Below are 72,089 nucleotides of genomic sequence, written 5' to 3' on the forward strand. Positions count from 1 at the left end.
TATGATACAATGATCAAATGTATGCTCAAGCAATAATAAGATTAGGATAAAAATCTAGATAATAAACTTGTAACAATGCACAATTTACCTTAAAGAATGGTTCAAATCAATCCTTTACTATTATATTTGGACCATTTTTGCAATGCCAGGCCATTGCAATTGTGATGTCTACTCATTTCCCTAGCGACATAATTACAAATTGGCTCCTGTCATACAGTCATCTAACTTTTGCTATCAAAAATAGCAATGGTGAGGGAAACTATCATAATGGCAATGGATGACACTATCATAACTTTGAAAATGGGAGGTACAAGAGTTCAAGTTCATGATGCTGCAATTGCGATAATCCACTATTGTAATTACGACTATTTCAAATTTTAGTCAATCGTCACAATTGTGATGTGTATGCAATAGCGGAGCAATATAACCTATGGTTATCTATCATATCTTTTCATCTTAGTTATGATTTAGTTGTGATAACTATGATGTGCAAGAAACAACTAGCCGTTGGAATGGGTCTTTGCAATTATGACTTGGCAAACTATTAAAAATAAATATTTCTTTTAGATCATAGTTTATGCATGGTAAAGCCTGTGTTTCCTTTAATGTTATTTATGGTTTATTTCCATTGTTGGGATAGTGTATGGAGCCTTTATATCCAACCATTTGTTATAAGTTGGGGAATGTGATTCATTCCTGGCATGCAAGTGATGCATTTGCATATGCAATTTATCACCTTGGAAAACTATATTTGATCGTGCTAGTTGGGAACAACTGATTGTTCATTTTATCATACCTAATCTATTGAGTAATCAATCCAGCTAATCAGCAAGTAGACCAATTTAACTAGGTTATGGTTTGGGCATGCACTATTCCCATTTATCATATGGTTGCAATGTTGGAGGCAACATTTTTTCCAAAGTGGCAACAGGTTTTGTATCATTGGCTTTGTTCAAACCTTGATTTTAATGAAGTAATGCAATGGTTTTTAGGGTGGAAAGGACTATTTTGTCCCAAGCATCTTGCTAATGAGAGGATAAGAAAGATAAATATAGCCCTTGAAATGATGAATCAAGTTGTAGAGGGTATGATTGTGGAACAACTTGGGGCTAGAGAGAATGTAAGCTATCTGAAGGTGACAAAGCAGTGCCAATTTGAGGCACTTTAGTAGCACCATGTAACAACAACACATGCTCAAAAAAAAGCCTTAGCTTCCATGGGAAGTGGGATTCACTTGAATAATTACATGGGCACACCTCAGTTGAGTTTGGAGAAGGTGATTAAAACATATGCACAAGAACATGATATCCAATTTTTCACTAAAGTGAGATGCACACATGATGGTCTTCAAGTTTATGGTTTTGGATCTGTTAGTATCTATCTAGATTGTGTAAAAAAAGTTCTTGCACAATATGGAGATAGATGGGTGATTGCATCATTGGAGTAGCTAGTTGAGATGGACTATAATCAAACTGGAGGAAATCATTGATAAACCAAACATTTAATGAAGAGAAAACTTGAAAACTTGAATTTTGAAATGTCGAAATGAAAGCTATCAAGGGTCAAACACCTATGCTAGAGTTACAACACAATGTGAAGTTAATTTTGGATATGGTAGAGGTAGATATTCAAAAGTTTGATCAAAATTTAAGGCAAAAGAGAGAGTCTATGACAATATACCAGAAGGAGAAGAAGCAACTTTAGAAAGAGACTAAGTGGCAGAAACAACAACTAGACAACATAGAGGATATTATGGGAGCACTAGATAGAATCTAGGAAAGTGTTGTAGTAAGTACTATGACATTGGATTCACTTGCAAGCATTTTTAAGAATTTAAAGTTGAAATATTAGGAGGACTACAAGTTGTGCAATTTGTCATGTATTATATCTACATTTAGAGGACTAGCACATTATTTCTCATATTTGTTTCATTGTTGGACACAAAGTGTGCTTGAAATAATGACTTTCAATTATCCACCATTAGTGGATAGATATAATAAATATACCAAAATTGATTTCTCACTTGTTACAAATGTTCAAAGGCAAACACCATCTTATAGAGAAGATTGGATTTTCACATTCACAATGATCTAATGACCAAGGTATTATAGACAACAGAAAATGGGTTAACTGGGTTGAACAAGAACATGACTCTTATGGAAAGTATGACCTTGATTTAAAGTTGAGAAGGCTTAGGAAAAAAATTATGAGACATATTTTATAGGATTCCTGAGATCAAATATATAATTACTTTCAGGGCCTACAAATATGTGAATACACACTTATTAGAATGCTTTGGAGTAAAATCATATGATGAAGCTCAGGCCTTTTCATTTCAACCCATTATTTTAGGATACCCAAAAAGAAGATTATTTGGATGGATGTGGGGATGTCTACTTGCTAGCCTATTACTATATTAGTATTTAGGGTAGATGGAAGCAAGCTAACAAATATGTTTGTCAATGAAAATCTATATCCCTCTCAAATGAGTCAAATACCTTTTTGTTGATGGCATACATATTCTAGAAGATGGCTGAAATAAAATACAAAATGACAATAAATATAATATGTTTGAAAATGAAGGCACTGGTATATCAATCAAGACAAGAGACCTATGTGCATATTTAGAAGAAAACTAGCTTGGCTTAATGAACTCAAACTAAGTGCTGTCGTTAGCCACGTTGCTGCAATAGTTGGGTTTTGAGAAACATTTAGACCAAGGAGTGCTACTAGACATAAAAAAAGATGGACTTGTGATGTTCAAGTAAAGATTTACTTTTCTATATAGTTTTCCCAATTATTTGTAACATTTTCAACTATTATCACCCATGTTGGTAACTTAGAAAACAACACATGAAAAAGAGGCATTCTTTGAGTAGTCTGGATAGTGGACTTTTTAATAGACATTGGAGAATACTAAATTCCATCATGAATAAGAAAAGGATCTAATTTTGATATTCTAGGATGAAACTAAGGATCATTACAAATATTTGGAACACATATTAAGAGCCAAATATCACAAGTGCTTCTATTTGTGGATGTTGAAGGAAAATCGATCGTAGAACTTGAAATGGTGTTGGGTGCGAGGGAAAAGAGGTCGAGGAACAATATTATTTAAGAGTATCTTGTGAAATGGAAGAATCTTTCACTTGAGGATGCAATGTGGGAAGGAGTGGATATTTTTGAGTATCCTAGTTTGAAATTCCTTGAGGTCAAGCAATTTGGCTAAGTTATCAGTTCAAATTTAGGTACGGATTCAAGCTCAAGATTCACTCAAATTTTGGATTGGGTTAAGATTTTTTTTGGGCCTACCTTACATACAAAAATATTTTAAAAAATAAAAAATATATAAATGTACATAAATGCAAGACTACATAAGTTCATGCACCACTATGCTAATATTAAAACAACATAGCAAAATACACCACCATGTCAATGTTTCAGTTAAGAAATAATAATCAACATTGATAATATATGGGCATGGATGCAAAAAGGATATCATGATTTGGAAAGGTTTCATAAAAAAAAAAAAAATTCGCTGAGAAAGTGTCCATAGCTATCCTCTAGAGCTTGTTGAAGGTCCCAATAAAACAATCACAAAAGGCTTTATATTTGCAAACATGATTTGGTTATGGATTGCATAAAATTATAGAGATTTCTATGTCCATAATAGAAAATGGGATTAATTTTTACTATGTTTTAAGAGTTCATTGATAAGGTTTTTGTAGTAGGCCCCTCCAACTTTGTTAATTCCATCTTTGATTGTGCCATCTGTTCTCATAGAAAACAAGAAACTTTTTAAAGAAAGGCACTGCTGATTGCTAGTCACTTTTGTTTAAGGGTTAAAAAATTGGCTCACATGGTAATAACTATGACTAAGATATGAAAAAACTAAATGCATCGAATCCCATGTCCATTAGTTTCACATCTTATTGCAAATCACACATTCTAAGATAAAAATAGTAAATTCATTAGGAGGCTGAAAACATAAAAAAAGAGTAGATTCATGATCTTCCATGGATATTCCATGGATGGTTCTTCAAAACTCCCACGTTTTCTTTCATATAAATATTCATTTGGGTAATCAACACATGTCCCTCAGAGCTCCCATATTTTCTTACATATAAATATTCATTCAAGGGCTATTTGAATGGTACCTTCTCTCTAATAGAACCCATTTACTTTTTTACGCCTACAATCATTTTAAAATTATGAAAATAAATTAAGTGCATCTAGAGATTGTTTTTCTTTCCCATATCACATCAAATGATGAAATTATACATGAAAAAGGAAACCAAATAATACAACATTGATCAGTTGGTTCTTCTAGAGCATACATCTCTAAGAATTCCTACATCATCCATGAAAAAAATATACTCTAGAACATGTACCTTGTAACACATGTCCTTAGGTGAAGTGGGCTATCTCAACTATGTAGGGACTGCAAGATTATCAATGGAAAGAACACACCTATTTCAACCTAAAATATGAAGAAAACAATGTTCTCAAATGATATCTATGACAAAATATTCATATTCATGTGGATATGTATGATAAAATAGAACAAAAAAAGGTTTTAGACTTGCAAAAGTGACATCAGTTTCCCATCTTATGGTGTGTGTCATTTTTTTGTCACATCCAAAATAAGATTTTGCCACTCTAAATCAAGAATGCACATGCAACTATGTTCTATATGCATGGACAATATGTGGAGCTGAAAAATTGCACCATGTCTACATTTATTTAATAGGTTTATTAAGTTTTTAAAATTATACACCATCATGAACATTAGAAATATAGCTACTATGCTTGAGAGATTATCCTCATCAAGCCAACACATAGAAAGTCTTGATTTACTTGCATGTCAAGGATATTACCCTTGCCTATAAGAGTCGAAGTTACAATGTTTGTGATGGTCTAGAACTTAAAATATCTAATTAAAGACCTCTAAAAAAAATTCAAACCTATTGTATTTTTTAGCTCCACTTGAGGTCGTATGCATATGAATTGAGATTTCATATTGAACTATGGCCTCCTTCTATATTGCCTGAAACTAAGAGATTCACATAGACTTCATGCATCATAGGTTAATGTTGAGCTTCACTTGGTTTCGAGAATAGTTTAATATTCTCTACTAATTAGGGATAACCACATGAAGGTGAAAGCTCATTCCCCCCCCTCACCCCCACCCTGAACAACTAAATTCCTCGTTAACATCTAAAATATTTAAGAAATGATCAATTTTTAAAGTACCTAGAAGTTGGGCTACTCTAAGGGGGAGTCCATCTTCATTGCTCATGAGTAATTGATCACAATTCTTTAGTGTTCTCATACATCTAACATGGGTACATCCATGAATGTCCTCATCACCTCCTGCATAAAATGAATCCAATACTACAAAATGCCCCCTAAGAAATAATAGTTCAAGTGAAATAAACACATTAAAAATGAGAGAGAAAAAGAGGAATCTATTTACCAATAGAAATTTCCATCACATTTGTGGCCATGTTACATGTTTCTGACATTGCATTCGACATTACCTCTTCAATTATGTTCCTTGTAGTAGGTGGTGTAGTGAACATAGGATTAATGCTAGGAGCTGAAAAATAAGATTGTTAGAGCACAAAAAAACAAGATTGTTAAAGCTATTAAAAAAATATTGTTCAATCAAAACACAAGTGTAGGATAGAACATGTGATGTACTCGAAGCACCTAAAGTATCATCATTTGGGGCATGGCCCTTTAACCTATTCAACATCCTCTATAAAAATAACACATATGCATTTTATTTAATGACATAAATAAAAAATTATACTTTAAAAAGTGTTATTGAACTTTTCTTATAATTAAAAACTACATTAATACTTACTATATAAGACTCAACTAGGTGCATAAACTCATCCTCTCTCTATTTGAGGAGTCTGAGGTCAAATTGATGTCAATTGAGTTAATGCTCTTGATTATTCCTTTTCAACATCCCATCTTTGTATTTCATCTTTATTCATCACATTTCTCACCCAATGATCAACCCATATCACCCCTATAAATAAGCTCCATTTATATCTCCATGTATCACATCAACACAACTCCCATTTCATATTGATTACTTATTTGGACCATCTTTCTCCCATTGATAAGTTTTGACAGTGGTAGAGAACTAATATCTTAGTTTTTGATGAGAACCAATAGACATTATTGTCTAGCTTAGGAACATAAAGAGAAGATATGGGTGCAATGAAGGAAATGCCATAATTTGTGTTTCAGTTATGCCTCCCCATTTTTGATTTTGTTCAAGGGAAGCCCATCAATGCTAATAGAAAAAAAATAATTCACTTTCTAAGAGTTTACAATTGTTCAAAAAAATTAATGTTTTACAAGAAAATGTACCTAAAGAACTATTATCTCAGAAGTAAGAATATGGTGTTGAAACAATACAAAAAGTGCTTAACATGAGAGGTCTACAAGTGAGGATTTTGACCAATATTGGAAACTTGAAAAATGAAATGAAATCTATCGAGGATCAAATAGGTACACCAGAGTTACAACACAATATGAAGTTGATTTTAATATGGTGGAGGTAGATATTTAGAAGTTTGATCATAATTTATGGCATGAGAGAGAGAGAGAGTATGTGGCAATATACTAGAAGTAGAAGAAGCAACTTTAGAAAGAGACTACATGACAGAAATAACATCTAGAAAATAAAAAGAAAATTATGGAAGCACTAGATAGAATCTAGGAAAGTGTTGTGGTAGATACTATGACATTGGAATCACTTGCAAGTGTCTTTGAGACTTTACAGTCCAACTATTGGGAGGACTACAAGTTGTGCAATTTTTCTTGTATTGCATCTACATTTTCTTTGTCATTGCTTATAAGAGTGTTTCAAGGTTGGGAACTACTTCAACATCCTATTTCCATTAGTGTGCTGATAGGTTTGGAGTCTTCCAATCCAAACGTCTTGAGTATCTCTTTGATGTACTTTGATTGTATCACGAATATACCATGTTTTAGTTGACATACTTGCAATCCAACAAAGAACTTGATTTCTCCAAACATAGACATCTCAAACTCATGTTTCATTTTGTCAGCAAAACTTTTGCAAAGCACTTCCTTTCCTCCAAAAAATGTGTCATCCACAAAGATTTTAGATACAAGGACATCCTTACCTTCTTCTGATTTGATGTACAAGTTGCTATTATCATCAGTTGTTTCAAACCCTATTTTCACTAGATACTTGTGAAGTCTCTCATACCAAGCTCTAGGGGCTTGCTTTAATCCATATAGAGCCTTATACGGTTTTCATACCTTGTTTTTGTTATTTTCATCAACAAATCCTTCTGGTTGCTTTATGTAGACTTCCTCTTCAAGTATAACATTCAAAATTGCAGACTTAATATCCATTTGATAGACTTTAAATTCTTTGAAAGCTGCATATGCCAGTAAGGTCCTTACTCCTTCCATTCTGGCAACTGGAGCAAAAGTTTCTCCATAGTCTAGTCCTTCTTCTTGTGCATACCCTTTAGAGACTAGTCTTGCCTTGTTCCTTGTGATTTCCCCATTCTCATCTAACTTGTTTCTAAACACCCACTTGGTTCCAATTACATTCTTGTCAGCTGATCTTGAGACTAAGGTCCATGTCTTGTTCTTTTCAATTTGTTCTATTTCTTCTTTCATAGCATTATACCAGTCATCATCTTTTATGGCTTCACTTACTATTTTTGGTTCCATTTTGCTGAGTAGACATGTCTCACTTCTGAGTCTATTCCATGTCATTGGTCCTACCTCTTTGTTTCCAATAATTTGATCTATAGGATGATGTCTTCTTACATACTTTGCCAATACTAGTTCTTTCCTTGTTTGCATGTTATCTCTTTTAGAATCTGAATCTTCATGTGTATTTTCATCAGATATTTCTTCATTTCCTTCATGTTGATAGTTCTTAGAATCTAAATGAACATTCTCTGTATTCTACAGCTCGACTTCTGAATGTGTCTGCTGCTCGGCATTCAATGTCTATGACTCGGCAGATGCTGGATTTTGTTGTTGATTGTCATTCTGAGTTACAACTTCACCATTATTAGGTATACCTTCATAAAAGTATACAAAGGTCTTGTATTCTTTTTCTTTCTTGGTGTTCTCAACACTTTGAACTTCTACAAGCTCATCAAATTTCACATTCGTCCTTTCTACTACTTTGTTAGTATTAACATTCAAGCACTTATAAGCTTTGCTTCTAGTAGAATAACAAAGAAATGTGCCTTCCTCACTCTTTGCATCAAACTTTCCATTTCTAGACTCTTTATATATATAACATTTGCATCCAAATATTTTGAAATGTTTTACATTAGGAGAATGCCCATACCATAATTCAAAAGGTGTTGCATTTGTACCTTTCTTGACTTGAACTCTATTGAGTGTGTAGACTGCAATACTTACAGCTTCTCTCCAGTACTTGAGTGCAACATTTTTCTCCATAATTAAGGTTCTAGCATAGTCAATGACTGATCTATTCCTTCTTTCTTCTATACCATTATGAGGTGGAGTCCTGGGTGCTGATGTCTACCTTTTGATTCCTCTTTCATTGCAGAATTCTTCAAATTCTCTTGATGTGAATTCACCTCCTCTATCAGATCTGAGACATTTTTGGCTCTTTCCAGTCTCTTTCTCAACTCTAGCCAAGTACCATTTAAACATTTGCAATGCATCTAAATTTTTTTTTAGGAACATGACTGTCATCATCCTTGAATAGTCATCCACAAATAACATCATGTATCTATCACCTTTGTAGCTTTGTACTTCAATAGGACCACACAAGTCAGTATGAACTAGCTCTAATACTTCATTATGAGTATAAACCTTGCTTTTGAAAGTTTACTCGGTCATCTTCCCTACTTGGCATTGTTTGCACATGGTGTTATCAGGCTCCTTCAACTTTGGTAGACCTCTAACTTTCTTCATTTTGCTGATGTTTATCAGATTGTCAAAATTTACATGACATAGCCTCTTGTGCCATAACCATACATCATCAGTTTGAACAATGAGACAAGAAGCATCTTCCCTATCTAGGTAAAACAAATTACTCCTAGTCTAGTCACCTTTTCCTATTAGACTTCCTAGAGAATCATAGATCTTGGCAACTCCATTTTCAAATTCAACCTTGCATCCTATGTTGCCTAACTGTAAGACACTTAACAAGTTATAATTCAGGCCTTCAACATAGTATGCATTATCACATGATATCTTTTTAGTAAGCTTGATATTACCTTTCCTTTTGATCTGACATGGTGCATTTTTACCAAATCTAACACTATTTCCTTCATATTGAATAAAGGTAATGAACTTACTTTTATCTCCAGTCATGTGATGAGAGCATCCGCTATCTATGATCCATTTGTTATTCTTGTTCATGCAGGTTGCTAGGACAATTGCTTTATCTTCATCTAATTCATCTTTCATAGCCACATAGACTACTTCATCACCATTCTCGTCAGAGTCTTATTCAACAATGTAGCATCTTTTGCCTTTACCTCTATAGTCCTTATTGTCCTCTTTCTTGTTCTTGAGGTTGCCTCCATCCTTGCAATTTTTCTTTTGTGTGCATCTGGCTGCAATGTGACCAAATTCATTACAATTGAAACAAATGATTGGCAACTTACCTTTGAATTTGCCTCTTGCTCTATGAAATCTTCTTGCTAGTAATGCCTCTAATTGGTCTACATCATCTTCATCAGTGCTACTATCACTAGATACATACTTTCCTTTTCCATTATTTTTCTTTGTTTGCACCTCCTCATTTTCTTTTATTGTTGTCTTGGCTTTGAATGCAGATTCAAAGTTTTTTGGCTTGTAGTTGTCAAAGTTGGATAGCTCAAAGGTAGTGAGTCTTCCAATTATTCCTTCAAATGACAATGTGTTGCCTGGTACACAACTTAGCTCTTGGATGGCTGATACTCTTATAGCATAGATAGGAAGCAAAGTTCTCAAGTATTTGCTATATACTATTTCTTCTGATAACTGTCCTTCTAGGCTTCTTATGGCACTTACCACTTCTTTCATTCTTGCACCATACTGAGCAACATTCTCTCCTTCTTCCATTTTCATGTCATCAAACTTTCCTCTTAGGCTCTCTCTTTTAGCTCTCTTGACATTATCATCTCCTCCATAGATGTTTGATAATGTTTTCCACATCTAATGTGAAGTACCACATTCTTTGATGTCATCATATTCAGCATAGCTTAGTGTTGAAGCAATCTCTAACATCACTTGATTGTGCTCCTTCTTCTTGTTCATGTCATCTGCAATGAGGGGTCCTACAAGGTCTACATGATCAACTGTGATTGAGGTCTATGCAGAGTCACCTATTGATCCTGTAGACACCTAAAAAACCTTTAGAAAATAAAGTATTTTTATTTTCTAAAAAATTCCTGATGACACCATCATTTATTAATTAATTTATTTATTTTTATGCCATTAAATCCCTTTATCTTAATTAAAAATATTTAATTAAGAAATCCCTCCCAAAAATGTTTAAATCTTATTTAAACATTATTTCCTTATTTATTAATTATTTAAAAAAATTCCAAAATAAATAAATAATTTTTTTTTTCCCCAAAAGTTGGCCAATTTCCTTAAGACCAATAACCTCTTCCAAAATCTTCTAATCCTTCTTAAATTTCGATTAAAGGCTAATCTCATCATTTCCTACCCCTAATCCCAACTCAAAATATTTAATCAAGATTAAATATTAATCCTCATGTTTATTAAAAATATTTTAATAAATATCTCCTCAACCCAAACCCTTGAAATAAATAAAACTTTATTTATTTCATAAAATCTTATCCTAGGAAGTTCTAGACTCTTCTAGAAAGTCTTCATCCTCATCCAAAGCCTAGACTCTTCTAGAAGATGTCTTTAACCCTAATCCTAATCCCCTTCTAACCTTGTCACATTCCCTAAACATGGGTTAAGACTTGCTAACTCAAGGCAAAGTTAACAAATATCTCCTCCTTCACCCACCCTCATTAATTGCAATTCACTTGCCATCCACTTGCCTAGTCCTAAGCCATCTCTAACCCTTCCTCTAATCATTTTTTCAACCCTAAGCAAGCTTAAAACCCCCCTAAACCCTCAAATTCGAATTTCATGGTATCTCTCACAAATATCTTCAACCACAAAACTTTATAAAGCCCACAAGGTCATAAATGTTCTTACAAAGCAGTTATGAAGGGTCTTTATGAAGATTTTATCTCTTGAGCCTCCTTTGTTGACTCATCCTTGCCCTTTCCTCCATCCTCTCACCCTGTGACATGTGTCACTCCCTGATTGGTTGTAAGGAAGCACAATCCATGTGCTCTCCTCTCATGCAATCTAAGCCTCCATGAGTTTTTCCCCATCCTTGCATCTTAGCCCTCAATTCTTCAAAGCCTCTTGCCTATAAATTGGATCCTTCCCCTTTGCAAAATAACACAATCCATGAAGTAAAGTCATAATGCTATTTTGAGAGCCAAATCCATACTAAAGCCATCTATCCACACCAAAAATCCACCATCATCCATTGAAGCCTTTGGAAGCATATTGAGCATACATCCTATCCATTTAGGATTGTATAAATTGGTTTTGTAGGTCCACATGAGCATGAAGAAGACAAAGGAACTCATAATCTATCTCATAGTGTTTGCAGATTTTTCAAGCTTATAGGTGGACAAAGAACTTGAAATTCTTCTTCTTCTTCTTGTCTATATTCTTCTTATTCCATCTACTTCTTCTTCTTCTTCTTGTGGGAGATCTTGGCCATTTTTTTTTAAGGAAGAAAAATCATACACACTTCTTTTTAGTGCTTAAAATGAACCCCCAAATCATACTTAAATCCATTGAAAAATTAAAAATTTGTAAAAAAGAAAAAATCTTTTAACAAGTGAAACTAAACCAATCTAATCATTTGCATCCTTGCAACATCAAGGTTTTAGATGCATTCATGCAAAATTAGGAACACTTCATTTTTGGGAATTTAAGAAGAATTTCAAGTTTCCATTTCAAAAGGTTCAAAATCAACACTAAGTGCACACTAAAATCTAAATCAAACTCAAAGCATCAATCAAGGATAAAATGAACCTCATTTGCAAATATTTTAAAGTTCTTTTAAAAATCTCATGAAAACTAAGAGTCTTAAATGGTTGCCAAAAATTGTCCTAAAAGCTTTGTTATTTGTTCCAAACAAATGTCTTGTTGCAAAATCTTGAATGTTTCTTAGGTTTTTCATGCATTAAAACAATCTAGGAATATCATTTTTGGGCTTAAAATATGCAAACTAGAACACAAAATCTCTAATGAAAACCAAAGTCCAAAGAGTCATTTTCACTTTTGAGTCCAAAACAATCTTGAATGATCTAAGGTTAAAACAAAGCACTTAAAAGTTCTTAAAACAACACACAAAATCTCAATCTTGAATGCTCAAAGGAAAAAACTTGAATGTTTAATCACTTGTCTTTGAATGCATGTTGTTAAAAACACTCTTGAATGCCATGGATTAAAATCAAATTTTCCTTGAATGCATGATTAAAACAACAAATCCAATCTTGAATGCCAAGGATCAATTAACCATTGCAATATCAAACACTTCATTTGGAGCTTCTAAAAATTGAACAAAACAAATCTCTTTTCCACATGCAATCTAGGGAAAGTTTGATTTTTGGACATTTAAGAAACTTTGTTAAGTTAAAATACAAATTTGCAAAAATCAATTTGAGTAGTTCCTTGGACTCACCTCTTTTCTAATCACCCATCAAATATTAACCATTGGTTGCAATCTCAACGCCATTTATGGGGATGGGTCTACTTGAAAAAGGTGTTAAATGTTCCACAATCTAACTCACTCACTTGGTCTTTGAACGTTTTCTTTAACTTTATCAAAAAATTTAAATGACCAAAACTCTAGATTAAATCGATCACACTTCAAGTTTGGGCCCTAAAATTGAACAACTATTGACGTGGAGGGCCTCCGGGCGTGCGCTTGGCAATCGAGTTTCACACATCTTTGTTTTGGGCTTAAAATAAACTCACACTCAATCTTGAATGCCTAAAAATTAATGAACATTACATGGTTTTGATGCATTTTCAATGGCGCTCGCATTTCTTATGTTGACGATCTCTCAAATTTCATTATGCTAATGACGCTGTCAAATTGGAATGAACATTGTATGCCATAATCACAAGTGTCTTCAATCATAGCTTACAAAATTTAAATCATCAATTGGAATGAACGCGTGTCTTTTAAAGCCCAAAATCATGTATGTGGTCTTGTTTTACACTTTTTAGGAGGCCTGCTTGGGGATTTCATCACCCCTTGGGATGACCTCAACTCCAGCATTCCGGCGGAGTATAAAGATCGAGAGGTGAATCCAAAGACACCTCTCTTGGGATCAAAATTTTGTCACTCGGGCTAAGCCTCAAGGAACTTTATACCCTTGAGAAGTGAAAGAGGAGAAGTGGGTTACCGCTCCTCTCGGCTGTGTGACATCTTTTTGGTTTCATCTACGGATTTGGGCCTCACGTACCTTGCATATATCGAGGACTCCCTAGCTATAACAAATTTTATCCTTGTAGAAAGCTTCCTAGGATGTTGGTGTGTTTGACGTGCTTGCTCAAAACTTTTGTCTGTTTATTTGTTCATAGCTTTTGAATGAATGTTTGCCAACTTTGGTCAAAATCCCAAAAAAAAAAGCAAAAATCTCCCAGCTCAAGGCATACTTAGCATAGTCACTGCCTTATCAGAAAATCATCCAAGCTCCCCCGATGCAACTGAATCTATCTAGTTCTTTGCCTTAGAACAATCCCAAATCCAAAGTCCATCCAAATCATCCCCCCAGCCAGCTAGCAACCCAATCCAAAATCACCCAAGCCTTTAAAGAGTTGTTGTCACTTTGCTAGATTTTGCTATCCAATCAATCCTACCAATCAACCAATCTCACCAAGGTTATCCCTTTGACAGAGCATTGTCTAGGGTAATCCAGCTTTGTCACTTGTATCCCTCATCACCTTGAGCTAAAGGTTGGAATCCACAAGTGATTAATCTTGTGTCATGCCCATAGGATCATTAGTCTATTCTTAGGTTGACACAATCTCCACCAATCCAACGCATAGGAAAGAAAAACTCTCACTTTTTGACAGCATGCCCTTGAAGTCTTCCATCCACAGGAAAGCCAAAAATCTCTAGCCAATCCTCCTTAGGTCTGTCATGCAACTTTGACTCTCCCTAGGAAATCTTTCATCAGCCAATCCAAAATCTATGCTTAACCCAAATCCAACCATGAGCTTCCGTGTTCATCCATACGCAAGACCCCATCCCCATCAAACTCATCATCAAAGCATGAAGTACCAATCCTATCATGATGTGTTTGGTCGCATTGTCCTTGCTCCCGCCACCTCCTATTCCAATGATGATGAAAATCTTGTTGACTATGACGGGTATATTGAAAGCCTTAGAAACATTCCCCCAAGCATCCCCCAAAATCCAAGAGTTATTCCAAACTATCTAGTCATGCCATCTGATATCCCAGCTTCCCCTCCATCACCCCATCAACCAAGCTTCCAATCTTCCACCCCCATCACACTAGCTATTCCTGTCAATCCACCTCCACCTCTGACACACGAGTCTCCAAGGAATCTCCTAGAGAAAATACAAGAAAATTCACCTCCAACAGTTGATAATCCATGTCATCTAATCCAACCATGTGAAGTAGTCAGTAATGAAGCTTCCCCATCTATAATATCACCTCCATCTCCCATAGCTATCATCCCCATACCATCCATCAAATTTTTTAAAATCCTTCCACTTCTCGCAAGCATCAAAATCCCACCACCTATCAAATCCCTCCAAATCCTATCCACATCGCCTCCAAGCATTTCCCAAATCTCTCATAATGACCCTTATGCATCCATCTTCTACTCACCCATCTCCACTACTGAATCTCCCATCTATCCATCCACTGCCTTTAAAGAATCCATCCCTTCACCTCCTATCGCACCATCCACTCCAATCCAATCCTATCAAGATCCTGCCCAAAAGCATGTTGACATCCCCCAAAACACAAAAGAAGATACCATCATGTCATGTCTCCCATCCATAGTATAGTCACCATCTCCTCCATCTCCAAAACCTCAAGCCATATCTCCTCCACTACAAGATATCTTGTCATCCCACCAGCTACATCAAGATCCTATCCTTCCATCTCCCCCACTCCATGCTTCCATCTTACCACCTATCCAAGCTATTCCACCATCTATAATCTACCCTCTTGGTTCACTTACATTCATCCATGGTGGCCCTCTCTCTGCAGAAGAATTAAGAACAGTATCTCCCCATTGCAATACACCTAATAAATCACTTCTACCATTTTCTACAAGCAAAAAGTTTCCTCAGCTTGTTCAAATGCTCAATCGATGGCATTATCAAGGTCAAGGTTTAGGACCACAAGAGAAAGGAATCAGAGAGCCTATTATTGCACAAAAAAATCTAGGATTTCATGGTCTTGGATATGTATCCAAAGGCTCACCATCTAAAGGTGTTGGTACACCACACCCCGAAACGAAACCTATCTCCAAGCCCACCATGTCAACCTCCCATCACTCCTTCAAGAAATCTTATGTCATCCCCCCTCCACCATCTTTGCAACCCAAAACAACCTACCATATCCCCCCTTCATCCGCTAAATCCATTTTGGGTCCCTATGTCCCAAAATCTACCATCCTCCATCCTCCTATCAGCCATCATAAAAATTCTATTCCATCCATTTCTATGCAAGATCAACAAAGGCACATATCAGGGCACATCATCCATCATCATCCCCCTACATGCTCTTTCATATCCTCTCCATCTCACAAAGCTTCTCCTAACCATCTTCCCAAAGCTTACCACAGCAATGTGAATGCCAACTTCAAAATGCATAAAGCTAAAAATCCACATCCTAGGCAATCATATGTCTATTCTAAAAGACATACTCCAAAAAGGCAAAATCCAATCAAAGAATGCAAAACAATGCAAAAGCCTATGAAAAGAAAATTTAAAACCATGTGGATCCCCAAGAAAAAAGTTGAAACCCAATGCATAATGGCATCCACCATTGCTAATCCCCCATCTAGTGACTCATGTCCCCCATCTCCTAACTCCATCTTGGGTGCCTATATCCCCAAGCACGCTTCCACAAATCCTCCATCACGCCCGCATCTACCATCTATCCTCCATATGCTCTTTTCACACCCGTTCCAACATGTGCCAATGTTGCTCTTGCAAGCATCCCCATCTCATGCTCCTTTCCATTATTTTCATCCCTCCATCTCTTACCATCAATCCCATCTAATCCGATCTATTGCATAAATCACACATCCGGTGTACCAATAGCTAGCAACAAAATTGAACATTCCAACAGCCAGTGGAAAATCCCAAAAAGGCCAAAATAGCTGAAGAAAGCCAAAATCATTCCAGCTAAGTCCAAAGTCAAAAATTCAAAAAAGAAAAGAAAAATAAAGCGTCCACTGGTGAAAACGTGGCAATTCAAGCACCTTGGACAAGTACCATGATGAAAACTTGGCAAACAAGCATCATGCATAATCCCACCATCCCCAGCTTAGCCTATCACCCTCATGCTTTTGGTCATCTCTTGACATCCAACTCCATCTTCCAATCTATCCACCTATCCTCCATCCTCCAGCTTCCATCTCACACCATCCACTAATCTTATGCAGCTTCAGCTAATCATCTCAGCTATCATCCATCTCCCTAGCCCCTTCAGCTTTTTCCATCCTAGCTTCAATCCTATCACATCCATCATAAGACCTCCTTCCACATGTTATCTTTTGATTGGGGGCACTATATTCCTTGGAGATCTTGTCTTGTCCATCCTCCCTTGTCATTGGTATCTAGCTCTAGGCTATCCTCATGCAAACCCAATGTCATCTCTTTATATCCATCATAATCCTAGCTATCTACCATCCTATCTAGCCATCTCATCCTACTCCTCTAGCTATCCTTGGTCACAAAATCTCTCATCATCATTGGATGCATCCTGCCAAATCCATATCTTTCGCTATCACCCCACCCTTAGCTTTTGCATCTTGCACAACATTGAACCATCCCGCTATCCTATCATCCTGATCTTTTTCCTTCTTGTAACTATCTTGGTCTGTTAGCTTGTACCATATCTTGATTAGCTCACTTGTAAATATCTTGGTCTGTCAGCTTGTACATCCTCTTTAGCTTAGTACCATTGCATCTATCCAGTGTTCGTGTCAATTTGTCCTTGATCAGCATCTTGCACCCATCGCACATCTTGGTTAGCTATTCCAACGCATCCTTTAGCTAGATTTCCTGTCACCAAAGTGTTATCTTTCTTAGTTTAGCTTGCCAGATGCATCACTCATCCAAATCCACCAACTTCGGTGCTCTCCGATAGGATCTTGCAGGATATAGCTTTCCTCATGTCTGATCTTGGTCCGTTAGTACCTTGTGCTACCCATCTCGTTGGCAAACTGCTCTCTTTTGGATTTTCACTTTCTTTTGATTTGGGATCTTCCCTTTTGGGTCTTGAAGTATCTTTTTCAAGCAATCTCCTTGTTCCCTCCTCAAGGTTGCCATGATCTTCCATATCATGGTATACTGTGAATGGGGCAATCAGAGCGTAAGGTCTTGATCATGTCTTTTTCTTGTTTTCTTTTTTGCTTGTGTTACCTAGTGTCATTTCCACACTGCTTCCTCTGGGATTCATGTGTGATACTGGGAAAATCCTTGCGTGTTTGTTTTGACTCAGTTCGTCAGTCCTTTGGACAGTTGGTGAAAAGGCTTTGATTTTCTTGGTAACCTTGGCAATTAACCAACAGTCCTATAGCAAATCTAGTGCTCAACTACATGGTGTTACTTCTCTTTGAAGTATCCCCCCCACTCAAAAAGTTTCAATGGTTTTCCTTTATCTCCATTATCCCCCATCCATATCCAGCATCTGTCTCTCCTACCCCAGCTTATGCATCAGTATCTCTTTGAATCACTCCTCACCTTTAGCTTTAGGGATCCACAATCCTAGTCTTAGGGATCCACCAATCCAAATCAATCCACCAAGCCTCATCTTTCGAGATCCACAATCCTAGTCCTAGGGATCTTTGAAACCCATCTTCCGCCAATCTAACTCTTTGAAATCCTGTTGCATCAGCTTTTTTAATCCCCTAATTTATCTCCCCATCCTGGATTCCTTTTTATAGTGCTCTGCTCCTTCATCCTTTGCAATCCCTAAGATCTTAAGCTTGCTTCCTCTTGTGCCTCTGATTCTCCCTTTATCATTCTCCCATAGTGAGAGTTTGAGCTAACCAAACCTCTTCTCTTAAGCAAATCTGAGTCTTCTTGCTCATCTCAGATTCTTGTACTTTTCAAGAAGTCGTCAAGCCTTACTTTCTCTCCCCACCGCCTTCTTGAGGGGGCATCTCACAGTCCATTCTCTCCTCTTCTGCTCTAGCCTTGGGCATCTTATTTTCTTATCTTTGATGTCATGCCACTTGAGGCATCACATCAAAGAGGGGCAAAATGTAGACACCTAAAAAACTTTTAGAAAATAAAGTATTTTTATTTTCTAAAAAATTCCTGATGACATCATCATTTATTAATTAATTTATTTATTTTTATGCCATTAAATCCCTTTATCTTAATTAAAAATATTTAATTAAGAAATCCCTCCCAAAAAGTTTAAATCTTATTTAAACATTATTTCCTTATTTATTAATTATTTTAAAAAATCCCAAAATAAATAAATAATTTTTTTTTTCCCCAAAAGTTGGCCAATTTCCTTAAGACCAATAACCTCTTCCAAAATCTTCTAATCCTTCTTTAATTTCGATTAAAGGCTAATCTCATCATTTCCTACCCCTAATCCCAACTCAAAATATTTAATCAAGATTAAATATTAATCCTCATGTTTATTAAAAATATTTTAATAAATATCTCCTCAACCCAAACCCTTGAAATAAATAAAACTTTATTTATTTCATAAAATCTTATCCTAGGAAGTTCTAGACTCTTCTAGAAAGTCTTCATCCTCATCCAAAGCCTAGACTCTTCTAGAAGATGTCTTTAACCCTAATCCTAATCCCCTTCTAACCTTGTCACATTCCCTAAACATGGGTTAAGACTTGCTAACTCAAGGCAAAGTTAACAAATATCTCCTCCTTCACCCACCCTCATTAATTGCAATTCACTTGCCATCCACTTGCCTAGTCCTAAGCCATCTCTAACCCTTCCTCTAATCATTTTTTCAACCCTAAGCAAGCTTAAAACCCCCTAAACCCTCAAATTCGAATTTCATGGTATCTCTCACAAATATCTTCAACCACAAAACTTTATAAAGCCCACAAGGTCATAAATGTTCTTACAAAGCAGTTATGAAGGGTCTTTATGAAGATTTTATCTCTTGAGCCTCCTTTGTTGACTCATCCTTGCCCTTTCCTCCATCCTCTCACCCTGTGACATGTGTCACTCCCTGATTGGTTGTAAGGAAGCACAATCCATGTGCTCTCTCTCATGCAATCTAAGCCCTCCATGAGTTTTTCTCCATCCTTGCATCTTAGCCCTCAATTCCTCAAAGCCTCTTGCCTATAAATTGGATCCTTCCCCTTTGCAAAATAACACAATCCATGAAGTAAAGTCATAATGCCATTTTGAGAAGCCATTTTACATCAAAACCATACACTCACACCCAAATTCCAACTCCATTTGAAGCCCTTTTTGAAGCATAAGCTTGAGCATACATCCTATCCATTTAGATAAAGCCACTCAACAAGAGAGCTTTTCATTGAGAGAGCCCATTAATGGCTCATATTTTCAATTGAGAGCTCATCTTAGTCTATCTTGAAGTTTATGAATTTAGTTTAGTTTGTAGAAGCTTTATTTAAATTTGGTTTCTATTAGCATACTAACATTGCTCATATACAGATCCAAGGTTTGCATGGTTTACATGAAATTCTATGACATCTACTCATCATCCTTATCATCCAACTAATTAAAAAAATTTGATGTAACAAACTTATCATTACTGATTTGCCAAATCTTTTCGTCTTATCAATAATGCGACAACTCGACATCATTGGTTTACTGATGCTCGACACCTTCTATGTTACTCGAATTCTACTACATTTACTGATGCTCATCACCTTCTATGTTACTCGACTTCTACTACATTTATTGATGCTCAACACCTTCTGTGTTACTTGGCACCTGAAGGCTTGCTGGGCACTTGAAAGATTGCTTGACGCCTTCTATGTTACTCAACACCTGAAGGATTTCTCAGCATACACTAAAGTTGAACTTGCTTGTCTTTAACTAGCTTGCTCAGCACTCACAAATGAACTTAGTCAGGTTCTACAAATGACTTAGTTAAACCTTACATCTTTGATGTGTCTTAGTGTGTCCATTCCCTATGTCTTAGATTATGTCACCAATACACTATTTCATCAATGGCTTAGCTAATCGTTATACTTCATTACAACATCATAACTTCAACCTTTCTCTAGGTGCTCTAGTTACATCTTATTGATTTCCTCCTCCTTGTCAATCAACCAATTGATAGTATTTGGATCACTTAAACAATTGTCATTCCTGCAAGTAGCAAGTTTGACATCAATGACAAAACAATGATTGAAAACATTTTTTACCAGTTCCATCATTCTTCATTCATGATCTTTTCAATCATTTCCAACACATAGTGCAAAGTGTGCCCCCTCTAAAATTTTAACTATTTTTATTTAAATTCTTTAATCACTCTGGTCAAAATTTACCTAACATTGTGTAGTTTATCTGATATTTTTTGGGTAATTTTATAATGTGTATGCTTGCTGCAAAAAAATCAATTATTTTTTGTATGCTTTTTGTAAAACACATCTCAAAAGTTTAGAGACTCCAAACTTTGGGTTATATCCCGAAGGAAAATCCAAGCCTTAGGCTTGGTAGAATCCAAAGATTTAAAAAGTACATACACACTATTTAAAGATTTTTAAAATTCAAGCTTGCATAGCTTGTATGTGCTATAGCGTGCACATGCTTCATAATCCTAAATTTCAATAGAGAGGGAAGGAGAGAGGGAGAGAGAGTAGAAAGTGAGAGAGAGTAGAGGATGGGGAGAGAGTAGGAGATATGAGTGAGAGAGAGAGAGAGAGAGAGAGAGAGAGAGAGAGAGAGAGAGAGAGAGAGTAGGGGATGGGAGAAAGTGGGATAGGGAGAGAGGGATATATAAATGGAGAGAGAGAGGGGGGGGGGGGGGGAGAGTAGAGGATGGGAGAGGGAAAGAGTGAGAGAGAGGGAGAGTAGGGGATGGGAGAGGGTGTGATAGGGGAGAGAGAGAGAGATGCATGTGAGAAAAATATAGTAAAAGAGAGGAGTGGGGGAGAGATTAAGCTAGAGAAATATGGAGATAAAGATCAAGATAAATACATGAAAGTATATATAGAGAGAGTAGGGGAGAGATAGAGATAAAGAGAGTAGGGAATGGGAAAGGGTGGGATAGAGAGAGAGAGAAAGAAATGGGGAGAGAGAGAGATTAGGGCATGGGAGAGGGTGGGATGGGGGAAAGAGAGGAGGGAGGGAAGGAGGGAGGGGGAGAGAGAGAGAGAGAGAGAGAGAGAGAGATGGGAGAGGGTGGGATAGAGAGATACCGAGGGAGAATTGGAGAGAGAGAGACTAGGGGATGGGGGAGAGAGAGAGTAGGGAATGGGAGAGGGTGGGAGAGGGGGAAGGGGAGGGAGAGGGAGAGGAGGGATGTGGAGAGGGAGGGAGAGAGAGAGAGAGATAGAGAGAGAAAGAGAGTAGGGGATGGGAGAGGGTGGGATATATAGAGAGAGGGTAGGAGAGGGAGGGAAGAGAGAGAGAGAGAGTAGGGGATGGGAGAGGGAGAGAGAGAGGGAGAGGGAGAGGGAGGGATGGAGGGGGGAGAGAGGGGGAGTAGGGGATGGGAGAGAGGGACAGAGAGGGGGAGAGAGAGATATGAGAGAGGCTAGGATAGAGAGTGAGAGAGGGTGAGAGAGAGTAGGGGATGAGAGAGAGAGGGGGGAGAGAAAGAGGGGGAGAGAGGGGGAGAGAGGGGGAGGGAGCGAGGGATGGAGAGAGAGAGGGAGGGAGGGAGGGAGAGAGAGTAGGGGATGAGAGAGGGTGGGATAGGGAGAGAAAGAGATTTTTCACATAGTGTGTGCACTTTATAGTTTTTACGCACTATATAAAAACACCAAAAAATGGTTATAATGAAAGTTTGGGTCCCTACTGACCCATATTCTCTTTTTTGTATGTTTTCTCTTTTGTTGTTTCAATAGAAAATGTAGGTTTCATGTAGTTGGAAGTAGCAAACACCAAATTCAATCATTGGATACACTATTTGAAGGCTTTTTGAACATTCTTTCAATAGAAAAGATTAGTGCAGTCCATTTTAAATATTCTTTGTTACCATAGAGACAAATTTCATTATAATTTGACAAGTTGTTTAATATATAGTGAATTCATTAAAATTTGTATATTTGAATGAATTTATATTTGGAAATGGTTAGAAATTTGACAAGTTGTTTAATATATATAGTGTATTCATTGAAATAATTGTAATTTGTATATGTATTTGAATGATTTGTTATTTAAAAATTGTAAGTAATTCAAATGTTTGAATAATTTGACATATATAAATCATCATCTTGCCAAGGAAGAAACCAAAAACTCAAACAATGGAAGAAAGGGAGAGAGATTTGGCTATTAAAAGAGATAAAATAAAACTACTACATGAACAAAGAAAATTGCATTGCAATAATGAAGAATTATCTTTCGAATAGGAACACGAACCACCAATACAAAGAAACAAAGAGGAAAAATTAGAAAGAGAAAGAGAATGAATGAGACTCTTATACTCAAGAAGACAATTGAATTGTGAAGCTACACCATCTTCCAATGTTAGAGTCATATCATCATCTCATGTTGAAGAGACACTAATTTCTACATCTAACAATGTACACACTCCTTCATGTCACGTTGAAGGTACAACATCAACATATTAGGTAGGTGATATTCCATCTTTTGCATCTTATTTCCAAGGCACATCATCTTCAGTTCAAGGTACGCAAAAAAATCAACCTTATGTTGATGTTCAAAATGTTGAGGGAATGGAAGAGATTATAACACCTCCTAGAATTCATTTTAGAAGACCAAAATATTTGATTGATATTGAAATTAACATTTTTAAATCAATGCCTGACAAGATTAGCAGTTGTACTTGTCAAAGAAAAGTTAATCATATGTGGAGATTATTCTTTAAAGAATTAAATATTACAGGTCAATGCCAATTTAATTTTTGAAATGATGAGGAATTTTAAATTTAGGCCCATCATGAAGATTATTGGGCTAAGAATGATGGATGATTCAAATGAAAAAAGAATTGTAAAGAATCTAATGAGTGCATATGACAAAGTAAGTACTAAATCATGCACCAAAGATAGTAATATCACAAGATGTGTACTTACATCGATAATAGTAAGTATCCAAATGAAGAAAGCTTGCCTCATGAGAAAGACAAGAAAAACATTGAAAATCGGTAGAGATACTCTAAGGAAAGCCATGATAAGGCATGAGAGAGTGGAAGATCCAAAAAAAAGAGTTATGGACATTTAGTGGTTGACTAATGCGAAAGGATAAAGAAGTTAGTGAAGCTTTGAAATCATTGATTGAAGATTTTTGGACAAACAAAGCATATGTTTCCCCTAATAAAAGAGATGTTGTAAGAAGGAGAATTGGTAGCTGAAATTGCGATCCACATGTAGAACATTTTTTGGACCCAAGTCAGACACATTTTTTTGAAATTTTTTTGGGTATGTATCCTCAAATTTGAATAAGTCAAAGATTTTTTGAGATGGGTAAATCCTTTTAAGTGAAGATAAATCACATACACACAACTTGTTGTTGTAGGATACATATTGAATTTTCTAACCATTTTGATATTTTTAGGCATATATGTGTGTTTTTGCATTCTAAGTTTGTTTTTTAGGATTGTGACATCAATGAGCCACCTAGATCTTCAAGTGAATTCATATCCAACATTGTATGTGAAATAGGGGATGGTCAAAAATTTTACAAGACATCATGTTTGAATGGTCCATGCTCATTTTACGGTTCTTTGCAGCTTTTACCAACTTGTGAACATATGGATAGTACACATGCAATTGAAAATAAAATAGTAGATAACAAAAATTATAAGATAGTGACATATACTCTAAAGATTTGAAACATGGTAAAAGATGTGATTTAGTCATTGAAAAGATTCCAATGTATGAGTTCATGAAGATTTTTTGTGAAAAGATTATTTACAAGTATACAAGGCATACACATAGAGCTCGATAGATGGATTTGCAATTCAAGTTGTGCAAGGATACATTTCCACTGGATACCATTATTTTGGTTGTATATTTTGCAAAGAACTACATAGACAACCACAAAATGAGGTGCAAGAAAACTATTATACTTCTCAAAAGGTTTCCATATTTGTTCACATAACATTCATGCATTCACCTACAAGTACAGAGGATGATAGGAAGGTATTGAGGGAGTACATCAGCAATATCACGTTCTAAAAAGTTTGTAAATGGTTATTTTCAACTATATTATGGAGATTTGGCTAATAGGGGCATACCATATTGCCAACAGATTATTTGGTCAGACAATCACATATTTAAATTTAAGAATGCATGGATGCTCTATTAGTTGAGCAGGATGCATAGGTTCTCTAGAATTCAATATATGTGGAAGTTCATAGAGGTTAGTCATGGAAATGGAGAGTACGATGGTGTAGGCACATGCATCAAAAGAGCCTTAGCTCATGAAGAATTAAAATACAAAGATGGAGCAACATTGACAGATGCAAAATCCATCGTTTAATGGTATAACGCTACAATGGGTCCAGGTAAGAAAGATGAGTCTATGGTTTGTATATTTTTTTGGTTGATAGATAATACTAACATTACACCATATGAGGATTGTTGCACATTGATAGGAACAACTGAATTGCACTCTTTTAGAAGCTCTAATGCAGGTTCATGGAGTATCCACACACAAAAAATAGCATGTTTTTGTCCATCGTGTGTAGAGGAAAATTTGGATGAGTGTGAGTTGACTAAATCGGTGGACACATGGGATATATGGGTTTGGACCCAATTAACACATATCATCCCCCACAAGCACTAGAAATGGTAGAGATGGATTCATCCTATGACTTTGACTACTTGTTTGATCTAGTGGAATCTAGTTATATATATATATATATTCAGTATATAACTTTATAAATTTTACTTAAGTATTTTTTGAGTTAATGATCGCATTTTTTACATTCACTGCAAGCCATATTTTTGTTGTTATTGAACTTGAAGACAATGAAGAAGGGATAGCTTATTATTTGTGCCATTGTGTCTAGGACAAAACAATTTGGATCACTCAGTTATAAATAGTGAAGGTTTAGAGTACCATATAGGTGGTTGTAACTGACACATGACTTAGACAATATTATATTAAGAACCATAATTTGTGGTTATTCGAGGATTGGCAAAAAGATAGGAAGATTCTTCATTATTTGAACCTTGTCACATCAAATGTCCACTTGATAAAATATGGTGGAAAACCACATAATAAGACTTTTTGGAAGGTTATCGAGTCAGACCACGAGGCAATACTTGAGATGTTAAAATGTAAATCAGATCCAATTGGTTCTTTAGATTGAATATTGTTTGTTGTCCATAAGTTGCCATATTTTAAAACTTTTTCCTTGGATTTCCAAAGTCTTTCATTCATCACTCCATGTATTTGTCATCATCCAAAGTCTTGTGAAAATCCCGAAAGCTTCCTCTCACAATCCCTTCTTTTGAACCACTTTGAACCACTTTGAACCTTGGTTCAAAGTAGTTCAACCAAAGGTTTTACACTAATTAGTTCTCTTGTAGGAAGTGTGCACCCATCCGTAGAGTGTTCATCTGAATCACTTTGAACCACATTGAACCTCGATTCAAAGTAGTTATGTTACTAAAATTTTGTACACTTCTAAAATTTTAGAATGAAGGCAAAAATGCATAAGTGTTATTCGTTGTGTGCCAAGAGATATAAATGTCCTTGTATTTTTCATTTTCAAATATACATCTGATATTTACAAGAGAGTGAAATGAATTGATATGCTGAAAGGAAAAGATCTCACACAAGCTGAGAGTATAGCTTACTAACTTTTATATGCATAAAAGAATTTACATAAACAAATAAGATATGTATGAAAGACAGAAGTGAGGATAGAGATAACTAGTCATTGCCTTTTGCTTTGATTGGTTATGGATTTCATTGCATTCTTCATCCATCTCCAAGCTCTGAATTCTTCAACAACTGCAAAAAATGAAAGAGAGATGACATTAGATCCTAAAGGATCTAAGTAATAATTGGATGTCTCTACTACTACACATATTCTATCTATTGATGCATTTTGATACAAAAGAAAGTAAGCTATATTAAATACAATGCTGAAAAATATTTTGCAGTAAGCTTTTCAAAGAAATAAAAGTCATTTGTGGGTGTCACGAGCCCGTGTTCGAACCTCATGAATAATATGCTACAAGATGCAAAAGGATTTCAGCCAATGAATATTAGTGACAAGGACACAAAGGAGAGGAGGTGTAGGTCCTTCACAAGAAGCCCATGTATTCAGAAGCAAAGGAGGAGAATGTGTAGCATTTCTTTCAAACATGGATCTGAAATTTGATGTCACTATTAGTTTCATTAATTTAGCTTATTATTTGCCTGCATTTTTAGTGAAGCATACTTCATGATTACAGGACTGCCATTTTCAATATTGCAATGGTGAATTCTCAAATGAACCTAATGAAATCAATTACCTCTGGAAAAGAAAAGCCCAACAAAAATATTACAAAAGGAAAATGTTGATGGTTTTGAAGAGTGGCAAATATTTAAGGAGCATAGTGGAGTTTTACAAAAAAATTCTTTTGAGGCATCAATCCTTTTAGAACATATTAGTACAACCAAGGACATGATAGATTATCTCTGGTACACAATCAGCATAAATTTTGATCGAAATGAGTCATTCTTGAGAGAGCAATAAACTTCTTGTTCTTGGCATTAAATCTCAAGGTCATGCTATGTTGGTTTTCATCAACAACCTTCTTGTTGGAAGGGCCCATGGAAATGTATGGAACTTCATTTAATTTGTTACCTATAAGAAGGCCTATTGAGTTAGAATGCAACAATGATCATGAGATAAATTGGAAAATCTAGCTTACTTGAAGACAAATCAAATGGCATATATGGAGAGTGAAAACTCGAACAACAAAAGAAGACAATTATTTCAAGAATGAGCTTCATATTTACAGCATGTATTTCAATGTAAAAATAGTCTAATGCAAATGTGAAATGCAAATATCTATGGCAGCTATAAGGAATGCCAGCATAACCCCAACTTTTGTAAGAATGAGCAAATAATCTCATAACCAAGAAACCCTCAGCAAATGCAACAAGGCTTGCATATCAAGTGAATCTCAAAGTAGTAGCAGAAGTGTGCAAGCAAATCATAGAGATGGGTATGTTATTTTGAACCCAAAAAGTCCACCATGGTACCTTTTAAAGTTCATAATTTAGATTCCAAACTCTCCATTCAAAATGGCGCCATAAACATAAAAAAGAACAAGAAGAAAATCTGCTATGAAAATGTAGAGAAAACATGCATAGATTTCCTCATTTTTTGGAGCCACAAATGTTTGCTATATCAGCAAAAACATGCATAACAAGTGCCCAGAGAATGCAAAGATTAAATACCTATTGTTTGAAGCCCAGAAAGTCTATGAAACGACTTCAAAAACATCAAACAAAACCCTTGCATGACCTCTCATGGCAGCCAAAAAAGTTTGAGGGCTTCAAATCTCATGGAAAGAAGAGAAATCTTCCATTTATCTCACCAAAATTCCCAGATTCAAGCTACAGATCTGCCATTTTATTTCAGCAAAATGCCTAGAAGATCAGAGCAGTAGAGGTAACAAAGCTAAAAAAAAAACTCCCAGAAATCTTTGTATTTTTCATGCCCAAAATATCCAGCCAAAACATAGAGAAAATCTTTTTTTAAAAACCCAAAGAACATGCCCAAATTGCCTCTTTTTAGCTTCTGAAATCTACCATTTTATCTTGGCAAAAATGCCCAACAAATGATGCAATTGCAACCTTAGATCAAGGAATAATCTAATTTGAGCTAAGGAGAAGAGGGAAAAATGTCCAGCTATCAAAAATGACCAGCAAATTTGAGAAATAGAGCCATGAAAAGCACAAAGATCTTCTTTTCCAAGACTCTAAACCCTCATTTTCTCTAGCCGGCTGGAGCTCTTGCAAGAGCAAATGAAATGGAAGAAATGAAATCTCTAATATTCCTTTCCTTTCTTCTTTCATTCACATGAATGAGAAAAGACTTTGCTTTTCAATTTTATAAATTTGCCAAGTCCATATACCTAACGTATATAGTGGAGAGGCTTATGTTCAGGCCTTTAATTTGTAAATGTTTCCACTTTATATTATTCAATATTAATATAAAATGATATTCGTAAATCATTTTTATTACTGGTTGATGTAAGTTAAAAAATATTTATTTGTTAATATAAAATTAAAATATTTATTATTTTAGATATGTTTTAATTTCTATTTAATAAATCATTAATATTAATAATAAATATATTACTATCTTAATATTATTAAGTTGATTTTATAATCAATTGAATAATATTAATATAGTTCATATTTATTATTAATAAATTTAGTAACAATAAAAACTAAATGTTAATGCTATTAAACGATTTCATAATCATTTAAATAACATCAATGTAATTAATATTTATTGTTATTAAGTTATTATGTTTTTTTTTTCAAATAGATATTAAAATATATGGAAAATAAATATCTATTTTTATTTTATATTTAATTGGTAGATAGTTTTTGAATAATAGAGTTGGGACAAAATGCAAAAGGTGGATTGGAATTCATATTATGCAGATATTTTCAGAGTTGGTGGCCATTATGATAGAGATAAGAAGGCATACTTGTTGGAGCATTGATTTTGAGGATTTTTTGAGATATTTTGAGGTTAGGACTGCATTTATGAGGGGCAATTATGATGATGTTATTAGGCCATGCCTTTTGGGCCATTTTGTACACCTTTTGAAGTCTTTTCAAAGGCTCAAATTTTGCCCGAAGGGCTGAATCTGACCCAACATTTATGGCTTTCAAAATGCAGTTGGATGGAGAGGGCATAAGTATGAGTTAAAGGCTCATTTTGTAGGAGGTTCTTCTTTTCTCTACCTTTCTATTTTTGTAAGTTTTTCAGACTTCTTTACAGGAGCAAAGACCTTTTTGTAACCCATTATTCAGAGAGATATACAGATTTGCAACACTTTTGGACAAGAATTTCAACTTGTGCCTTCTCTTTTTCTAGTGTTTGTGTGTCATGTCGATGCCTTCTACAAGATTGTTTTAGTCTTTTGCAGGATGAAAGTTGTGTTATTGAGCAATTTTGGATTGTGGGAAATTTATCCTCCTTTTAAAGACTACTATTTTAGCCTTCTTATTAGTTATTGATGCAAGGATTCTGATTATTGAGTTGTGCAAAGGAGCTTCCTTGTTACTATTTTATTATGTGTCAATTATCTATTAGATCTTAAAGATACTTTTTCTAGTGCATCACCCTTAGGATTTAGATTTTTGTTTTTAGTTATCCTTCTCCCCTTTTTCTCCATCAAAAGAATCAATTTTAGGTAGTATAGAGTGATTTACCATATAGGAAGCTGTCCTAGAACATGACAATTCATTCCAGCCATAGTTTACCCACAACCTTGGAATGTTTCCATGTTTCTCCAAAAGGTTAAGTTTTTTGCAAACTTAACAAGGTGCAATTTTGGTAGATAACAGTTTTGGCACGCCCAGTGGGACAGTTTTATTGACTAAAATCTTTCAGAATTTGTCTTCACAAACAGTTTTAATGATATTTTTGCTAATTCTAATATGTTGTTAGTAAAAGAAGACTTCTTTAGAGGTTATTTTGCTACATATCTGGCAACTCAGTCTCATGGTTATGAAGAGTAGTGCTATATGAGACACATTGAGACTAGAAGCTCAAAATCTTTTGAGTATTTAGAGCTTTCTTCACCAAAAAGAAGATTATTAATGTCCTATGGAAGGAGAAGGAAGCCTTCACACAAAGAGATTAGAAGGCATTCAGCATCACTGTCTTTTAGGATAGGATCTGTATCTTTATTTTCTACATCATCTACAACAGCACACAATATTAAACATTCAACAGGTGCTATTGGAACAGTTTCAAATCAGCAAGTACCTGTACCACTAGCAACAATGGCGAGGCAGTTTGCCTTTGTGCCCTTTAATCAAGGTAGTCCCTTAAATCTTGCTTGACATGACAATATTCCCCTTGTAGCACTAAAATTTTTACCAGAATATATAGGGGAAGGGAAAATCATAGCATTAGAGCACATTAGAGATGTGGCAACCCTATGTTATGCCCATCATATCACATAAGATAATGTAGCAGTAAGATTGCTAGCAGTCTCTTTGAGGGGGAAAGCACTTCAATGGTTCAGAGGACTAAGCATAGGTTCTATAACCACATGGGATGACTTAGGAGATGGTTTGAGAAAATATTTTGAAGACAAGTCAGACGGTTTGTCCTTGGTGGAGCAGTTAACCACTATCAAAAGGGCCCCTCAAGAACAAATGACTAATTTCAATATGCGGTTCCAAAGGACTTGGAATAGAATTTTAATTCAAGTTAGACCTTCAGCTAAACATACCTTTTTATACTATTTAAAGAGCCTAAATAATGACATATCAATTTTAATCTAGTCTATGGGAGGAATCTCACTACCACAATCATATTGCTTAGCTGTGAGGGCAAAAAATTGCCTAATTCAAGCTAGAAAAATAGCACCAAGGCCTCCAATGCCTATATTTCCTAATATTCAGCCGAATATGCCATTGATCATTCCTCCTTTTGCAACATTACCTATTGTTCCAGCATTACAGATTGTTGCAACGAGTGATTCAACTACTGCAGGGCCATCCCAAGAGCTACAAGAGATTAAAAGTAGTTAGCAAAAGATGGAAGGTATTTTGTAGACTATAGGGAATGAGTTGGTAAGCATTAAGAAGCAACAATACCAAGGACAACCACATTATCAACACTAGAATCAAAGTGGAAATCCATATTACCAATAGCAAATAGGAGGACAACAGCAACAGAATCAAGGTGTAAGGCCACCTTATGAGAATAACTATCAAGGGAACATACAAAATGTGAACTCAAGGCCATTTCAAACATATACACCAACACCATTGAATGTTTTCAAAGACATAGTACCAGCCTAGAATAATTTAGTTGTTGAATATGAATGGTGCTATTTGTGTAATCAACCGCATAATCAGGCAACATGCTCTAATGGGGTCATCAATCAAGCATTGATGGTCCAAAATGCTACAAGTACACAACTAGAAGTAGTTGGGGATGCAACAGAACAATAATATGATTCAATTCTAACTGATACTACTTTTTTTAATTGGCAAAGAGAGGAATTTTGTGGGCTAAATGTTGATGCACCAATTGCAACTTATACCAGAGCAAAGAAAAGAGCTTTGGAAGCAGAGCAAGCTGCAAAAGAAGGTAAAGAACCTGTAATCAAAGAGGCACCGTTCAACCAAGCACATGTGTCATAAAGCAATCCTATCATCCCAACTAAAGAGCAACCCTGGCCACAATCAAATCAGGCTAATGTCAAGGTGTATCCCAAGATACTTCCACCTATGCCTTACAACATAGTGGAAAACATGAAAAAGGTTAATGTCACAATGTCAATGTGGATATCATTTACCATTCTAGGGAAAACCAATTTGCTGAAGAAGGCCTTGTCTAAAGAGAAGAATTCTACACAAGTGGTTGATGAGAACCCCAACGTGGTTTTGACAAATGCTGTTCCAGAGGTTTCTTCTCAAGATAGCAATAAATTTCAAGGTAAGAACATGAAACCACCTCCTTTTTACATATCTTTGATCATTGGAGATAAGTTAGTGCATAATTGTATGGTAGATAGTGGAGCTACCAGTTTTGTAATGCCCAAGAAGATTGCTGATCAACTAGGTTTGGTTTATCAACCTTTAGAGAAGGGGGTAGTGCAGTTGGATGGTTCCAATGCTAACACTTTAGGAGTTGTTAGGGATGCCAATTTAACACTCCATCCATGCCCCAACTTCTCCATCCCTCAAGATATCTTTGTAATTGATCTTCCTCCATATTTTATCCTTTGTTTATCAAGAGAATTTATGGCAAAAAATAAGAGGATACCTTTCCTCAGATTGGTCCCACATGCTGTTTAGAACCCGTTATTGGACTAAAGTGACCATCAAATCAAAGGAACTTGCAAGGAACCACATTGAGCTGTATATACCCAACGTGATCAATGTAAATTGTGTTGCATTTGATCAAAATGAAAATCCTACTATCTCAAAAGCAAGAACCCAAGTAGAAAACATTCTTGATATTCTCCTTGATGAGTGGGCAACAGAAAATGCCTTCAGAAATCAAAGTAACACTATTTTTTATTTTGGTTTAGGAAATTATATATTCCAGGAAGCTAGTTTAGTTATACCAAACCTCATTAAAAGTTCAAATGAGTTTAATGGTGAGCAAGAAAAGGTTTGGGAGTTGTACTTTGATGGGTCTAGAAGCAAGAATGGTTCAGGTGGAGGAGCAATGTTAGTATCTCCTCAAGGAGATAAATACTATGCGGCTTTTTTATTCAATTTTGCATGTACTAATAATACAGCTGAATATGAGGGTTTGATTCAAGGGCTAGAATGGGCTAGAATGAGGGTGTTAAATGCTTGAAAGTATTTGGAGATAGTGAATTGATTGTCAATCAGATTAGGGGGCTGCATGTGACTAAAAATGACACATTGAAGAACTACAAGCACAGAGTTAGGGATGAAATTGAAAATTTTGATGCTTTTAACCTTATTGTTGTCCCTAGGAAATTAAGCCAGCATGTTGATAGGTTAGCTACTGTAGGAGCACAATGTGATATAGCTAGAAATATTAATAAGGAACATGTACAATAGCATATCAAAATTGTAGTCAGGCCTTCTATACTTGATAATGATGCTAACTAACAAGTGTTTGACAGTGATGAGAAGATTCTAAATTTCTTGCTTGAAGAAGATGTGTTTTCAGCATCCAATCAAAAAAAGCTAGAGTAGCAATATGGTGATTAGATCATACAACTAAATTCCAATAAACTACCTAAGGGATTGGTTACCCTTGAATCTATCTTCAATGCTAATGATCATGCCAAAAAGAACAAAACTAGCCTGTTGGTCTAGCAAGATCATTATGAAGATCTTGAAATTACTAAGGGAAATAACTTAAATTTTGGAAAGGTAATTTCTATAGAAGAAAAATAGTCTTATATTCATCTTTTTCAAGAATTTAATGATATTTTTGCATGGGAGTACGCGGATCTTACGGGTTTTGATCCACAGCTTGCCCAACACACCATTGATTTAGAGCCAAACTCCAAGCCTATAAGGCAAAAGCAAAGGCAAGTCAACCCAAAACTTGAACCTTTAATGCAAAAGGAAGTATTCAAGCTTATTGAGAGTGGAATAATCTTTCCTATCAAACATACTAGCTGGATATCAAACCTTGTTCTTGTTAGGAAAAAAAATGGGGAACTAAGGTTGTGTGTTGATTTCAGAGACCTCAACATAGCATCATTGAAGGACTATCACCCTTTACCATCCATGGAGAAAATACTCTAATGTGTTTTTGCTTCAAAGCATTTTTTCGCTCCTTGATGGTTATTCAGGATATAACCAAGTTTTGGTTAAAGAGGAAGATTAGTTTAAGACTGCATTTACTACAAAGTGGGGTACAATGGCATATAGAAGAATGCCTTTTAGTTTGTCCACTGTAGGAGCAATGCTCCAAAAATTCATGGTCATGGATTTTCATAATCTAATGTACAAATTTGTACTTGTTTATCTTGATGATATCATAATTTATTCAAAAAATGTTGCAGATCACATTGGTCTTCTTACACAAATTGTTCAAAGATGTAGAGAGCTTGGTATATCCCTTAATCCTAAGAAATGTGTATTTGTTGTGCATGAAGGTAAGTTATTGGGCTATGTGGTGTCTAAGAAATGTATAATAGTAGACCTGAAATGAGTTGTAGCTATCTTAGAGCTTCCCTTACCTCATCATAGAAAGGGCTGCAAAGTTTCATAAGAAGAATACATTTTGTTAGACACTTCCTACTTGATATAGCTACCGTTTTAAAGCCATTAACAACAATGTTGAAGAAAAATGCAATTTTTAGCTAGACTAAGGAAGGAAAGAGCAGTTTTCAAGAGATCAAAGAGACCTTAGCATTAGCCCCGACATTGGTAAATCCTAACTTTAAAAAGGATTTCATTTTATATGCTTATGGCAGCTATGATGTCATTTTTGTAATTTTAGTCTAGCAGAATGATGAGGGCTTCGAATAACCTATTGCCTTCTTTGGTAAAGGCCTTAAGGATCATGAGAAAAGATACAGCTTTGTTGAAAAGCATGTATTGGTTGTTGTAAAGGGCCTGAAGAAATTCAGGCATATGTTGTCTCATAACAAGGTACATATTATGGTATCCCATCCTAGCATCAAAGAGTTCCTACTAAGTAAAGATTTAAATGAAAAGAGGGCCGAGTGGATTACTAAGGTGATGGAGTATGACATGGATATCTAGATTACTAAGTTGGTTAGAGGGAAGGTTCTTTGTGAGTAGATTGCTGATGTAACTGTTATGGAATATTGAGAGATAATAGAAACAACTCTAGTTATCCATGGAACAACAACAAATGATTGACCAACAAGTTGGTTAAAAGAAATCACTTACTTCCTTCAAACTGGAGAGTGTCCCCCTAATATTTACAAGGCCAAGAGAAGGTATTTCATATTACAATCTATTCCTTATGTATTAATTGATAATATTTTGTTCAAGAAGGATCACAATGGTATGATGTTAAGATGTGTAGATAATGATCAATTTAACAAAATCCTGTTTGAGTTCCATGATGGACCTTCATGAGGTCACTATTCACCTAAAACAACAACAGTTAAAGTTATGAGGGCTGGCTATTATTAGCCAAGTCTGTTTAAGGATGCCCATGCTTGGGTAAGAAAATGTGTCAAATGTGCCATGTTCGTTGGAAAAGAAAAGTTGCCAGCTTTACCATTACAACCCATTTAGGTACAACAACCCTTTATGAAGTGGGAAATAAATTTTATTGGAGCAATTAATCCACCCTCAAGTGTGGGGCACAAGTGGGTCCTAGCTACGACAGATTATTTTACCTGCTGGACGAAAGCAATAGCTTTAAAGGAGGCTAATGAATTAGTTGTCCTTGCTTTTTATGAAGATATTGTTTGTAGATTTGGGGTACCTGATTCTATTATATCAAATAATGCCCTTGCATTTATAGGGTTGAAAGTAAGTAATTGGGCAGTAAAAAATGGTGTTTACCTTAACACTTCTTCCAATTACTATCCTCAAGGGAATGGATTGGCGAAATCCACCAATAAAAATATGATAAGGATCATTAAAAGAACATTGTAGGACAATCAACCATATTGGCATTCAAAACTGAAAACTACATTATGGGTTGATAGGATCATCCCTAAAAGGGCAATTGGAAATTCCCCTTACATGCTGGTATATGGGAGAGAGGCATGGCTACCAATATCTATTGAGCTTCCAGAATTAGATCTTGCTAGCTAGCTGGTCCTATTTGAACCAAGTGATCCTATGACAGTAAGATATGCCCAACTTTTGGAGTTGGAAGAAATCAGAAACAAAGCAATGCAAACTATGGAGTACCAACAATTGGAAACTAAGAGGATCTTTGATAAGAAGGCAAAGTCTATATTTTTCAAGGTTGGAGATATAGTACTCAAGTGGGACAAGCTCAAGAGTAGGCCAGGTAAGCATTCTAAATTTGATGCATTCTGGAGTGGTCCATTCATCATCATAGAGTGTAAAGAACACAATGTGTTTCAACTTTCAATGATGAATAGAGATGTTCTTTCGATCTCGGTAAATGGGATACACCTCAAACCTTGCTTTGAGGTATGATCTATCAGTCTCATCTTGTATATAATAGTTTAGTTGTTTGGTTTTCCCTAAGTGTTGTTCCAGCACAAGCTTGCTTTAGTTTTGAGTTTTTCCTATTTTTAATAAAGAATTTCCAATTTTTTGAAGATTTGGGCAAAGCAAAGTAATGTTGCATGCATGCAGATACCATAACCACATACCCATGCCTACATATATGCACATGCAATAGTATCCTCAAATCTAATAGTCATTAGGTAGTCCATGTACAAGTCCAAATGCACACATCTAAACATAGATACCTAGCTATAACACCTACATGCACCTAACACCACTCTAATTTGCATATATGTGTCATGTTTTGTGGTTCAACTATATGAGAATACACAATAATTCCTTTTAGCTCAGTTTCACAAACATGACTCATAATGATGAAGAATTTCTTCCTCACCACTACAAGAAATACTAATAATAGTAAGATGAAAACAACAATCACTTATTCTCATATACCTAAATTGACTCTATAGCCCAATGGATTGATTAGTAAGGCTACTAGTTTTGATGTCTAGTAGGCAGACATATAGCAGATGTCGCCAAAAATGTTACTAAAATTTTGCACACTTTTAAAATTTTAGTATGATGGCAAAAATGAATTAGTGTTATTCATTGTGTGCCAAGAGATATAAATGTCCTTTTATTTTTCATTTTCAAATATACAAATGATATTTACAAGAGAGTGAAATGAATTGATATGCTGAAAGGAAAAGATCTCACACAAGTTGTGAGTATAGCTTACTAACTTTTATATGCATAAAAGAATACATAAACAGATAAGATATGTATGAAACAAAGAAGTGAGGATAGAGATAACCAGTCATTGCCTTTTGCTTTGATTAGTTATGGATTCCATTGCATTCTTCATCCAGCTCCAAGCTTTGAATTCTTCAACAACTGCAAAAAATGAAAGAGAGATGATATTAGATCCTGAAGGATCTAAGTAATGACTAGATGTCTCTACTACTACACATATTCTATTTGTTGATGCATTTTGATACAAAAGAAAGTAAGGTATATTAAATACAATGCTGAAAAATATTTGGAAGTAAGCTTTTCAAAGAAATAAAAGTCATTTGTGGGTGTCACGAGCCCATGCTCAAACCTCATAAATAATATGCTACAGGATACATATGCTACAAGATACAAAAGGATTTCAGCCAGTGAATATTAGTGACAAGGACATAGAGGAGAGGAGGTGTAGGTCCTTCACAAGAGGCCCATGTATTCAGAAATAGAGGAGGAGAATGTGAAACATTTCTTTCAAACATGGATATGAAATCTGATGTCACTATCAATTTCATTAATTTAACTTATTACTTTCCTACATGGTCAGTGAAGCATACTTCCCAATTACAAGATTGTCATTTTCAATACAGCAATGGTGAATTCTCAAATAAACCTAATGAAATCAATTACCTCTGGAAAAGAAAATCCCAGCCAATATATTACAAAAGGAAAATTCTGATGGTTTTGAAGAGTGGAAAATATTTGAGGAGCATATTGGAGTTTTACAAAAAAATTCTTTTGAGGCATCAGGCCTTTTAGAACATATTATTACAACCAAGGACATGATAGATTATCTCTGGTACACAATAAGCATAAATGTTGATCAAACTGAGTCATTTTTGAGAGAAAAATAAACTTCCTATTCTTGGCATTAAATCTCAAGGTCCTACTATGCTGGTTTTCATCAACAACCTTCTTGCTGGAAGGGCCCATGGAAATATATGGAACTTCATTTAATTTGTTATCTATAAGAAGGCCTGCTAATTAGAATGCAACAATGATCATGAGATAAATGGGAAAATCTCACTTACCTGAAGACAAATCAAATGGCATATATGGAGAGTGAAAACCCAAACAACAGAAGAAGATAATTATTTCAATAATGAGCTTCATATTTACAACATGTATTTCAATGTAAAAATAGTCTAATGCAAATGTGAAATGCAAATATCTATGGTGGCTGTAAGGAATGCCAACATAACCCCAACTTTTGTAAGAATGAGAAAATAATCTCATAACCAAGAAACCCTCAGCAAATGCAACAAGGGTCACATATCAAGTAAATCTCAAAGTAGTAGCAGAAGTGTGCAAGCAAACCATAGAGATGGGTATGTTATTTCGAACTTAGAAAGTCCACCATGGTACCTTTTAAAGTTCATAATCTCCATTCCAAACTCTCCATTCAAAATGGCACCATACATATAAAAGAGAAAGAGCAAAAAATTTGCTATGAAAATGCAGAGAAAACATGCCCAGGTTTCCTCATTTTTTGGAGTCACAAATGTTTGCTATATCAGCAAAAATGTGCACAACAAGTACCCAAAAAATGCAAAGATTAAATACCTAGTTTTTGAAGCCCAAAAAGTCTATGAAATGGCTTCAAAAACATCAAACAAAATCCTTGCATGACCTCTCATGGCAGCCAAAAAAGTTTGAGGGCTTCAAATCTCATGGAAAGAAGAGAAATCTTCCATTTATCTCACCAAAATCCCCATATTCGGGCTAGAGATTTGCCATTTTATCTTAGCAAAATGCCTAGACGATCAAAGCAGCAGAGGTAACAAAGCTAAAAAAAACTACCAAAAATTGAAGTGTTTTTCATGCCCAAAATATCCAGCCAAAACATAGAGAAAATATTTTTTTAAAAACCCAAAGAATGTGCCCATATTTCCTCTTTTTAGCTTCAAAAATCTGCCATTTTATCTCAGCAAAAATGCCCAGCAAGTGATGCAAATGGCAGTCATAGATCAAAGAATAACCTACTTTTGAGCCAAGGAGAAGAGGGAAAAATGGCCAACTATCAAAAATGACCAGCAGATTTGAGAAATAGAGCCATGAAAAGCACAAAGATCTTCTTTTCCAAGACTCTAAACCCTCATTTTCTCTAGCCGGCTGGAGCTCTTGCAAGAGCAAATGAAATGGAAGAAATGAAATCTCTAATATTCCTTTCCTTTCTTCTTTTATTCACGTGAATGAGAAAAGACTTTGCTTTTCAATTTTATAAATTTGCCAAGTCCATATACCTAATGTATACAGTGGAGAGGCTTATGTTCAGGCCTTTAATTTGTAAATGTTTCCACTTTATATTATTCAATATTAATATAAAATGATATTCGTAAATCATTTTAATTAATGATTGATGTAAGTTAAAAAATATTTATTAGTTAATATAAAATTAAAATATTTCTTATTTTAAATATGTTTTAATTTATATTTGATAAATCATTAATATTGATAATAAATATATTACTATCTCAATATTATTAAATTGATTTTATAATCAATTGAATAATATTACTATAGTTAATATTTATTATTAATAAATTTAGTAACAATAGAAACTAAATGTTAATGCTATTAAATGATTTTATAATCATTTAAATAACATCAATTTAATTAGTATTTATTGTTATTAAGTTTTTTTTTTTCAAATAGATATTAAAATATATGGAAAATAAATAAATATTTTTATTTTATATTTAATTGGTATATAGTTTTTGAATAACAGAGTTGGGACCAAATGCAGAAGGTGGACTGGCATTCATATTATGCAAATATTTTCAGAGTGGGTGGCCATTATGATAGAGATAAGAAGGCATACTTGTTGGAGCATTGATTTTGAGGATTTTTTGAGATATTTTGAGAGTTAGGACTGCATTTATGAGGGGCATTTATGATGATATTATCAGACCATGCCTTTTGGGCCATTTTGTACACCTTTTGAAGTCTTTTCAAAGGCTTAAATTTGGTGTGAAGGGCTAAATCTAACATAGCATTTATGGCTTTCAAAATGTAGTTGGATGGAGAGGGCATAAGTATGAGTTAAAGGCTCATTTTGTAGGAGGTTCTTATTTTCTTTGCCTTGCTATTTTTGTAAGTTTTTCATACTTCTTTACAGGAGTAGAGACCTTTTTGTAACCCATTATTTAGAGAGGTATACAGATTTGGAGAACTTTTGGATAGGAATTTCAGCTTGTGCCTTCTCTTTTTCCAATGTTTGTGTGTCATGTCGATGCCTTCTATAAGATTGTTTCATTCTTTTGTAGGTTGAAAGTTGTGTTATTGAGTAGTTTTGGATTATGAGTAATTTATCCTCCTTTTAAAGACTGTTATTTTAACCTTCTTATCAGTTATTGATGCAAGGATTCTGATTATTGAGATGTACAAAGGAGCTTCCTTGTTACTATTTTAATATGTGTTGTTTATCTGTTAGATCTTAAAGATACTTTTTCTACTGCATCACACTTAGATTTAGATTTTTATTTTCTGTTATCCTTCTCCTCTTTTCCTCCATCAAAAGAATTAGTTTCTGGTAGTATAGAGTGATTTACTAGATAGGAAGCTGGCCTAGAACTCAGAGATTCATTCTAGCCATAGTTTACCCACAACCTTGGAATGTTTCCATGTTTCTCCAAAAGGTTAAGTCTTTTGCAAACTTAAAAGGGTGCAATTTTGGTAGATAACAAGTTTAAAGTAGTTCAACTACAAAGTCATCTTAGTAAAATTGGATTATGGTGTATGATGTGTCATCATTTTACAAGGCATTGATGGTTATGTTAGAGAGTGATGATTTAAAGGACATTTTTATTCCCAATGAAAAATCATCATTATGAGAAAAAGTGGAAAATCTACGGCCAGAAAAGAGATTGGATGTTGTAATAATGCTAATCATTATTGGTATAGTTGAAAAGGGGAATTATTAAATGAAATGGTCATATCACAAGGCTTTTGAATGTGGGATCTTTAACAAGGAGTGATTTGTCATTAATGCCCTATAACGAACCTATACTTCCAGACGTAAGTGCTTTTCCTTCTTTAAATGAGCTTGGCTTTCTTTTTTTGTTTATCATATGAAGAGTTGGAAGTTTGGAGAAGAAACTATTAAGGAGGGAAAGGAAAATAGTTGTTTTTCGGCAAATTACAGGGGAGAAACATAGAAATCCTTGTTTTTGTTCTGCGATCTCTTTGTTTTTGAAGAAAATCAGTTTGAAGCCTTGCTATTTTGATTAAGGAAGAAGTCTATTTTGCATTTCTTTGACAATGTTTCAAGTCTGGAATGTAGAAAGCCTGTCATAAGTGATACAAATTTAGAGGGTGTTAAGGTAGAGAATTTGCAAGTAAATTTCCTTGAGTATGCTAATAAATCGAAAGGGTGCATGGAGGTTCTTACCAGTGGACTACTTGAAGCTGTGGCTTTTCCCCCATCTATTTTGCATCCTGAGTTGCTCCAAATGTGTACTAACCACTATGATGTTAGGAGAAAATGTATTGTAAGCAAAGCTAGTGAAACATTAATCTCAATTTTGAGAGACACTATTGCTTCTATATTGCATCTGCTTGAGGGTACTTTTGCCACATTCTCCCCTGTTCAAGCCTAGGCCGAATATCAAGAAACTCCAAACCAATTTCATAATACCCCGTCTAGGAAATGGACTGAGACCATGTATGTCGAAGGTTCTAGGCTACCCAAAGTTATCACTAAAGATCACCTTAAACCTCATAGTCATGACCTTGTGGTGTTATTGCATAGAGTTAAAGAATTTTTTGATGTTCTCCTCTTTGAGGAATTGATGTACATATATATAGAAATTATTTTGAAGGGAGAACAATGGATGGACTGGGTAGAGATTATCGCTAGTTCACTAAGGACGCAGCTTAAACATGCTAAAGAGTCCAAGGAAATTTTCTATATGGCTTCCTACTTGAATTATTGTATTGCCTGTGTTTGTGACCTTACCCCTCTTCTTCACAAAATCTGGAGTGAAGAAAAATGGTGTACCAATATTGTCCTCTGCTGCAAAAACATAAAGCACTGGAGAACTTTAGAAAGGTTCATGATGTGTTAATTGAAAATGTGCATACGACTTTGAAGAGAACACCCATGCCTAGGTTGTCTCCTGAAGCTCAAAGGGTGGTTCAAAAATACGAAAGTTATTTTATACAATTTCCAAGGTTCACTTACTTGAGAATAGGTAGATTTGGAGAGGAAACTATAAAACTTCTGTGCTATGCTTTGGATTGCTTTGTTTTAGCTGAGATTTGTAGGAAACTATTCTTTGTTGTTAAGGATAATTTGCCATAGGAGGATTGGGAGACAACCTTCTCGATTAAGTTGGGTTCTCTGGTCTATAATAGTATGACTAACGCCTCTATTATTGGAAGCAATTTACTTGGATTCAATTTGGGTTCCTATCATAGTAGAAGAAACTTTGATAGTAAGGGATATGCAGTTCAGATTCTTGGACTTGTAGGTCACTCATTAGTAACTCCATAGTTAGAAGATCTCTGGCAAGATTGTAAAGATGAAGAGGAGGTTTTGAGGAGAGATCATTCAAGGTTAAAATTATAGCAAATTGGTTCCCTCAGGTTGAAGTTCAAAACTGAGGGGGTGATTGAGGATGGTTCTGATATGATTGAACCAGGTTGGGTTGAATCTCATGAATCGAAGTCACTTGTAGTAGATTGGAACCAAGATGAGGAAGAGGATATAAATCTAAGAGCTAGATTCTTAGATTTATATTTACTTACACTGATGACTGGCTAAAGAGGCAAAACAAGAAAGATGTCAATGAGCCCTCTTCAAGGGTGGTTTCTTTTATTGAACCATCATCTTTTGACATCCCACTTTGCTCTCCTCTTGAAGGTAGTGAGTTGGTTCAAGGTAAATAGAGGAAGATGCCCATCCATATACAAAACATGTCTCCTAGGACAAGGTCTCAGGCTAAATTTGAGGCCCTTAAGCAAAAAAAGGTTCAAACAGAGAAGATGTCAACTCAGGGGCAGGATTCAACCAATGGTCTCAATTTCTCAAATGGCACTGATGGCAATGTACAATTCATTGAGGCTCCTAAGGTGGATCAACCAAATTTTATGACTCCCACTAGAGATCCCCAGGAAATTTTTGTAGGCCTTGCTATCCCTGCTTGGTTATCCAACACAATCAACAAGAAAAGAAGCCTTCAACTAGTTACACCACCTGTGAAGAACATTATAACTAAATATGGTACACGGGGTTCAAAGGTTAAGAAATTGAAGACAAATGCTCACCTAACCAAGGACCCAGTGACTGGGAAGATAACTTCTCAAATAGCCACATACAAGAAAAAAATGGAGTATGGAGATATTGATGATGAAGGTTTCAAAGCTACCTTAGTTGAATTAGGGACCATTAAAAAAAGCACTGGTAATCACATTTTCAAATTTTCTGCTGACCACATGCTAACTCAATCTGAGAAAGATAGCAAAGAGAAAAAGGAACTTAAGGTCATGGTGATGACTATGGCCGCATATATCGATTCTGTGATGAATCTTGGTGCATTGCTAGTTGTTCAAACCCCCTAAGCTTTCAACCCAAATTCTGTTGGAAGTCAACAGCCGATGAAGCAAATGAAAAGAGGAAAGTTGCTAGCAGATGCCATGAAGGATTAGATGGAAGCCATCATTAAAGAAGGTAATAAGTTTATTTTGAAGTTCATAAATGTATATGTCGAAGGGGAATCACTGCTAGGAGAGATTCAAACTCTGATTCTAGGGTGGAAAGTAGAGTAAAGCCAGTGTTAGGCAATTATTTTTTAAGTAACTAAAGTCGAGAAGTTTGGGGTGCTTAAGTTTTTGAACGAGAATCCAATGAAAAATGTAGATCCTTACATGTTGTTTATCATGAAAACCAACATGAGTTGGAAGGAGTCAGTTTATAAGGTTGAAATTAAAGAAGTGTAGGGCATCAAAAACAAAGTCACTGGAATGCACAAAGAACTCCTTAAAGATATGAAAGTAGTAAATCCTACATGAATTCTACAGTTTGATGATGGGAATATGGATTCTGAGACACTAACTAAGAGCCTCAATGAAGCTATTAAAAAAATTAGGGATAATGAATCACAAGCGCTAATGACTTCACCTCATTGGCAAAGATTGAGTCGATTTTATATCTCAACAAGGACCTCATGTTGGGTCAAAGCTTGAAGATAAAGGAGTTCAAATGGTAGAAGGACATGTATAGGGCTAGGTTGCTGAGCCTAAAAAATCCACATTCCCACATCTTGTAGGAGTTCATGAACACTTTTAGAAGCTAGAAGATGGTGCATTAGACCATGGGTGAGGAAGAGAAGATTGGTGGTACGGATTGAATGAGATAGTTGTTTAGTTACATTTTGACACCTGTTTTATAATTGCTTTCTTGTTCATAACTGATTCTTGTTTTAACCAAAATGGCTAGGTTTTGATGGAGACTTTTTAGATTCTGTAATGGAACTATAAATGTTGGGGCATTGAACTAATTAAGGGTAGAAAATAGATAGTTAGAAACTCTAATAAGTAGATACTTTTATACAGTAATCAAAAGATAGTATATGGAGGTTCTGCTTTTTGAATGACTATGTGCATGAAGAAGCTGAATTCAAGATGATTGATATATATATATATATATATATATATATATATATATATATATATATATATATATATATATATATATATATATATATATATATATATATATATCAATCATCTTGAATTCAGCTTGGAAAATTGGTGTTCGAAGTGTTTAGACCGCTATTACTTTGTGAACTTTGGTTTATTGGTTTGAGATATTTGGTTTTTGACCTTACTATAAGTTCATTTCAATTAGGGTGTTTGAATGATTAATATCAGTTTATGGTGTTATTCATTCCCTTGAAGTAGATATGTTGTGGAAGTATGGTTCGATGAACATTTATTTTTGTTGTTTGTATTGATTCTTAGCTCACTATCGAAGAGTAAGTGAGAGATCCTTATGCGCTTTCTAGTAAAAGTGTAAAGATAAATTTGAATTTGTTGCAAATCTCATAATTGAGCTATACCTTTAGAATTTAGAGAGAAAATCAAACAACATGAGATTTTCTCAACTGTTGTGGACATTTTGTAATTTTTGCACCTTCAGAATAGAGTGAATTTGTTAAAAAGTTGAAAGGACAATCTGTTTACCAACAGATTTTTGGCAACTCTACTGGGGAGAGTGCCTTTTGAAGAGAACTTGGTCTTTGAAAAACTATGAATAACAATGGTTCTTCCTCATAATGAGGTTTTCCCTATATTACAACCTAATCTCAAATTTGAGGATACCCATGAAGATATAATATCAGACTTAAATTCAACTGCCTGGGCATTACGCCGAAGTAACCAACAATATCAACAAGTATTGATTGTTTTAGAAAGAGAATAAGAAAGGGCAAAATTGTTAAGAGGGGTACTAGAAGTTCAAGAAGAAGTGGTCATTAACAAACTTGCCCAAGCACCTACAAGACCTTGAACATAAAACCAAGAAATAGAGCTGGCTACTCATAGATATACAAGGGGGGAAAGAGAAAAGGTAATCCTTGATGAGAACTTTGAGCCATTGAAGAATTTGAAGTTTTTGTTAGATTTCAATGACCCTAAAAAGAAGAAGATCAAATCTCGAAGTAGACCTAGTTCACCACCAAAATAATCTCCTCTTTCACCATTAGTACAATCTTTGCTTTCATTAAATACTCTTGTCCCAGCCTATATAACCATCCAACCTTTGCAAGTTGTACCACCTAACATGGTTGCCAATCAACCTTGGGGGCAAAATATAGGGCCTTTGAATCTAGGAGTCAACCCTGTAGCATTACCCAAAGGAGCTATTGAAATCTTACTTAAGTTTAGTGGAGATGGTAAAGTTTCAATAGATGATCATTTAAGTGCCTTTCATTCAGCTTGTGCTGCTTGTGTTGTTATAAGCATTCCTACCCAAGAAGTCACTATAAGATTGCTTGTTTGGACATTAACTGATGCCGCAACTGATTGGTTCAATCATTTACCCCATCACTCCATCACCAGCTAGGATGATATGAAAAATGCATTCGAAGGTAGATTCAAGACTCCTAAAAATGAATGTTCTCTATTTTCTCAACTTAGTCAGATAAAAAAGGATATGCACGAACCTATGAGAGAGTTCATTGCCAAATTTAATAGGTTGATTCAAAGAATTCCCACAACATCTAGACCTAGTGCAGAAAACTAGAAATCATTCTTTATTAATGATGTTCCCTCAAATATAAGTTTCCATCTCATTAAAGATGCCTACATTAATTTGGTTGTTACTCAGAGGTTAGCTATTCAATTAAAAGATGCATTTATCAATGCTGGTAAATGGAAAAGAGAAGTAAAAACACCTAGAACCGCTTCATCTTCTACCCCTACAGACTCTATTCTACAGAAATTGATGAACAATGTAGCAATGATGAAGTGGCAGAAAAATAAAATTCATGGCCCTTATCAGATTCCCTACTAGGACATTCATAGACGAAAATAGCCTCAAAATTTTGGTAAAACTCCCTTATTGACTGCTCTTCAAACAAGACTACAAATTGAAAAAGCTCCGAAGGAAGTGATGTGTTCTTTTCATATGACTGTAGACCATGATGACCGAGATTGTCCTAATTGGCTCAATTGTGTTCAATTAGTGAAAAATGCTCTTGCGGTAGAACAAATGCCTGAAAATGAGAATGTATAAGGTGGAGATTCAGGTACTTATTTTCTTGAGTATGAATCTAATTCAGAAAGAGGGGGTAATGTTTTTATGACACTTCAAGACCATGCTTCAATAGTGATGACTAGAGGTCAAAGAAACCAAAAACCTTATCTAGTAGCTAGCCCAAATATGTCAACTTCAAAAGGTAAGGAACATATACATGTTGACCCAACAAAAACTACAAAGCCAAAAATTCTGTCTAGAAAGGAATCAGCACCCAACACATCAACATTTGATATTGTGGAATTTTATAAATCCTCTTCTATATCAATTTCTCCAGCAGAGTATCTGAGACTTAATCCTAAGGAGTTAGACAAGTTAGTTCATTACGTAAAGGGAGGTTCTACCACTAATACACATTTTTTCGATGATGTTTCTAAGAACTCAAAGGTTATTAATGAACCTATTTTTTTGTTTGAAAGGTGCACAAAAAAACCCTCTTACTATGAGGTAGCTGCTAACTCTATTAAGAAGGAAACGGAAGAGAAAAAGCCCAATCCATTTTATATATCATTACTATTAAATGGCTAGAAACTCAGTAATTGCATCATTGATTCTAGAGCATCAGATAATATTATGCCCAGCTTGTCACAAAGGCCCTTGGTTTGGAGCTCACAAAAACCTTTGGATGCTACTATTTTATGGATGGGAAACTAGTACCCCTAGTTGGTCAAGTGAAAGATGTACAAGCTATCCTTTATGCTTGTCCAGAAAAAAGATTAAAGCTCACCATTCTTGTAGCTAATATACCAGCTAGCTATGGAATGTTGCTCAGCAAAACTTTCTATAAGGATATGGGTGGAGAAATTAAAATGGATTGGTCAAAAGCCTATATTCCAGTAGGAAAGAAGAAAATAAAGCTAGAGCCTAAGCCAAAGAATAAACATACACTAGTGCCTTTAGATAATCCCAAAGCACAGATATTCTATGAAGAATGTCAGTTTGGAAATTATATTATATTGCCTAAAGAACCATGCAAAGAAGAAGAGATAGTAAGTCTAAAGAAGCCCTATGGACTCTAGAATTTGATGGAAGCTATTCAAATTTAGGCTCAGGCACGAGCATTGTTCTTATTTCACCTTCTAGGGATATTTTTCCTTTCTCTTTTAAATTAGACTTTCATCATACCAATAACACTGTGGAATATGAAGCACTGCTTTTAGGTCTGCAAGAAGCCAAAGCAAAAGGACTAAAGTAGTTAAAAGTGAAGGGTGATGCTGAACTTATTGTGAAACAGGTAAGAAAGAAATTTATGTTAAAAATGATAGGCTGAAGCATTATAGAAACTTGGTTTGGAAAGAAATTGAGTCCTTTGAAGCTTTTTCTATTGAATTCATACCTCTCTCCCAAAACACTAAAGCTGATTCTTTAGCTATTTTAGCATCATTATTGTTACCACATTTAAAATTTAAGAATGATACATACAGGATTGAGATGATATATAGGCCTAGAGTTCCAAACAATGTTAATAATTGGCAGGTTTTTAATGATGATACACAATTGAGAGAATTCATTGAATGTGCTGGTAATTTTGTTGATACCTTCTTTGAAGGATCTAATCATGAGGGTAAATTAATTGCAGAGGAATCAATTGAATTTGGGGAAGTTATTCAACTCAAGGGTAATCGGATTCCCAAGGGATTGATCTCTCTGAAACACCTATTTGGAAGGAAGGATGATAGTGCCCTAAAAAGGAATGTTGATTTTGATAAAAATGTAGAAGAACACGATAAAATTAATATCAAAATCAAGGAAGATCCCAGGTGGATTTCTATTGGTAAGACTTGTTCCAAGAGGGAGAAATATAGGCTAGCTAAGCTTCTTACTCAATATTAGGATGTTTTTGCTTGGGGATATGAAGACTTAAATAATTTTAGAAATGGGGAGTTCATCCATCATATACCTTTGAAACCAGAGGCAACCACTTTCAGGAAAAAGCTTAGAAATTATAATCCTAAAATATTTGAAGCTATTTTTAGAGAGGTGGAGAAAATGTTAAAGGCTCACATAATGTACCCAATTCTTCATTCAACATGGATAGCGAACATTGTCCCTATGAGAAAGAAAAATAGTGAAATAAGGATTTGCATAGATTTCAAGAATCTGAACCAAGCGAGCCTTAAAGACAACTATGTGTTTCCCACTATGGATCATATTTTGTAGACAGTTGCTGGATCTGAGGTCATGTCAATGCATGATGGTTATTCAGGATACAACCAAATCAGCATTGCACTAGAAGACCAACACAAGACAAACTTCATTACTCCATGGGGCACCTTTGCTTATAGTTGGATGCTATTCAGTTTGATTAATGTAGGAGCAACCTTTCAAAGAGAAATGAATCCATCCTTTAAGGATTTGAGGGATAAGATAATTGTGATATATCTTGATGATTTGACTGTTTACTCTAAGAGAAGAAAACATCATTTAAGGGACCTAGAAAAGGTGCTTGATAGATACAGACAACATTACATATCTCTAAATCCTAAAAAAATTGTGTTCTTTGTGGAGGAAGGCAAATTGCTTGGACATATTGTCTCAAGGGATGGCATAAAGATTGATCTAGAAAGAGTGCAGGCAATACAAAAACTCTCTTTGCCCACCAACTGGAGTGATTTGAAGTCCTTCTTTGGCCAAATCAACTTTAAGAAGTTTTGTTCCTGAATTCTCTGAAAAGGTGATGAATATGTCAGAAATGATGAGTGAGAAACATCCCTTCAGATGGTAGGAAGAAGGTAAGAAAGCTTTTGAAGACATTAAAACAACTATTTCAAACACTCCTATGCTAGTGAGCCCAAATTTTGGAAAAGATTTCATCATTTACTGCTATGCTTCAGAGCATTCCTTATGGCATTTTGACTCAGAAGGATGATCAGGATAATGAAGCCCTAATTAGCTTCATGAGTTTCCCATTAAAGAAGCATGAGTTAAACTATAATCAAATGGAGAAACAATGGTGAAAGCATTGAAATAATTCAGGTATTACATTCTATACTCCCATTCAGTTGTGTACATGCCAAAAACAACAGTTAAAAGTATATTAACCCAGCAAGAAGTGGGAATGAACAAAAGAGTTGTATGGGTAACTAAAGTTTAGGAATATGACTTAACTATTAAGCCTACTTCCTCAGTGAGAGGGTGTGGTTTATACAAACTGATAGCTAAGAGTAAAGATCCATCTCTTGATGATATTGGAAAAATGCCTACTATTTTATTGGTTAGCCTTACAGACCCCTGGTTCTCCAATATCACATACCTTCTAACGTATGATGAATGTCCCCCGAACATGAGTTACAAAGCAAGGAAAAACCTTAGATTGAAGGCTACTAAATATGTGATTTCAAATGGTATCCTTTATAAAAGGGGAATTGATGGAACCTTTTAAAGGTGTGTAGATGTGGAATGATAGGAGAAGTTGTTAAGGGCATATCATTCAGATGTCTATGGGGGACACTTCTCATCTACAGTAACTACTTTCAAAATTCTCAGGAACTATTTCTACTAGCTTGGTATGTTTAAAGATGCTTACAAATTTGTTAAGAATTGTAAGAAATGTCAACTTTTCACTAGTCGTCCTTAGATAGCAGCCTTACCTCTTAGGCCAGTAGTCATTGATGAACCTTTCCACCATATTGGGCCCTTAAATCCTCCATCAAGTGCTCGACATATATAGATACAAACAACTACTGATTACTTCACCAAATGGGTGGAAGCTATCGCAACCAAAATGGCCAATTCTCACGTGATGTGTGATTTCTTAATGGAACATATATTTGTTAGGTTTGGAATTCCCCAAATGATAGTCTCAGACAATGCAACTTACTTTTCATCTGAGGAAATCTCTCTTTTCTGCTATGAACATGGTGTGTCACTAGCTCATTCCTCATATTATTTCCCATAAGGGAATGGATAGGCAGAGTCCAGCAATAAGAATTTGGTAGCTATTATTAAAAAGTTGGTGTCTAATAATTCCCAAGACTGGCATAAGAAACTATATGAAGCATTATGGGCTGACCGAATTACCCCTAAGAGAGCTATAGGTATGGCCCCATTTGAATTGGTGTATGGAATTGGAGCTCAAGTGTCGTTGCCTTTAGAACTATTTGCTGCTAGATTACAATCAGTAATTGAAGATTGATTGTTTAAAGATTCTTTGGAGAAGAGGATAATGTACCTACACAAACTAGAAGATGAAAGGAAGAAGTTGGTTGATCACATCGCTGAGCATCAGATGAGGGTAAATCAAATCTTTGATAGGAAAGCCAAACCACACAGATTACTTAAAAATGATGAAGTGCTGCTTTGGGACAAGAGGAGAGAACCAAAGGGTGCACATGGAAAATTTGAGTCTCTTTCGAAGGGTCCATTTATCATTTCAGAAATCATTGACCCAAATACCTTTCATCTAAGTTATCTAGATGGAATGATTCTACCTTTCACCTATAATGGGCAGGACTTGAAGTTAATCAAGTTCTGAGCCTTGTGAAGTCCCTAGTCATGTACATATATTTTGGTTTTGTTTTCATTTCTTGTCTTTCTTTTCCTGTTGTTTTTTTTTCTTTACGTTAGGTTAGTTCTTGTTTTAGGTTTTCTGAGTTCTCTGTGTACTCCTCATACCCAGTCCCCAGTTAGAACCCATGTTAGTTGTCCATGAGTTGCCATATTTTAAAACTTTTTCCTTGGATTTTCAAAGTCTTTCCTTCATCGCTCCATGTATTCATCATCATCTGATGTGTTTTGCAAATCCTAAAAGCTTCCTGTCGTAGTCCCTTCTTGTTGGTGTAAATACGTACTTTACTATTTACACTTACTTAAGTTTACTTAGGTTAATGCATTATTTAATTATTTTGTATTATTTTTATTTATGAGACATTTAGGAGTTTGTGCAACCTTGTGAGTTGTCATGTTGACAACACAGGAGTATGCACCTCTATTTGAGCACATGGTGTCTACAACACTATTTTGCGTGTCCCACCCTTGTAGGCTTATCCTCTCATCACCACACTTACTTTCGTGCTTAATGGAGGATAATCCATATCTGGTGGATATGTGCTTGGTTGTATGACACTTCATGGTGCTAACTTCTATGCATTCTAGAAGCTCTCCTAAGGCCTTTATATTCAAGCACTCCTAGTGTACTCTAGCATGAAGTATTGAATACATTGTTATTTTGATCATACTCTCTCCATTCTTGGTCTACAATTGTGCTTGTGTTTGAGTTCTTAGTCCTTGGGTGAATTTTTCCCTTAGGCAAATTCTTACATGGTATCAGAGCAACTTGGAGACTTTCTCATCACAAGCCATTCGAGACCTCTTGCTTGCTTCATCACCTCAGCCTGAATTTGGAGTGTTGCAGAAATTGGGAGCATCCAACACTAGATCTGACCTCTCCATTGTGTCCGTAATGCTGAACCAGTGAAAATTGACTATAAGCACACCTACCTATCTTGGCTCAAAGTCGACCATGAGGAAAAAAATTTTGCAAATCAAAACCCAGAGGCCCTGATTTGCGGTATTGGTATGACCATTTTCGCAGATTTATTTGATTAATTTCAAATCTGCAATTTTATTATTTTTTGCAATTTATTTCCTCCATCACATAGTATTTGTGGAAATTCACAGAAATTTTTTTTTGACAGACCCGGGCAGTGACACCTCGGATCTGCCATTTGTATAGTTATTTAATTTGTCATAGGGCTTTTTATTTCATTTGCGAGCTCTGCAAATCAAATTGTGCATTGTATACTGCGTGGGCCACCTCCCATCGAGACCACACCAGTTGCACCCTTCAACCCGCAGCGATCAAAGTTCGGCAACCAATCGCGACGAAATTTCCAAATCGTACGACATCAAACTCTAACTGAAGGAGTCTATTACCTCTCCAGCGGACTGTCTTTGACAAAGCCTTGGCAGAAAGTTCTTTTTAAAGAATATATAGTTTGTAGACCTAGTGGATGTGGGACTAAATACTCACTACTCTGACAATCGCAGAGTGTCAAAATCTGGCATCGACAAACATTTTCTGGCAACATGCAAACAAAATGCTACAATGATGCCGAATGCAGTCTCCCTGCCATGCGACACTAAATCACTCAACCGCTCAGTCAGAAAGACATACAAGATCCATGTCATCTGACACGCAGGCCTATTTTTGTATAGTCTGAACAATTTTGTATGGCACGGATCGCCAAGTCAGTTTCCACGTCAACCCAAGCAGCGAATTTTTTTGGCTGATGTCATCATTTCACTATGCTAAAATTGACGCCCATCTGCACATCATTCCCAAGCATTTTTAAACTACGTTGACGACTATTTAACCATCAAATTTAAACTCACAGTTTCTCCTCCAGACCCCTCTTCAAATTGCTTTTCAGTTTGGCAGCCTGACTTTGCGAGCTCATAACTCGGACATCCAGACTCCGATTCAGGTGCAATTTTTTTTGAAATCAGGTAGAATTTCTTGAATGTTTTAGTGGTGGTGTTGTTTTCTAGTTTTGGTGCATAGATTTTGTAGAATTTTAATTTTTGGCAACTATTCCTACATAATCCTACATTTTGCAACTTCAAAAGCTTTGTACGGGCACATGTGGTCACATTTTCAGGTTTTGTTTTTTTTGAAAGTGTGTTTTTTTGTCTACTTTCTAATTTTGAAGTTAGATTCTAGGGTTGTGTGGACCAATTTCTCACTTTCAGAATTAGGCCTTCTTTGGCATTGTAAAGCTTTGATTCTTTTTCAGAATTGTTGTAAAACTAAGCTACAATGCTTAAGTGACAGATTTTAGCCTCATAAGGTAGTTGTAAAAGAAAAATTGTAAATGCACTACTTATAAAGTGCCATAGCATCTTTTTTGGGGGGGTCTTTTGATTGAGTGAAAAGGGGGGGTGTGTACTAATTTTTTTGTGTCTCTCTATTGTGCTCTTTCATTTCTGCATCATGGGTTTTAAATGTCCTCCTTTAACTTCATGCAACTATTCTACATGGAAAGATATTGCATGGAGTATATTAATGGAAAAAGGATATAGTTTATATGTTGATCGTACAATTACCCAACCTACTAATGCTAAAGAACTCATTGAATGGAAAAGAAAAGACCAACAGGCTTTAGGTGTAATTAGGAGTTGTGTACATGGGGATCTTCTCTTTCACATTAAAAATTGTTTAGAATCTAAGGAAGCTTGGGACAAACTTGAACAGTTGTATGGTAAAGTGGATGAAATTTCAGATTAAGGATGATCTACTTCTCTTGGATCCTAAGAATTATGACACAATTCAAGATTACATCATCAAAGTCAATGAGTATTTCTAAAAGATTGTGGAAATCCCATTAAGGATGATAGGTTGATATTTCACATCCTGAAGCTGCTACCTTCTGAGTACACCAACTTTGTTTTGAGTTTTAATACTCACAAGTTAACCATGGGATTTGCTTTCCAGAAGCCTTCCTTTGATGGATTTCCAGACATGTTGATTGTTGAACAATCTCACTTGGTGGATTTTGGACTTCTCAAGTTATCCAAGACCAAAGCCTTGGTGGCTAGTGATGATTCGAAATCAAGTCAAGGAACAAAAAGCAACAACAAGAAGAAGCAGTGGAAGCAGAAAACACGATCTAAGACACAACATGACTCCTCTCGACAAGATGGTTCTTCTTCAAACAAGAAGGGAAGTAATGAAAAGAACAAAAAACTCTTTTTGCATACTGTAAAAATCCAAATCATGACGAGCATCATTGCAAAACAAAAAGAATTGATGAGTTAGAAAATCTACTCAAGAAAAATAAGATTCAAGTGGCAGGTACTTCCAAGGATTATAATCCTAACTCTTCAAAGGGTAAAGGTCAAGCACTTATGGCCAATACAAGTTCTTCTTCAGAATGGATACTTGACTCAGGTGCCTCCTACCATATGGGTTCTTCAAACCAAGATTTTTCTTCATTGAAGCAGTCATAGGTACTACACATCTTTGTGGGAGATGATGCTAAGATGGAAGTTAAAGGGAAAGGACATGTTGAAATGGAAGATGGGGAATTCAAAGATGTACTCTATGTTCCAAATCTAAACTCCAATCTCCTATTAGTTTACCAAATCACTCACCTTGGAGATGGTCATAAGGTTGATTTACTTCCCGATTCAGTGATGGTGCACAGTCTAAAAGATGATTCATTGGTAGCAGTTGGGAAAGTCAATGATAACAAGAGGCTTTATTCCTTTTCCCATTTTGTGCCTAAGAGTTCTTCTCAAGCCTTGTTAATTGACTCTAATTCAAACAACAACTTATGGCATGAGCGGTTTGGTCACCTTGACTTCCGCTCTCTTCAGCAACTTTGCTCAAAACACATGGTCAAAGGTCTACCCAATATCAACTTTTCTAAGGGGGAGTGTTCATCTTGTTCAGTGGATATGCATCTCAAGGAGAAGTATGTTAAAGGGAAGTCTTCTCGAGCTCCACTTGTTCTTCAGCTAGTTCACATGGTATTATTAGGACCCTTTGCAGTGACTTCAATCAACCAAGGCCGCTACATACTCATATTTGTTGATGACTTTTCAAGATTCACTTGGGTCTTCTTCCTTCATCATAAGAATGAAGTAGTACATAAACTTCAAGAATTCAAGACTAATGTTGAACACAAGTCAAGGAAAGCCATCAAAGTATTAAGAGTGGACAATGAGAACAGATATGTTGATAGAAGGCTTAAGAAATTTTGTAAAATTAAGGGGATTGATCTTCAAAACTCACTAGCATTCAGTCCGCACAAGATAGATGTTGCAGCTATGAGGATTAGGACTCTCAAGACCATGGCAAGTTGCATGATAAAGGCTAATTCTCTTGATCCTACACTTGAAGTTGAAGCCATTAGCAGTGCTAATCACATACTTAATAGGTCTCCTCATCCAGCCTTAGATGGCAAGACTCCTTTTCAGGCATGGTGTGGCAGAAAACCAATTGTGAGTCACCTAAGAGTCTTTGATTGTCCAGCATGGGCAAACCTATCTTCCAGGAGTTGCAAGGCACTGACACCTATGCCTTGTACCTTTATTGGTTATGAAGACCATTTGAAGGCTTACAAACTAATGGATCCTAAGAAACATGAGATTTTTGTGGAGAAGAATGTTCACTTTGAGGAAAGTTCATCGAGCGTATCCTCTACTCCTCTCTGCACTTCATTCACAGTGGAAACTGATAGTGACACCAGTGATAGTGCTTCACCAAGTTCAGACACGTGGGGTTCTATCGACAGTTACAGTGAAAGGTCACATCAGTCCAATCCACGTGCTTATATTGCCACAGTGAAAGGTCCAACACAGCATGGTACATCTCATCTTCCAACTCCAGCTTCATTTGACTTGGGAGACAGACTTGAGGACACACATCTTCTCATTGATGATGATACTTCTACAATTTTTGTGAGGTCTTACTCTGACCCTCATGTCCATTCTCTACATAATCAATCTACATAGGTTGGCGTGATTGTGGATCCTTATGAACAAAAATTAGTGGATAGCTCTTTGTCAGTAGAGGAGACAAATGGTTCAGTGGAATAGGTTCAACAGACATCCTTGCCAAATTTGCGTTCATTCTTTTTGACACAGTTGGAAGAGGTGAACTTCAGCATCAATACAGGGATACTTGAGCAGGTTTCAGGGCCAACACACATCTTCAAGACAGTACCTTGGGCATTGTGTCTTCCTAAGGGGAGGAACACTATTCTACATTCTTGGACCTACTTCTTCATCAGAGAAGCTTTCACTTGTTGGCATTCTTCTTTTGGGGGGGGGGAGCCTATTTTGTCTCTCTTCCTTCTCTTATTCTCTTTTGTATATACTGGTGTATGTCGTAATGGGGGGGTCTTGATTACTCCATCCATTGATGCATCCTCTTTCATCTCTCTTTTTGGGGGAGGGTTTTTTCCATGTGGTTTTTCCTCTTTCCCCGCTTTATGGGAGATTTCATTTCATTATGTACATGGGTACCTTACATGACCTAGTAGTTGAGACCCATTCTGCATCTTCATCCTAGTTCGTAAGCTTAAGTGCATTCCCCTAAGTTGCACTTAAGGGGGGTTGTTGGTGTAAATATGTACTTTACTATTTACACTTACTTAAGTTAATGCATTATTTAATTATTTTGTATTATTTTTATTTATGAGACACTTAGGAGTTTGTGCAACCTTGTGAGTTGTCATGTTGACAACATAGGAGTATGCACCTCTATTTCAACACATGGTGTCTACAACACTATTTTGCATGTCCCACCCTTGTAGGCTTATCCTCTCGTCACCACACTTACTTCCATGCTTAATGGAGGATAATCCATATCTGGTGGACATGTGCTTCATTGTATGAAACTTCATGGTGCTAACTTCTATGCATTCTAGAAGCTCTCCTGAGGCCTTTATATTCAAGTACTCCTAGTGTACTCTAGCATGAAGTATTGAATACATTATTATTCTGATCATACTCTCTCCATTCTTGGTCTACAGTTGTGCTTGTGTTTGAGTTCTTAGTTCTTGGGTGAATTTTTCCCTTAGGCAAATTCTTACACTTCTTTTGAACCACGTTGAACCTTAGTTCAAAATCATTCAAAGTAGTTCAACCAAAGGTTTTACACTAATGAGTTTTCTTGCAAGAAGTGTGTGCCTATCTGACATAATGTTCTTTCGAATCACTTTGAACCAGTTTGAACCTCAGTTCAAAGTAGTTCAAAGTCGTTCAACAACAGAGTCATCTTGGTGGAACTGGATTATGGTGTACAATGTGACGTCATTTTACAAGGCATTGATGGTTATGTCAGAGAGTGATGATTTAATGGATGTTTTTATTCCCAATGCAAAATCATCATTATGAGAAAAAGTGGAAAATCTACGACCAAAAAAGAGATTGGATGTTGCAATAAAGCTAATCATTATTGGTATAGCCAAAAAGGGGAATTATTAAATGAAATGGTCATATCACAAGGCTTTCAAACGTGTGATCTTTAACAAGGAGTGATTTTTCATTAGTTCCCTATAATTAGCCTGTACTTTCACACGTAAGTGCTTTTTCTTCTTAAATTGAGCTTGGCTTTCTTTTTTTGTTTATCGTGTGAAGAGTTGGAAGTTTGGAGAAGAAATTGTTAAGGAGGGAAGGGAAAATCATTGTTTTTCAGCAAATTACAGGTGAGAAACATAGAAATCCTTGTTTTTGTTTTGCAATCTCTGTGTTTTTCAAGAAAATAAGTTTGAAGCCTTACTATTTTGATTAAGGATGAAATTTGTTTTGCATTTCTTTGGCAATGTTTCAAGTTTGGAATGTAGAAAGCCTGTCATAACTGATACAAATTTAGAGGGTGTTAAGGTAGAGAATTTGCAAGAAAATTTTCTTGAGTATGTTGATAAATTGAAAGGGTGCATGGAGGTTATAACCAGTGGACTACTTGAAGTTGTGGATTTTCCCCCATCTCTTTTAAGTCTTGAGTTGCTCCAAATGCATATTGACCACTATGATGTTAGGAGAAAATGTATTGTAAGAAAAGATGGTGAAACAGTAATCTCAATTTTGAGAGACACTATTGTTTCTATATTGTGTCTACCTAAGGGTACTTTTGCCGCAATCTCCCCTGTTCAAGCCTAGGCCGAATATCAAGAAACTCCAAACAAATTTTGCAATACCCTGGCTAGGAAATGGACTGAGATCATGTATGGCAGAGGTTCTAGGCTACCCAAAGTTATCACTAAAGATCACCTTAAACCTCATATTGATGACTTTGTAGTGTTACTGCATAGAGTCAAAGGATTTGCTAATGTTCTCCTCTTTGAGGAATGGATGTACATATATATAGAAATTATTTTGGAGGGAGAACAATGGATGGACTAGGCAGAGATTATCGCTATTTCACTAAGGACGCAACTTAAACATGCCAAAGAGTTCAAGGAAATTTTTTATACGACTTCCTACTTGACTTATTGTATTGCCTATGTTTGTGACCTTACCCCTCTTCCTTATAGAATCTAGAGTGAAGAAATAATGGTGTACCAGTATTTCCCTCTACTACAAAAAGATAAAGCACTGGAGAACTTTAGGAAGGTTCATGATGTGTTGATTGAAAATGTCCATGCAACTTTGAAGAAAACATCCATGCCTAGGTTGTCTCTCGAAGATGAAAGGTTGGTTCAACAATACATAAGTTATTTTATACAATTTCCAAGGTTCAATTACTTGAGAATAGGTGGATTCAAAGAGGAACCTATAAAAATTTCATGCTATGATTTGGATTGCTTTGTTTTAGTTGAGATTTGTAGGCAACTATTTTCTGTGGTTAAGGATAATTTGCCACAGGAGGATTGGGAGACAGCCTTCCCAATTAAGTTGGGTTCTCTGGTATGTAATAATATGTCCAACGCCTATGTTATTGGAAGCAATTTACTTGGATTCAATTTTGGTTCCTATCATAGCAAAAGAAACTTTGATAGTAAGGGATATGCAATTCATATTATTGGGCTTGTAGGCCACTCATCAATAACTCCATAGTTAGAAGATCTCTGGAAATATTATAAAGATGAAGAGGAGGTTTTGAGGAGAGATCATTCAAGGTTAACATTACAACAAATTGGTTCCCTAAGGTTGAAGTTCAAAACAAAGGGGGTGATTGAGGATGGTTATGATATGATTGAACCAGGTTGGGATGAATCTCATGAATCGAAGTCACTGGTAGTAGATTGGAACCAAGATGAGGAAGAGGATATAAATCTAAGAGCTAGATTTATATTTACTTACACTGATGAGTGGCTAAAGAGGCAGAACAAGAAAGATGTCAATGAAACCTCTTCAAGGGTGGTTTCTTTTTTTGAACCATCATCTTCTGACATCCCACTTTCCTCTCCTCTTGCAGGTAGTGAGTTGGTTCAAGGTAAACAGAGGAGGATGCCCATCCATATACAAAACATGCCTCCTAAGACCAAGTCTCAAGTTAAATCTAAGGCCCTTAAGCAACACAAGGTTCAAATAGAGAAGAAGTCAACTCAAGGGTAGGATTCAACCGACGGTCTCAATTTCTCAGATGTTGTTGATGGCAATGTACAATTCATTGAGGCTCCTAAGATGGATCAACCAAAGTTTATGACTCCCACTAGAGATCCCCAAGCAATTTTTGTAGGCCCTTCTTTCCCTGCTTGGTTATCCAACACAATCTATAAGAAAAGAAGATTGCAACTAGTTACATCACCTTTGAAGGACATTGTAAGTAAATATGTTGCACGGGGTTCAAAGGTTAAGAAATTGAAGATAGATGCCCACCTAACCAAGAACCTCATGACTGGGAAGATAATTTTTGAAATAGCCAAATACATGCAAAAAATGAAGCCCGAAGATATTGATGATAAAGGTTTCAAAGTTACCTCAGTTGATTTAGGGACCATTAATAAAAGCACTGGTAATCACATTTTCAAATTCTCTGCCGACCACATGCTAACTCAATCTAAGAAGGATAGCAAAGAGAAAAAGGAACTTAATAGCATGGTGATGACTATGGCTGCGTATATAAATTCCTTGATGAATCTTAGTGTGTTTCCAGTTGTTCAAGCCCCCTAAGCTTTCGACCCAAATTCTGCTAGAAGTCAACAACTGATGAAGCAAATTCAAAGAGGAAAGTTGCTAGTAGATGCCATGAAGGATTGGGTGGAAGCCATCATTAAAGAAGGTAATAATTTTATTTTGGAATTCATAAATGTATATGCCAAAGGGGAATCACTATTGGGAGAGATTCAAACTTTGATTCCCAGGTGGGAATTAGAGAAAAGTCGGTGTTAGGCAGTTGTTTTTCAAGTAATTGAAGTCGAGAGGTTTGGGGTGCTTCAGTTTCTAAATGAGAATCTAATGAAAAATGTAGATCCCTGCATGTTGTTTATCATGAAAAACAACATGAGTTGGAAGTAGTTGGTTTATAAGGAGGCAATTAAAGAAGTGCAAGGCGTCAAGAACAAAGTCATTGGAATGCATGAAGAACTCTTTAAAGATATGAAAGTAGTAAATCCTATAGGAATTCTACAGTTCAATGATGGGAATATGGATTCTAAGACACTAACTAAGAGCTTCAATGAAGTTGTTGAACAAATTAGGGATAATGAATTGCAAGCGCTGATGACTTCACCTCGTAGGCAAATATTGAGTCAATATTACATCTCAACAAGGACCTCATGCTGTGTCAGAGCTTGTAGATAAAGGAGTTAAAATGGTAGAATGATGCATGTAGGGCCAGGTTGCTAAGCTTGAAAAATCCACATTCCCACACCATGCACGAGTCCATGAACACTTTCAAAATCTGGAAGCTGGTGCATCAGATCATGGGCGAGGAAGAGAAAACTAGCGGTGAGGCTTGAATGAGATAGTTGTCTAGTTACATTTTGACACCTGTTTTGTAACCACTTTCTTGTTTGTAACTATTTCTTGTTTTAACCAAAATGGCTGGGTTTTGATGGAGGCATTTCAGATTCTATAATGGAACTACAAATGCTGGGGCATTGAACTAATTAAGGGTAGAAAATAGATAGTTAGAGACTCTAATAAGTAGATACTTTTATACAGTAATCAAAAGATAGTATATGCAGGTTTTTCTTTTTGAATGACTATGTGCATTAAAAAGGTTTCACACACACACACACACATACACACACACACACACACACACACACACACACACACACACACACACACAAATATATATATATATATATATATATATATATATATATATATATATATATATATATATATATATATATATATATATATATATATATATCATCTTGAATTCGGCTTGGAAACTTGGTGTTTGAAGTGTTTAGACCACTGTTACTTTCTGAACTCTGGTTTATTGGTTTGAGATATTTGATTATTGTTCTTACTGTAAGTTCATTTCAATTAAGGTGTTTGAATGATTGATATCAGTTTATGGTATTATTCATTCCCTTGAAGTAGATATGTTGTGGAAGTATGGTTCAATGAATGTTTATTTTTTTTGTTTGTATTGATTCTTACCTCACTATCGAAGAGCAAGTGAGAGATCCTTACATGTTTTTTGGTAAAAGTGCAAAGATAATTTTGAATTCGTTGCAAATCTCATAAGGGAGTTGTACCTTTAGAATTCAGAGAGAAAATCAAATAACATGATATTTTCTCAACTGTTGTGGACATTTTGTAATTTATGCACCTTGGGCATAGAGTGAATTTGTTAAAAAATTGAAAGGAAAATTTGTTCACCAAAAAATATAATTACAAAAACATGGATCTCTGTCACTTTTTTCAATGCAAAGTACACAACTAGGTAGCTTCAAATGGACTTTCCCACTCTTTGGTCTAGGGTACCTCCCTTCTTTTTGGTTTTTGAAGTTTTTTAAGGGTTAGTTAAGAGGTTATGTGTGTCTAATAAGTTCCAAGAGTCCTTCAAATTCAACTAGTCCCAATGTGTTTGTAAAAGAGCCAAAATTGGTCATTAGGTCCAAAGTTGGTCAAAATTTTCTCAATGACCCAAAAGTTTCTCAGTAGGTAAAATGTTGTTAGGGTTGGGAAACTAAGGTATTTTCTTACCTAATAGGTCTTAATAATCTTAACTAGGGTACTAAAATGGTCCTAGATGGACCCATTTGATCAAAATATGTAAAGAGCAAAAATTGCTCAAAAGTTGTAAAGGTGCCTAGTAGACCTAATTGCCTAGCAGGCCTAATTGCCCCCAACTAGGTCTCCAATGAGAACAATGTTAGATTTTCTCCCAAAATCTCCAAAGGAATTCTCAAATAAAATAGGTTTTGAGATACCCATTTCAACCTTCTTTAACATATCCGATCCTTACTATATTTTGTTTTGGACCAACAAACAGATCCTTTAACTAGGCACCTTTTTAAAGCATAAAATAGGGTGGTTTTCCAAAGAAAATACTTATTGCTCTTGCTTCCAAAGCTCTAGACTATAAAAAAATCATCAAATGGACCCAATCAAAGGAATATTAGTTCAATTTGATGTTCCAACCTTTGTAAGTAAGAAAGCCCCAAATTGGTCTCTTATAAATCCTCAAACCTAGGGCTTTCTTAGTGTATGAATTTCCAAGCTAGATTCAATCAACTGAAGGTTGATTCACCATCTCCAAGGCATATGCATACATAATATACCATAAAATACCCCTCTCCAATGGATAGATCTCCTGCTGCTACTCCAAAAATTGTTAGAATGCTTATTTACATATTAATACAGGTTGTATGTGTCTAATAAGCAACTAGTCTCAGGGGTTTTGTAAAAGAACCAAAATTGCTCATTAGGTCCTAAGTTGGTCAAAAGTTTCTTAATCAGCCAAATGTTTCTTAAAATTTTAAACATTGTTAGGGATGGGAAACTAAGGTATTTGGTTACCTAATAGGTCCTATAAATATTAATTAGTGTCCTAGAATAGTCCTAGATGGGTCCATTTGACCAAAATATGTAAAGAGAAAAATCGCTCAAAAGTTGCAAAGTTGCTTGAGCAACTTTTGCAATTTTTGCAAAAACTTGCAAATGGAGGGTTGGGAAGTTGTAATTACCCATTCTTTGATATATGAGTATGGGAAATATATTTTGGAAGGTTAGAAGGTTTCCAGTTAGATTTCACACTCCTTTCCAACCAAGTTGCATTTTTGAGCAACTTTGACAATTTTGCACAAATAGTGCAACATTTGCAAAGTTCACTAGATTTCACTTCTAGGATGTGGAAAAGGTTCAAAATTTAAAAATAACTTAAAAAACACTTAATCTTAGAATATCTTGATCAAAAACTTAAAAATACTCAATTTTTCCTAATTACCAACTTTTGATCATATCTTGCACAAAGAGGCCTAGGCATACAGATCTTGCTCATATCTCTCTCACCATTTGTTGTTGGATTGAACTATCTACTCTATTAGCTCCAAATGGTTTGCTATAGGGTACACAACTACAACACCCCTTGATGCTAAAGAAGGTTAGACACCCTATGAAAGATGAATTCCACCTACTCGATGAAGATGATACTAGTTGTAGTACACCTCTTGACAACCAACTTGATTTGGATGAAAAGTTGTATCATTCCAATCAGTCGAGTGCAAGTGGTAGAGGGACTCCTCCATCATCATCATCAAGGAGGGGAAAGAGGAAGAAGACAACTCTAGCTACATCATTGGATGTGATATGCAAAACTATGAAGGAACACAAAGATGACCTCGGTAAGCCTCAAATTGTAAAAATGGATAAATCTAAAGAGGATAATTTTTTGAGTGCCACATATACTGCTCTCAAAGCCATACCTGGACTATGTTGAGGTATTTTTCCTGAAAGCAGATGACACCTTCATGCTTCAATGTGAAAGAGCCAAAGGGTTCTTGATGATGGATGAGGTGGAGAGAGTGGATTGGATTGCAATGACATTTGATGCAATTTAGCTATTTTAGCTAGTGATTGCTACTTTCAGTGTTACTTGATTTACTTTGACTATTACTTTGATGTCATCCATTGACTATTACCTTGAGTGTTATTTCATTTACTTTTATTGTTACTATACATAGTTTATCTCATACATTGACTTTTACATATTTTAGTTGTTCATTTCATTGACATTGGCATGATTGGAATTTGAGCAATTCCAGTTTATGAGTTGGCTCTATTTAATGCTATTGCATTGATCTCTCATAGCACTAAAATAGAACTCATTATTGAGCACATATTGACTATTTTGCTAAGTAGATTGGCAAAAAAATATTGCATAGTTTAGTTGTTCATCCCATTGTCATTAGCATGACTGACATTTGAAGTAATTCTAGTTTATGAATTGGCTCTATTTAATGGGATTGCATGGATCTATACATACTAGATCTATCCATAGTTTAGTTGTTCATTTCATTAGCATGATTGGAATTGATCAATACATAGTTTAGTTGTTCATTTCATTGGCATTGGCATGACTTTCATCTAAAGTAATTTCAGTTTATGAGTTGGCTCTATTTAATGGTATTGCATTGATCTCTCATAGTACTAAACTAGAACTCATTATTGAGCACATATTGACTATTTTGCTAAGCAGACTGGCAACAAACTATTACATAGTTTAGTTGTTCATTTCATTGGCATTGGCATGATTGGCATCTGAAGTAATTCCAGTTTATGAGTTGGCCATGTTTAATGGTATTGCATGGATCTATACATACTTGATCTATCCATAGTTTATTTTTTCATTTCATTGGCATGATTTCCATTATTCAATGCATAATTTAGTTGTTCATTTCATTGGCATTGGCATGATAGGTATTTGAACTAATTCTAGTTTATGAGTTGGCTTTGTTTCATGGTATTGCATTGATCTCTCACAACACTAAACTGATACTCATTACTGAGTACATATAGACAATTTTGCTAAGTATATTGGCAACAAAATGTTACATAGTTTAATTGTTCATTTCATCGGCATTGGCATGATTGGCATTTGTAATTCTAGTTTATGTGTTGGCTATGTTTAATGGTATTGCATTGATCTATACATACTTGATCTATATATAGTTTATGACCTCATAAACTATTGATATATTTGTACATTTCATTTCTATAGGTATAGATAATTAGATATTTAACTATGATATATACAAGTAATCGAATGTAATGACATGAAAGCATTGATCTATACATAGTTTATGACATCATAAACTATTATGTGTAGATGAACTATATATAGATCAGAGCCAAGATTGGCATGGATCTATACATAGTTGATCTATACATATTTTATGACCTCATAAATATTTGGTATAGTTGTTCATTTCATTATTAATTAGAGATATAGTTGAACTATACTTACATGGAATACACGAAAGAGTAGCAAATGATGTTCATGCTCAATTGTAGAACTTCAAAGCATAAGCTGATAGAAATGTGTTTTTGTAGATGATTGTACAATTCATGATTTTTTCCTATGTTATATCTATAGTCCTGATTTTCTTGGATATGTTTTTATTTCTTGTCTTTTTGTCTCTATTTGATTTCCCATGTATGTTTTTGCTAACAAGATTATCAAAAGTATTGAGAAATTTTTTTGTTTTGTGTTTTTTTGGTAGTGTTGGTAAATAGATTTGTTCTTTCAAATTATTACTCTTTAATGCCCAATTCAGAACAATATCTGATCACAAACAGTCGTAAAGCTCTTTATGGATATTTTGGCTTTCCTCTGAATTGGTAGATACAGCTCCCTAAAATAGATTTGCAATGAATTTTTTTTTTCTTCCTAAACTACTTTGGGGTATGTTCTTAACTTGAGAAAAATAGAGGGATAATTGAGCTAGACCTAAATAAAATCCAACTCAGGAAGATAAAAACTTCTCAACATTGAAACAGATTCATGCATCCACACATCTTACGAATCCATAAATTCCATCCACGTAATTAACTGATGTTGAACTAAGCTAATTCAAATCCAAGCTATGACTAATAAATTGGAAATACTAGCAGAATCTCTTCGTCGAATGAACTATAACAATACTTATCACATTCATCTGTTGCCTCAAAATAGGGGAGGTAAAGCTCTGTTCTTCCCTTGTCCCGATTTAAATGAAAGAGAAAGCATGAGCTAAATACAATGCTTACTAGAACAGAAAATGATTGACATAAAATACCATTCAATTGTCTCTACAACAAAAAGTACTTCACACCAAAAATTTGTTGACCTTTCATTAATCTTTTCAATTTATACATATAGAGTTTTTGAGATGACCGTTACAATGGAAGTTTAATCGGTTCATCTTTTGAAAGTGACAAATGGCAAAGTGCCAGTTGGTCATATTAAAAAATTGCAAAAGAAAACAAAATAAAGGATATCACATGAATCATTTAGGCTTCTTCCCCTTTTCTATTTATTCTCTATGTGACTTAGTGGCAACCATTATTGGGATCAGCTCCTCATGATTGGGCACATGTATATTGGTGAATCTCAAAAGCCATTTTGCATGCTCCCTTTCCAACTCTTTTACGACATTGAATTGATCTTGAAACTCCTCCGCAACCACATGTATCCATCCACTGAGCACCTCAGAGTTCTACATTTTTGTTCTGGAAACTGGAAGCCACTACAGACAAATTATCCAAAAATGTAGAAAAGTAACTTTTCATCACTTCTACTCCAATGAGGTCCTTTCCTTGATCACTAGTTTGAGAGTCAGTGTATAGCCCTCTCATCAACTCAAATCCCCTATTTTGAGTCTTCTTTATTGTACCCTCTATATCCTTGAGCCCCTTCTTAGCTTCTTGCAACATTTTGAGCTTGAACTGCATACTTTGGAACCATTCAAACAAAGGTTCATTCCCTTTCTTTAGAATCTTGGCTTTCATTGCTTCTTTTGGTTTCATCTGGATGATCATCTTTAAAAGGGAGATGCATTCATCACATCTGACTCTTTCTCCGGCCAGAGTATTAGTGTTAGATAATATGTTATCCTTTTTTGTTTCCAATCTAAGGATATCATTTCCAATTTCATCTATGAGAGAAACTCCTTCTAATTTGAGTCTCTCAATCCACTCTCTACCGATTTGGCCATAGTGCCTATCTTCCTAGAGCTGGGAAATGAGAGCTTGCACTTCAACTACACTAGGAGTTTGAGTCACAGACATACCAGAAATGGTTGCTAGTGGAGTGACTAGCTACCTTATAAACTTATTCAACTCCTTTATTTCTGCCTTCATCTTGATCTTGGACAATTTGAGACTTTCTAATTGTCCTTCTATCACCTCATTACTTAATCTCCACAAGCCAACCTTTGTATCATGTCTCGCTTCCCCAAGGTTGATTGAATGCAAAGTAAAATCATCAAGAGTCATATCCTCAATTCTCCCTCCTTTGTTCGACTTTGGTATCTCCATTGTCAAGTGCCCTATTTCTGGATCTTGTCCAAGTATAGACAAAGTCTTCTATTTCTTAACCTTCACCAATACAGTCCTAGAATGAACCATGAGGGATACAATGTATTTTGTAGAAACACTCTCATCCTTTCTCTTTCTTTTCCTTTCTAAGGTATCTTCTAGCCAAGAATCAATTTCTATCACCTTGGAAGCTATTCTGAGTGATTCGATGCTGAACATCTTCTTCTTCACTAGAGTCATGGCTATAGTGGTTGAAGAGAAAGGATTCTTTGAGTCCTTGGACATGAGTCTAGAAAAATCCTGGCCCTTCTCCATTTTTCAAAATTTTCCTTGTCTCTTCATTTGATTCAGTTGACTCATTGGTGCTACTTTTTCCATCCCCTAAGTCTACTATCTATATGGAGGAGCCACCTAGTCTCAAAAGGGAAGCACTTTCTGATGGAAAAGGGATATGATGAGGGGATGGAATTGGAATGGTATGCGAAGAAGGAATAGGGGTAGTGTGAGGAGATGCAATGGGAGTAGTATGTGGGGAAGGTATAGGAATAGGAACACTGTCTTTAGGTTCTTCTGCTTTCTTTTCTTCAATGCTAGTCTGGGTTCCTATAAGTGGCAAGGAACCATCATGACATGTTGGGGCTATAGGAACATTCTTATCTGGGGGTTGATCACCTCCGCCCACAGGTTGAGTTGGTCCTTGGGTGGATTCTATGGTCATACCCACTATAGCACTCTAAGATGAAGTAGGTGTTGCAACCACTGGAGAGGCTTGAGTGGCTGCACCCTTACTCTAACTCTTTCTGGTTGTCCACTCAACCCATTTCTCAGTCCTCTTGATTATTCTTGCCATAATAATATCAAAACTTTCCTCCACATCCACATATGGCTCAGAACTGATAGGAATTCCTCTCAATTTAATCAGATATATATTGTTATACATATTTTGACCACCATCTTCTAATCCTTCTACATTGAGATCAATGCCATATGTCTTTATTTGTTCCACCATGAGTCTGGCAAATGCAAAATCACTACTCTCCAACTCATCTTTGCAATCTGCCCAATAATATTCCAGAGTGGTGACATGTTTGATCACACTTCCAATTTGAAGCACCTCCCTTGCATATCCATTTGGGTCGAACATGGGCCTCATGACCTCATATTCCTCCAATTTGTACTTATTCTCAAATGCCTTAAGCACATTTTTAGCATCAGACCGAGGATCACAACTATAAGCCTTGACCTTCATGGGGAACTCATATCCCTTCTTCCTTAGACTAGTGCTCAACACATTCAATTGGATAGCTTCTCTTACGATCTCTATGAGCATGATCATATCACTTGGGTATCTAGGTAGCTTCAGAGGAAATCTATTGAAAGTTGCAAGACACAAATATGAAAAGGATGAGAATTGAATGAAATAGCTACCAAACTGACTAATGGTCGCCATCACTTTTGGGCTAAACCTCCTCTCCGGGCATCCTTGTAGCTCCCTACAAATCCTCATTGTAAAAGAGTCATTAACCTTGACATACTCTGGGTAACTATTTTGTAACTACAAGCATGGATAAAATTCATTACTTTTTACATCATCAGGAAAATCCTCTATTGTAGAAAGGCCCAACCACAATTGTAAAGAAGCCAACATATAGAAGGTATTGTAGAACTTTGAAACACTAAGAGCTCTAGATAGATGTCCACTCACCTCATACACCCAATCAACATAATGTGTGTCTAAACAGATGATTTGCACTAAAAAAAATATTGTTCTACGAAATTGAGTGCTTCTACCTCACCTTTCAACCAATGCCAAAGAACTAGGATGTCCACGATTTTGGGCTTGAGATAAGTGCCAAAAAGAGTCTTAGAAACCTTACTCTTAGGTCCTTGTGGCTTTTGGAACCAAGACCTCATGATTTCCTTTTGCCACACCATCTTCTTCAAGGAGAACTCATACACGGCTCCTCCCATGGTCAATTCAAAAAATTCTTCCCGCTCTAGAATTTGGAGGCAATTGACTACAATCTGTCAATCAATTGAGATTAAAACTATATGATCTGGAAACAAAATTTGTTTACTATCCAAATTGTAATGATTAATGCACTCAATGATCAATTTGGGGGCTTGAATTGCTACTGGAAACCTTGCTAGTTCCACTAGTTCTCTTCCTCAAAGTTTCTCTATTATTGGGTGGATTGGCTCTGTCTTCAACCTTCTTTGGAAATCTTCCATGTCGAAGAAGCAGAGTGAAGTATCTATAACATTTTGCAATGTTGACTTAATCCCATTCAGTCCATCGAAACCAACGAATCTTGTTGCCATCTTAATTGAGATAGAGATGAACTGTAAATCTTAAAATTGAAAATAGTACAGAGAGTAGAGCTTTGTAGTTGTGAGAATTCTAAAATCACTTTTCAATTCAATAGCATAATAGTTCAAATAAGAAAGCAGTAGTTTAAAAATCAGTTATGTTCATCTCTATATAGAAATCTCAATCCACCTATTAATCTTCAAGATCTGTGCCACATGAGTGAATTAAAGGATAAATCCGTTAGATTAGTAAATGCAAGGGTTTCCAATGAATTTTTACATGTCATTTCACTGTTCCTATTGGCCCAATGGTTACTTTCCTTTATTATAGACTTAGTTTCCTATTTTTCACCAAGTTGCAGAGAATTAAGAATGGAGTACTCTGTGTGAAAAAAAATTCCTAGCCAGATTTTGCTCAAGATTCCTTCCCAAATGTGATCAACTAGCTTCCACTATTCTTTTTAAGCATCCTACGATTGATCTATGTGCCCAACATGCTTGCAGAAGTGATTTTTCAATGGATGTGGAAAATGATTTCAAAGGTTTGAAAACCTGTCGAGGAGAAGACAACTTCTATTTTTTTTCCTTTGTTCTTATTTTCTGTTAGCCCTTTAAGTCAATGTGTCTCTAATCTTTAGAGAATCTTAAAAGGGTTGCAGAAAGGAAAAAGGAACCCACTTACTTGCTTTTCTCCCTTACAAATGCCCTCATCAGAAAACTGATTTCCTGGGTCAAAAACTCGCCGTGGAGAAGCTACTTCAGAGTTTTCTACCAGATGTTATTCTGACCATTATGATGATTTTTGAGTCATTCTTGAGGTAGAATACTGCAATTTAGGAACAATCTATCCATAAACAATTCATTTCCTCCTTGTTTTAGCTTGTATACCTTTTTGTTGACCTCTGCAGAAAATCACCCTAGCAGTTTGAAATTTTGCCAAGGAGAAGCTAATGCTAGGTTCCGTGCAGACTTCATTTTCTTTATGTGTAAACTACAATAAGTCACAAGAAAGGTCATTCTTGGAAATGACTTTGTGAAGATTGTGATATGACCCAACAATCTCCATCAGAAGGTTCCTATACTACCCATAAAACTCATGACAACAAGGGAACCCACCTAGTTACGTAATGCAAGAGAAGAAGGAAGATGAAAACCCGATGGAGAGACTTTGCACCTGGGAAAAGAAACAGACTTAAACATGCCTAAACCTAATTGTGATACAAGACCATTTTCCACTTTGCATAACGAGTATAGGATGAAAAGTGGGGCAACAGGTAGATGATAGTATAGTTCATGATTATGTTCCATGTTATATGTGTATTCCTAATTAGCTTGGATATTTCTTTATTTCTTGTCTTTTTGTCCCTATTTGATTTCCTATATATGTGCTTCCTGACAAGATTATCAATGGTATTGACAAAGTGTCTTTCTTTTTTTTTTTTTTGATTGATCCTAATTTGTTGATATTGTGAGATTACACATGCTGATAAAAAAATGAGCTATCTAATGATGGTTTATTGGTCATGTTTGTAAGTGGTCAATATTTTTGATGCTACTCCTTGGTGTATTCCATTCAAAAATAAGAAGTTTTTACTTTTTCAAGCATGTTTAGTTTGTATATGCAAGATTGACAATCTAACAATACAAATGGTAATGGGAAGATTAAACATCATATGAGAGAGTTGCTCACCGAATATGGGGCATAAAGGCGTAGGGCATGGATTTCCCTTTGTTTTCATACTTAACAGTATAGTTTCACACCACCATTCAAATCATGGATATTGTTCTTCTCCATTTGTTCATGAATATTGTTTTTCCATCTTCTATCTCATATTACATTGAATTATTGATTACATTCATAATTTGAACATATTTGGAACACTTATGTTTTGTACTTTGGTAGAAAATAGTCATGATGTTATTTGAATGTTGGAATCTATTTATAATACTTATGTTTCATAAGAAAATAAGATTAAAAAAAACCTATACCAAATTCCAATTCAAATTCAAAAATGAACAATCAAATGCAAGAAAAGGATATTCCCAATCATATTCTATTCAAATTCCAATTTCTAAATTGGTAAC

General features: G+C 35.5%; 1 long non-coding RNA gene across 2 annotated transcripts; it reads right to left on the reverse strand.

Annotated features, from left to right (window-relative positions):
- Positions 1-4,713: 4,713 nt before the first annotated feature.
- On the reverse strand, positions 4,714-39,257 carry LOC149533167 (uncharacterized). Of its 2 annotated transcripts, none has more exons than XR_016357911.1 (5): positions 39,050-39,257; positions 37,105-37,174; positions 26,344-26,413; positions 5,477-5,599; positions 4,714-5,394 (listed from the first exon to the last, which is right to left on the reverse strand). It is a non-coding gene; the product is annotated as an uncharacterized LOC149533167 (long non-coding RNA). The 2 variants fall into 2 exon arrangements; XR_016357910.1 differs by having other exon boundaries at positions 4,714-5,373; positions 39,050-39,256.
- Between the last annotated feature and the right edge of the window lie 32,832 nt (positions 39,258-72,089).

This window comes from Cupressus sempervirens, chromosome 10 (assembly GCF_028749045.1).
Source record: "Cupressus sempervirens isolate cs-2001-9-10 chromosome 10, ASM2874904v1, whole genome shotgun sequence".
Classification (NCBI taxonomy): domain Eukaryota; kingdom Viridiplantae; phylum Streptophyta; class Pinopsida; order Cupressales; family Cupressaceae; genus Cupressus; species Cupressus sempervirens.